The sequence below is a fragment of the Etheostoma spectabile genome, chromosome 2, assembly GCF_008692095.1.
Source record: "Etheostoma spectabile isolate EspeVRDwgs_2016 chromosome 2, UIUC_Espe_1.0, whole genome shotgun sequence".
Taxonomy (NCBI): domain Eukaryota; kingdom Metazoa; phylum Chordata; class Actinopteri; order Perciformes; family Percidae; genus Etheostoma; species Etheostoma spectabile.
This window is the reverse complement of record NC_045734.1, coordinates 9,464,845-9,536,933: the sequence shown is the minus strand read 5'-3', so window position 1 is coordinate 9,536,933 and position 72,089 is coordinate 9,464,845. Positions and strand designations below refer to the sequence as shown.

The following is a 72,089-nucleotide window of genomic DNA, read 5'->3' as shown; positions in this document are numbered from 1 at the left end:
TCCTTCAATAGAAACATAATTGGAAACTATTGATTTGATAATTCTAACAATGATTTGTCATTCATCAATCAAAAATACCAATTTTCCACTTGTTGCAGCTTCTCATTAACGTGAGGATTTTACTTTGTCACATATGAATACTTTGGGGTTAGGGACTGTTGGTTGTGTAAAACAAGACATCTGAAAGGTTCTTCTTGAGCAGGGAATCACCACATGCATTTCTTTTCTTTCATTTCATAGACCAAACAATTAATTTAGTTAATATCTTGCTGTAAAGCTGCCGCTTTTTTGAACGTTTATAAATGTGTTTGTGTCATTGAACAAGTGTGTCAGCTTACTTGTCTTGTGTGGGTGGAGTTGTTGTGTGGGTGGATGTGTGCTCAGCCTTGTAGGTTCATTTATTACTGTTTATTTCCCCATGCCAGTGGTAATAGGATTAGTGTTAACTGCCACCCAGTCACTGGCAGGCTCCACGTGGGCCACTGCAGGCCCCTCCTGCCGAATGGCCTGACCGGGTCTGTCCGGGACCAGCACGCAGTGACAAGGAACTTGTAGTCCGCTAATCCTGTAGAATGACCCCCGTCTGGCTTCCTCTCTGGGCCACCTATCACCACATCACAGAGCCCAGGCACTAGCACCAGGCCCGGCCCGGTGGATGAGCTAATCACTAAGAGGAGAGGAGAGAGTGTGTTTCTGTGTGTATGTGTGTGAGAGAGACACAGAGAAGGGAGAAAGCTGGACCACCCACCCGGAGGATTCAGAGGCACAGGATTCACAGCCCATTCTGTTGACCTGCCACACCGCCCCAGCTCTGGGCAAGGCCCTCCCCAATTGTTCCGCCTGCTAACATGAGGAGGGGGGTTAGACAAGGGGGATGGGGGGTGGACGAGCAGTAAACAGTGGGCTGAGCTTCTCTCCTTCAGCGCACAAAGGGGCTGAATTGTGTTGGGACAGGAGCACTTTTTAGAGTGGCCCTGCCATTGGGCCTGAATGAAACATCTGTGGAGGCTGAGCCAGAGGAAGAAAATGCTATTTTGCTGTTCAACCACACTGACAACCTGTTTTCTATTTCTTTACCCCCCCCCCCCCCCCCCCCCCCACACACACACACACACCAAAATTCAGAGGATGTGCTCAATGTAACAGTATAGTTAAATATAGGTACTTTACTTATCCACATTCAAGATGTCATCACACGTAATACCTCTCATGTCATCCATATGATAAAATGTCCATGTGGCTAGTCTATGTGGGCAAAGCAACACACCCACTAAAACAACTCATGAGTCAGCATAAGAGTTCAATAAGAAGGCAGAGAGTACCCTATAGCGGTACATTTGAATGATTTTAAACATGACATCTCCTCATATAGATTCATGGGTACTTAAAAGGTGAATATGCCAGAAAGAGTAGGGAATATAGATGAACTATTGAGCATTACAGAAGAGTTTTGGAGTTTCAATCTACAAACTTTATCTCCCAGGGGTTTAAAAAACGAGATCCCATGGCATGCGATACTATACATGGCTAAAGAAAAGTTAATGGCACAGGACGCAAGGTATTCATGGACTGTACAAATTTGTATGCTCTATAAAAGTTATACGATTCTCATTCAGTTATTATTTAAACTTTGTAAATACATTTTGTAAATAGCAGTCAATGTAAATCATGGAACCACTATGAAGCAGAGTATTTGATGTAAATTATGACTGTGTTACTGAACTGGTTATGAATTTGCATATGAACTATTGGTATGAATTGGAGTATTATTGCAATTAACATGAATATAGGTATGTAGTAACAGAATGTATTTAAGACCATTGTTGTGTTTTTGATTGAAATACTCTTGACGAAGGTCCAGAGGGACCAAAATGTTAGTTTTCTTAAAGTTTTCTTATATTTATATTTCTAATATGTATATATTATATATGGTGATGCTCCAGCAAGAGCAGTGTCTTTGTTTTTGTCTAATGCACCTGGACATAAGAATTGTTTGAATGGGCAATTTGTTCTTTAAAACAATTCAACAAATACAAAAATTAAAACATATGACACAACAGTTTGCGTTTGTTGATCAAGTGTAGTGGTGCCCAGATTTCAGTTTGCATTTGAAAGCCCGTCGACTAGTTTGTTCCTGTGTAGACCTGTCCAACTGATTCCAACTTACTTTGACATAGTCCATAATAAAAATGTTGTGTCCTGATGTGCTTTTCACAAAAATGTTTAAATCTTAAATCAGTTAGAGTGTTAGGGTAAAAAAATGTCATAAAGGCACTTAAAAGCCTGCAGAGATAAAGTGACAAATGTGATACTAAATATAATTTGATACTTTTTTCTAGAATCTAATTGCAAATGCTTAATGGTTTAAAGGATTCACTGAGGTCTAAGAATATGCTACAATGATGTCAGACAGAACAAGAAACAAGCAGTCAGAAGGGTTGTAAACAAGTGATCAAAACCACAGTATTTGGAGTTAAAATCAAAAGTGAGTGCACACCCAATTTTGGTAATCACACCTTGTGTGTTCACGCCAGTACGCAAGTAGGTCAAAGTTGAACCATAATGTCTGTAAAAATGATGGAGGGATTGGATAATAATTTTACAAGTTGCCTTTGTTTTCTGGTCCATATAAATTTGGCTAACCTGAGGATTTGTTTAGAAACTGTATGATAATTGGACTACTTGTATTTCTTGTTCCTTCAAAATTACAACGTGGTGATGTTGCCACATTTTAAGGTCTAAGCAGTTAACTTGTTGAGTCAGTGTTACTATTTGCCAATAGCAATTCAGTCAAAGACACTTAAGCCCCTTTTACACATGCACTGCAAACTTGAAATGATGTAGACATCACCTGGCGGCGCTGTATAAAAATGCAAAGTCTGCATCAGTGGGATTGAACATCAAACAAAATTTACCCTACCAACTCCCTAGTACAAAATCTGTGTAATCTCCCATTGAGCCCAAAGTGTGTGATGACGTTTTTGCACAAAACCGGTAGAAAACAAACAACCGAGGGTGAAGAAGGGTGACACAAAGACGGCAACGAAAATGTCCAAATGGATATACAACGAAAATCTGGAACTTTTGTCGGTAAGGACCAACATTGAAATTGTCAGGCAAATTAAAGGAATGGCAAGAGACTCGGTTGGTTATGACCAAATTACAATCCAGCTCCATGACACGGTATTATCTGCCCGCGCTCTACCCAGCACCACTCAACGCCTTAAAGAATCCAAAACAACCCAGAAGATTTTGCTTAATAACTAATTCCCCTTAACAAACAAAATGAAATTACGAATCGACACATAAGAAGGTGGTGTGAGTGATGGAGTGAGCTGTGGCAGTAAATAGAGTTTGCACAAGCAAATCAGCAGAGTAACAGTGTTAAGTGGCAGGGTATTAGGACCACACTGTACACCTGCATGAATATGATTACACAGCTGTGAATGAACTTAAAGAAGCCAATAGCCAACTTCAATGCTCTGCCTTAACTAACGCTTACTTCATTGATGGCCAAAACTATTTCTAATTCTTCAAGTGTGCGAGGTGCGGGCAGCTAATGTCCTTTAATCAGATGAATGCAGTGATTACAGTGGTGTTTGGAGGCTATCATTGGTGTCGAGTCCATCCCTTCATCACCTCCCCTCTTCTAGAAAGAACCCCCCTCTTTACCCTCTTTCCCCAAAGTCCTGCTACACCACATGTAGCTCAAAGAGAGGGAACACTGAGATATTTCATTTTAATTGAAGGGGAAACAAAGATCCATGCCTACTTCCTGGTCACCCATTTTCTTTAATCAATTTCCTTCCTTTGGTCCTATATCATCTGTAATTACTTTCCCTTTCCCGCCCCTTGTGGGTTTCTCCTGGAGCAACGGTCTGCACACACGCACACACACGTACACACACTCACACACACACACACACACACACACACACACACACACACACACACACACACACACACAACACACACACACACACACGCACACACACTTATTGCTAACCCCCTACCGTAAGCAGGCAATACCTTTGGCATCAATACTCATTGCCCCCCTTTGGCTCCTCCAGGCTGAACAATAGAGAGGGCCCACTGGCTCCAGAACCCCATCAAGCAACCTCTGACCCTGCCCACCTACTGGACTAAACCACACACACACACCCACACACACACACACCCCACACACACACACACACACACACACACACACACACACACACACACACAGTTCTATGTGGCATGTATTCTTATATTCAAGTTGTAGACAATGTCACACACAGCTCACACGAGTCTGCAGTGAATGGGGGAAGGAGAAGAGGAGGGGAGGCAAGGGGGTGGTGTGTGTGTGTGTGTGTGTGTGTGTGTGTGGGCTGGGGTGGGGGGGGTAGTAGGGCCACTTTAAATACCAGCTCAGCTTGTAATCACTGGAGTTTGAACTCAGAAGACTTCTTATGCTAAGAGGTCAAGAAGCCAGAACACTCATTCGCTCCTTTCTTTATTCCCTGCTGCCCTCTGTCACTCGCTCCTCAGTGGATCTCTCTGATCCATGAGCTGTTTGGGTTGTGTACAGTAAAACCAATACTGATATCTCGAGGAAATCTCCCAGCAAAACAAGGAGTGCATTGTTTTCCAAGCGTTTTTAACCAGAGTACATATGTAAGACAAATTCATCATGGCACAAGACTTACTCCTGCGCTCAAGTGTAAATTTCTGCCAAATGGACATTTTCTGGAAGAACTAAGCTTTATTTGCAAATAAGACTTACAGGAATTCATTAAATTAAATGTACCTGCCAAAGGGAATATGAAAACAATACCTGTAAACATAACATCTAGCGTTGAACTCGCTGCAGCTTACCACAGGACATTTTGTGTACATCTGGTACAGGCTGCATGAAAATGCCCTCCAAATTAGACACCTTTATTGGACTTCACATTTCCCAAATATGACCACCCAGAGAATGCAGCCCATACCACCCACACACTATTGAGTGGATTTATCACTCAGCTGATGCCAGTGTGCTTTATGAATGAAAGCAGCTTACAGTATTGGCATTGTTACCTTGTTTGATGGGGAGGTGAAACATCGGAAACGCCCATATAATTGGTGTTAGCCGTGGGAATAGGAGAGGAAAGGTGTTGCTGCAGGCAACAATCGCAATGTAAATGCCAAGAAAGGGGCTGGTGCCAAGTCAAAAGTAAAGACCTGAGGAGTAAATGTTTATGTGTAGTAAAGATTTATTTAGCAGAGCAGTGGGATAAAGATAGGCGGTAAACAGTAATGTCTTTTGATTGTTTTTTTATTAATCTGGTAATTATGTAGTATTATAACCGTCAGGAAATGGTGGAAAACGCATCATGTGCGCATCACATTTACCCAGAGTCAAAGGGGATGTCTTTAAATGTCTTGTTTTGTTCAACCAAAGTCAAAGATATTCAATGAACAATGGTTTGATTTGACAAGCTGAAACCAGTTTTTCATTTTTAAGTGATGTGAAATTGAATGTCATAATTGTTGTGGATACATTTTTTGCTGATCAACTAATTGTTCTAGTTGTTTCAAATTTTTGATTATGGGGGTGCTGATGATGACACAGCGATATGGTTGAAATCTCCAGAACATGTAAGTAAGTCGACCTTGAATGGAGATTGTTTTCCAGACTTCTGTTTCCAGGATCAAGAATGAGCTTTCAAAAGCAGACTGAGTGGTTAATCAATGGGCACTAAAGGTTAACCATTTTAATAATCGGTTATTCATTTAAGTCACCTACTTACTGGTTTCAGTAATACAACAATGGGTATTTTTTGCATATCCTTGGGTTTTTAGGGGGTGTTTAGACAGGAAACAGCTCTGTGTCGACATTCTATAGACTGAACAATTGTAAAAAACAAAAAGATTAATCAACAAGGAAAATTCTCCTTACACCAAAGTCAGTGATGAGATACTTGTGTTTAGGACATGTAGATACAAGAAAGAAAGAGAGAAACTATTCTCTCTCTTTCTCTCTCTCCCTCTCTCTTTCTCTCTCTCTCTCTCTCTCTCCGTCAGTACGCATTTACCAACCAGCTGTATTTAAATCCAGGCTCACTGGCAGGACTCCAGTGCTTTCAGCATCCAATCATCTGTACTGTGCCACCTAGGCAGCAGATAAAACCAACTGGTATCTATATTCACACACACACATACACACACACACACACACACACACACACACACACACACACACACACACACACTTGACAGAGCATTGATGTGGGCTTCTTGTGTGGGATTAAAAAAAAGAGACAGCAGGAAGGAACGGACATGACGGATTTGGCCCCAGAATTACTGGAGTATTTTCAAAAGTATAATGTGCAAATGATAACAGTTCATCCAAACAGGTGTGTTGGTCAGGTGTTGACACACACAGCAGTGCCCAACACTATGCACACACAAATGCCAAAGAACACACACACACACACACACACACACACACACACACACACACACACACACGACTCGTGATTGGAGCCTTTGGTCTTCATCAGGTCAATCAGTGGAACCGTGAGACCTGAGGCTGGATGTCCTTCTGCTTCCAGACTTCAATGTGGCCTGTTCCAGTAACTCCTGAGCAAATACAGACCATCAGTGAGCTCAAGTATGTGTGTGTGTGTGTGTGTGTGGGTAGGAGCTGGGAACAAGCTCTGTGTGGGGTACAAAATTAGAGGTTATGACCTCATTGTCATTTACTGTAACACACAACATATTATCCGTCCATGTCATTAGGGCAGCCATCAGCTCAGAGGCACACATAACACTCAGGGGTCTGCTCGGACATCACGTGCAGAAGGTGTGGTGCATGTGATTGGCATTTGGGAAATATGCTCTGAATAGAGTTTGTTCATTAAAGAATAAAAGAAGTTTGTTGTTGCTATCACATTGGGGGCCCACCTGCGGCTGTCTGCGAGTGTGTATCATGTGTATCTGCCTGCTTCAGACACACAAAGCAAAGCCCACCACAGAAGGTGCACAGATGTGCCGCTGGCTACAAGCAGAGGTAGGTCTTGCGCTAAGAAGTGATAGCTCTCATATGGCATATGGCAGTAATAGTGAAATCTGACATCATTTCCACTCTGAAAATATACGACCAGAGAAGCAAGACAGATTGTTAAACAATTTAGTGAGGAAGGAATATTCATGATCTTTCTTTAAAATTAGTTTATGTATGAACACTGATAAGGAAAGTGTGTAATCACGGAGTTCCACTTCACTGGTGGTGTGTGTGTGTGTGACAGCTGGTGATTGATTTTGTTTGTGTTGGGGATTTCTTAAAAATATATGTTTAGCCTGAATTGAGAACCACATCAGTAGGGAGACCACCAGCTCCTTCCTCAACATGAAGGTTAACACATTTCTGTCCTCCAAACGCATGTATGAAGAGCTTCATGAGTGCACATTAAAGGATTGGTTCACCCAAAAAAGCAAAAAAAGGAACAACAGATGTTCTCACCCAGTGGGATCTATCCATACAGATTGCTTTTTAAAATTTGGAGATATCCGGCTCCAAACTGTCTGCTGCCACAACAACACAATGATGGTAAATAGAATTCTTTGTGTGTGATGGTCACAGACCTGAATAATTACATTTCAATTGGACTACGAGTTGACAGCCACGCTAGTAGTAGGCTCTGTGAAGCTGTACTTGAGCACAGTGGTGCATTGAGTTACAGTAAATACTAACGTTAAGAATCTGACATTTAGCAGGTAAATTGTTTGCCATGTTAAAAATCTTAATTTAGTATGTTAGCATGCTTACATTAGCTAATTAGCACTAAACACAAAGTGCAGCTGAGGCTGATGCAAACATAATAGTTTTGCAGGTATTTGCCAATAAACCAAAGTGTTGGACAAACCAAAGGTTTGACCTCATGATGGTGCTAAACAATTGATTTGGTTGTTGTTAAGGTATTTTAGTCTGTACCAAAGTATGAACAAATGAAGTATGAACAAATCTTTTGAAACTACTGCTATCGTGACTGATAACGTGACACTGACACTCTGGACAATTCACACTTTAAACTGTTTATCTTTGTAGAAAGTAGTTCTTTGGTAGACAGTACACAAGAATTGAAATAGTTTCTTTCATGTCGTGAACACCATAAAATAAAACCAAATAAAACCCTAACTATATGCATGACGAGATGAAGGTAAGTGAGAAAATATGTTTTTTTATTATCGTATTATCATTCCTTGTATTCCAGCAGCAAACACCTCGAGTAGATCACAAACCAAATGGCTTTCCAACATGATGATCGTGGAAAACAACATCTCTGCCAAGAGCCAACCAGAAAACCACAAACGTAGATTAAACCACACCAAGCCTGCCAATACCAACTAGCTTCATCTGCCATTTAAAGCCTTCTAATCCATCATTAGCAGAAAGTTAGGCCTGCCATTGCCACAAGCTTTTCTCTGCACTATGCAACTATGAAATCGGCTCTAACTTGACACTTGCATTGAAACACACACACACACACACACACACACACACACACACACACACACACACACACACACACACACACACACACACACACACACACACGCCCCCACAAACACACAATGGAAATGGTCTCACTTCCTGACAACAGCATGCCCCTCTCTCCACCTCGTAAAACTTGTTTATCTCATTTTAAGTTCCTTCAATAAAAATCATTTTTATAGAAAGTCTCCCTGCTTGTTTATTCCCAACAACTTCCTTTTGATCCAGTCCCGCAACAAGTGTCAGGCTGAGGGCACGCTGTCAACCTTACTGTAAATCAAGGGACCCGCTTTCCCAAGTGCCACGACACACGGCACAACCAGTAATGACCACAGGAAGGGTCATGATGGGAATGGGGGTGAAGTGGGAGCAGAGCAGGGGTGTCCAGCAATGCGTCACCGATCCCCTGAGTGCTTTCATCTCCTCTGATAAGTGCCATACCTAATCAGGTTAAAGCAGCGCATGCCACGGAAGGAGAGGAAATTCCGTCCAAAACGGTAACGTATCTGTTCCACTCTAATGCGATGCATTCCTCCAGCTAATTAGGAGTAAATATCTGACCCTGGAGAGAAAACGTCCACATTAGTCCAACCAGCCAGTCGGTGTGGTCCATCTGCACTCTCTCTTTTCGCTCTCTTCACCCCCCCCCTTTCCTCTCCCCTCTCACCCTAATTTGGCACACAGATGACAAAAAACATCGGGGAGTTCTCAGTAGGTTTCTTTCTTTCTTCTACGGCTCCCCTCCTTTTTCTTCTGCAGCGTTAGGCCCCATCATTACTGACAGCCGTCAGTTGTTCTCATACCAGATTATCTACTGCCAATGACCTTCAGGTCATGGCACCGTGCTCTTTGCCACTTTCTCTCTTTGCTTCGCCTTTGTCTTGCCACAGATACACTTCAATACGTTTTTAAGCTTTGCTGACTCCAAATCAAAGATAATTTTGATTGTACCTCCAATTTGAGTTTTGGTATTTGAAATTAAAGGAGAAGCTTAACAGCATGGTGCATTATTTCTAAGATCACCTCTAAATTAAGAGATGAAATAAAAACAATTTTAAGAAATATATTCCTAATGAATGACAGAAATCTAAGACCTTTTTTTTACACTGTTTCATGTGCTGTTTTGTTTTATTCTTACAACAGAAATATCATTGACTCACCATCTGCCATTGAAAATGATGTCTGCAGCCAGAAGGAGTTGTGAGCAGGAGCTAGGTAATCTTTTCATCAGAATCAAAGCTCTGTTAGTGATGATGATGTCTTTGCTTTTTATGAGGATGGTGGTTTCACTGACTGGCAGTGTGTTTGAGGTGGGATTATGATGAATTATAGGTGTCCTCAGCTAAACTGAATTGCCATTTAACTGCCGTTGTTACTTAATTTATTCATTTATATTTCTGAATCAATTAGCAAATCAGACATGTGGATGGCAACTCAGTGGTCTGAGCACTGGGTAACGAAATAGCCACTCTCAAAGGCTGAGTGGGAGGCTTGCAGTCATACAGACGGATTAGACATCATAATCACTTAAAAATGGGGACAACGGTGCACATTTTCAGACATTTTCTCCTGGTCGGCATTAATAGCATTGCGCACAGTTGTACACACAAAAAGTAACATTAATAGTGCAAGAAATGTGAGAGAATTTCAAACCCAGCTTGCTTTCTAAAGGGGCCTCTGAACCGTTTTGACCATCCAAAACAGTTCTCAGTAGATTTGGGAAATGGTGCCCTGCTATGGCCTCATGAGCTTGTCCTCAATCGGGTCACGTCATTAAAAAGACAGGGTTGATTGGTTAAATTTCTGATGGCAAATTAGTGAAGAAACATCCAATTTTTCAGTTTATACGTTTTTTTTTCCATCACATGGAATTACGTCTTTGAAGTGAACAACGCATGCAAGGATTATCCATCTTTCTGTGAATTTTATTTCATATAATCTTGTTGTTGGGCTTGTTTGTTTGTCCAAGACACAGGAAAAACCTGCAGGTAGCTCTCACTGAGTTTCCTTGGCTGACTTTGGTGTGTGGCATGTAACAAAGTGTGCTGAACACCAACATTATTTGTTGCTTTCATGCTTTGGATGTAATGAGGAAACAAAGCAAGGATGAAATCCAATGAATCTATTTGCAGCTGACAAACATCATTTTGTTTCTGTCAGAACATTTGTGTGTGCTTGATTTCATCAATCTGCAGGAAAAACATGTTGCAATACATGTTCAATCCTGGCGTCCATGTTCAAAGAACCAAGAACTTATCCAAAAATGATTTTCACATCATTGTCAGCTTCGTGTCATAATCAATTTCTGCAAGATTTTCCACGCCACACTCCGACAGTTAAATTTAAACAATCCTTGGTAATTTGGCTGCCTCCATTCACAGTCCATGTATTTGTAACTGCACAAACAGCTTCACTTTATGTCTCCTCAGCTGATGTACGCAGCATGCCACACACATAGAAGCAGGAAGCAGTCCAGTGTAATACACTTGAAGCTGTTTACATAACATTACAGGGAGAGGAAGGTGCTCGAGAGGAACATCATCATCCTGACCCATGATCCTGACCTGTGTGCAAGTGGATGTCAAGCCGCAGGCCACATGTTCCAACATGGACTGTGGTCAAGAGCAACATTAGCAGGGGTTTGGCAAGAAACTTCAAGATTGTGATTGAACTGCGGTGGGCAGACAAGCAGAGAAGTACAGACAGTGTGTGCTCTCACCACCTCTTTTATGCAACACTGCACTTGCGTGCCATTAAGCATAAAGTTAAGCTCTGTAGCAGTGAACAAGATGTAAAAATCATCTGGAGCATAGGACTCAAAACTGTGGAGGAGTGACAAATGTTTTCAAGACTGGTGACAGATCTCTGAGCATACATAAGCTTTCATGATCCTCAATTATGGAGACAGTGTAAAGCACCAAAAAAGGCTGCATCAACTTCGGTGTGGAGAGAGAACTGAGTGGTGATGATATCGCTGGGTTATGTAGCTGCAACAGCATAACAAACACTAGTGTGTAGTAACCCACAGCGCTCTAACGCACCACTTTAGTTTATTAAGCATCTGAAGACCACATTTGTGTGCAACAGCTAGCTTTTACGCCCGAGTGGCTCACAATGTTTTTTTTACTCTTTTTTCCTAAGTCATATTTACTCTGTGGATGGTAATTAGCGAGCTGATCAGAAACCATATTTATTCCCCTGTGGTCCACCACAGCACTCTTTCCACTTTGAAGTGTTTGCTGAGCAAAAACAACAACATCTAAATGCTTCCAGATATTAAGAAAAGAACTATTCTCAGCGTGCTGGGACTTTTGTTAAATCCACTGGTTCTTTAAAATGGGTGGATATTATGGCTGACTGAAATAAAGTAATTCATATGTGCACATGTGCTATATATGGGCTATGATATGGACAGACACCACCTTAGTGGTGTTCCACTCCATTAATTTTCAGTTCTCCTTTTAAATACAACCAATTATGGCCATAGCTGCTCATTATGTGAAACATTACTCAGTGTAGAAATACTTTAAATGTTAAGATTTAGTTGGGAAGAAATCTTGTGTCCCCACCTAATAAATAATTATACATTATGCATCAAAAAAAGTTTAGTTTAGTTTTGGAACACCTCAGAGCAGCCCTCTTTCAATGAATGTTGTGAACACACAACATTGACATATCATCATTGTTTAAGTTAATAAGGTGAACTTTTTAGCAAAAAGTTGTATATTCCTGGGCACCCGGACAGCTCAGTTGGTAGAGCAGGCGTCCACAGATAGAGGTTTACTCCTTGAAACACTTTCCCATTTACTTGAATGAAAAAGTGTGTCCAAACTTTTGACTGGTAATGTATACATCCAACAGTTACGGAGTAACATTATGATTTATTTGTAGTATGTTTATGGCCACTAGGAAAATAGTCACTATCCTTTAACTTATTTTGGTGTTTAACAACTCCTGAGGGAAATATCTGGCGCTTTTGCTCCTTCTCTACACTATGTTCCCTGGCTACCCTCTAACCCCATCCATCCATCCATCTTCATTCATTTATTGTATTGGGTCGCGGGGAGCAGCTCCAGCAGGGGACCCCAAACTTCCCTGTCCCGAGCCACATTAACCAGCTCTGACTGGGGGATCCCAACGTTTTCCCAGGCCAGGTTGGAGATATAATCCCTCCATCTAGTCCTGTGTCTTCCCCGAGGACGTGCTGGACGTGCCTTGAACATCTCCCTAGGGAGGCGCCCAGGAGGCCTCCTTACCAGATGCGCAAACCACCTCAACTGGCTCCTTTTGATGCGAAGGAGCAGCGGCTCTACTCTGAGCTCTTGATGACTGAGCTTCTCACCCTATCTCTAAGCGAGACGCCAGCCACCTACCTGAGGAAATCCATTTTGGCCGATTGTACTCTGGATCTCGTTCTTTCGGTCATGACCCAGCCTTCATGACCATAGGTGAGGGTAGGAACAAACACTAACCGGTAGGTCGAGAGCTTATTCTTCTCAGCTCTCTTTTTGTCATATTGGTGCGATAAATAGAATGTAATACCGCACCCGATGAGCCGATTCTCCAACCAATCGCACGCTCCATTGTCCCCTCACTTGCAAACAAGACCCCAAGATATTTACACTCTTTTACTTGGGGTAAGGACTCATTCCCTACCTAAAGAAGGCACTCCATTGGTTTCCTGCTGAGAACCAAGGCCTCAGAGGTACTGATCCTCATCCCAGCCGGTCCAGTAAGTGCTGAAGGTCACAGGCCAATGATGCCATTAGGACCACATCATCTGCAAAAAGCAGCGATGAGATCCGCAGCCCACTGAACAGCAACCCCTCCCCACCCCGACTACGCCTCAATATCCTGTCCATAAATACTACAAACAGGATTGGTGACAAAGCGCAGCCCTGGCGGAGGCTAACCCTCACTTGGAACGAGTCCGACTTACTGCTGAGAACCCGGACACAACTCTTGCTTTGGTCATACAGAGATCGGATGGGCCTGAGAAGGGAACCCTTCACCCCATACTCCCGCAGCACCTTCCACATTATCTCCCGGGGGACCCATACGCTTATTCACATACTCATACGCTTTCTCCAGATCCACAAAACACATGTAGACTGGTTGGGCATACTCCCAGGCTCCCTCCAGGATCCTTGCGAGAGTGAAGATCTGGTCTGTTGTTCCACAATCAGGACGAAATCCGCATAGGGTTACCCTTCCCTTCAGTCAGAACTGAAGAAGTAGCTCGGATGTGAGACCAAACGTCTTTGAGCACTTTTATCCCAGTCCAGTTGCCCTTGATTTTAACCTTCATGGATAACTATGACCTAAATGACTGAGAACCTTCACAGTCACACTAGTCTATAATTGTGTCTGTCCGTTGTTTAGTGCAGTGGAGGTAGTGTACACTGGGTTTTTAGAGCTTTTGTAGTACCTTGCCTTGAGGCAACTTTTCTCTGCCAAAAAAGTTTACTGATTTATGGTAAAAATCAAAACTACGAATTATCCACAAATGCTGCTCAACAACAGGCACACACACGGGTCAGCGGTCTGTGGTTTGAGCCTTGTTGTAGTCAGACAGCATGATGAAGTGTTTAGAGACCAGAAGAAAAAGGAAAGTGCTTCCTGGGCAGTGATGTGTGACAGGAGATATCAGAGAACTGGTGCTGGGTCAACCGTCACACCGACAGCCACCACACCTCCTGACATCCACCCGAGATCCCGGGTGTTGTGCTCTGCAGATATGGGTCAGCGAAGGCTGGAGATGTGCGGGTTTATCACCTCAGTGTGTGTGTGTGTGTGTGTGTGTGTTTGTGTGTGTGTGTGTGTGATCATTGTTTAGTTTTTGTGTGTGTGCAAACTCTTCAGTGCCGGCTACCCAGGTGGTCCTTAGCCACGGGGAGAAGAGTCAGTGTGTTCATGCAGTGAGCAGGTAACCTAAACCTTTACACCCCCTGCCTGCAGCTGCCTGATGTCCTCCTTCAGGAACCGGGGCTTCTTTTACATGCTCTGCGCTTTGTTCGCCACCCAGCAGAACATTAGCACCACAATGACCTTCACAGAGAAACTCAAGTCCATAAAAACCTAATGGAGTAGAATAAAGGAAGCAGTCTAAGAAAACCGGTAGCCATGCAAAAACAGGATGGCAAATTTGTTTAGGATTTCTTTAAAAAAAAAAAGAAGGCTTTTTATAGCACTCAGTTAGAACTTACGGGGGAGTGGGGGGAGAGGGGACTCAAGCATTTTTCTAAAGTATCCCCCTATCACTGGTGAGGCGGGGGGAGAGAGGAGGGGACAGCCATGGCATGTAATAATGGCATGTCATTTTTCATCAACATTCCCGACAATGCATGACCCAGACTGGAGCCAGAACACACATTTAGGGAGCTGACACACTGAGCATAAATACATCACTTGGGTCAGAGGGTCGACCAGCGTAATGATTACTAGGACCAGGAGACCCTGCGTATGTGTGTGTGCGTGGAGTGGGGGGTGCAGTCTTCAACATCATGGCTGGGAGTTTAAGACAGGGACTTCCTCTCTTTGTCGGAAAAAGAAAGCAGATGATGTAGGGCTTCTCCCATTCATCTCTGTGTCTGCATGTTGTTCTTGTACTTTTACTCGTACCATCAGGATGTATTTCTTGAGAGAAAGTCAAGCACACAAGCCCTTGAGCTGAGAGCCCTCTGGGAGAGGATGGCTGCACCACACAGACCCCCACACCCCTAACCCACTCTTAGCCCCCTTCTCAAATTAGATCCCAGGTCTAATCAGAGACAGCTTGGCGTTGTGGGTGGAAACTAGCCACAAACCTCATCTTCAAACGACTGTTGGTTGCTGTGAGAGGCCCCCCTGTTCTGTTGACTGGGCAGGATGGAGCACTATACGAGGCACTCTCAATTCTCTTGACCACACAATGGAAAATAGGAGAGAGACCACACAACAATGAACGATTTTCAACTCAGCGGCTGACCAAAACCAAGTTTCAAAGTGAAAACCTACTGGAAAAATACTCCTGAAAAGAAAAATATTCAATGCCATACAGTCTAATGTCTCTATCTCTTGGATGGCAGGTTGTGATGTTAAACACCAAGGTAGGAGAAAAGGTTGAGTCTGGTTTGACAGTGGGAGTTAATAGATAAGATAGGTTTAGCATGGTAGTATGCTTTGTATTTGCCAATTAAAGCTAACCACAAAATACAGCTAAGGCAGATGGGAATGTCATTAGTTTTTCAGTTTTCATTAGACACATTAAAGATTTTACCTTATTAGGGCGCTCAATTGTGTGAAACATAAATTTTTGTACCAACTTTCATGGTAATCAATCCAATAGCTGTTAAGACAAAACCATAAATGTCAACCAGGGGATCAACCAAGTCATTATGAGTCATTATCTGGGCACAAGAATATTTATACCCTCTGTCATGACTCAATCCATCCAGCAGTTGTTGATATTTTAGTCTGGACCAAACTTGTAGATTGGTCAACTGACTGCCAGATTGACATTGACATCCCCTCTCATGTGGTTGTGACATTATCTTAGCAGCAAAACCAAACAGCTAGTAGGAAAGAAAACAAGCAAACTGCATCCTGACATGCTCATTTGGACTACAAATACGGTAGTAGACCTTGGGAGACACAGCAGTTGTCGAGTTTAGCACTAAATTAGACAGCAAACAGCCAACGATGAGCCCTCCTAACCCACTGGGATGAAAAAGAGAAAAGAAAGCAGTAGTGGATTTCTGGCAACCTCTCCTTTGACAAGCCCTCGTGATTATCACTTTGTGTGGAAGCATTCATTTTGCCCTCAATTGTAAGACAGAAAAAAACCCAGTTCCCCTTATTACACTGGTAATGATAGATTGCTCTGGCTGAGAGCACATGTCCGGCCAGCAGGCCTGCTGCGTTTCTACCTACACCACTGATACCAGAGCAAATGGGTCCTTATTTAAATCTTCTCAAGGGTAAAATTGGGGCCGTAGCTAGTCATTACAAAATGGCACATACAGTTTAATTTGGGTCACGCTGTGGTGGCCTAAAAGCAGTGTGAGTACAGTTTTTACTACTCTCTATGTGTCTTTGTGAAAATGAAACAAATGTGTTTATTTCCATCAGTGACAAATTGAAATTGTTAATGGTAAGCACCTTCTCCCTAAGGATGTTTTTCTATTTTTCAGCCAATAAACATCAAGAAACAGAGAACTCCCACCAGTCAAAGGACTCCTGGTCGATGTTTTCATAAAACAAATGAATTCTGTGAAGAATAGTTTAATTTAGACATAACATCAGAATGTATTAGTGTTCCACATAACCTCCATGAAGTAGCATCTGCTATGGAAAGCAAGAAGATTCAGTCATAGTACAGACTGAGCAAATGTTGCCATTTAAATTCTTTTTTATTAATAAAGACTCAATCTATAGCCAATTTCTCTTTCTCCACAGTGAAGTTAATAATGTCAAGTGCTCATTACAGCTGTTCAAACACTGGATTGCGTCCAAATGACCCACGCTCTAGGAACACACGGCAATCTACTCCGGCAGCACGTGTAAGAGTAATGTGAAAGGGAGCATAACAACGTTTGTCATAACTCATAGGACACAGAGGACCTGCCGAGAGAGGCCTTTAAACCCAAACACTGTGTGTATGAATGTTTGTGTGTATGACACAAACCAAAACAGGCAGCTGTTCACACCAGTCCAGCAGAGAGAGGAGCGGAGCCAGTGACCGAGGCCCTCCTCAAAGTGCTTGTTTCATCTGTTGAGGAGGTCCAAAGATCAGAGGGACGGAGAGGGGTAGACACGAAGGGGAAAGGCTCTTATGGGGCCGATGTCAGGGGCCAAAAATAGCGAAGAACGCCACTCTCTCGGTCTCTCTCCCTCCGTGACTCATCTGGAGCGCGGTTATTAGCAAGAGACGGTTCTGGAACCACACGGTGCGTGGTGGTGACAAGGCTCAAAACAAATGCTCCTTAAAGAGGGACAGGGTGGCAGGGGAGGGGGGTGAAGAAGGGGAGTCAGAGAGCAAGAGCATGAGGATATGTCACACTTGGAACCAAGTGATATTACCAAATCCTTCCAAGGATCAGGAGGACGCGAGGAGGGGGGTAGAAACCAGCATGACAAGAGGTGAGAGAGAAAAAGTGGAGATCAACAAGAGCTGTCTCATTGCAAGGATTATCGTCCCTTCCACATTCCCCCTCCTGGATTTTCCACTTATAACTGAATGGAATTAAAAAGTGGAACTCCCTACTTTTCTCCCAAACCCTGCTGCATTTTCTCTCGGTGGCATGCACTAATGTTGGTCTGTTCAACAGCTAACCCATGAGCAACACCAGGAGAAATCCCCAGTTTACTATAATGGGCTCAACAGGCCCTTGGACATTAAATTACACTGCATGCACATCAATTAATTCACCTCCATTTTCTACACAAACAAAATGGTCCATTCACATATCACTGCAGACCCCGCTGAGCAAATAAATGCCTTCATCATCTCCATATGTTTTGGGTCAATGTTTTCTTTGCATTTTGAGTCATACTGATTTATGCCTGGACCTGGTAGCGTGAGTGTGTGTGTGTGTGATAAAAAAATAGAGAGACACAGCAAGAAGAGAGGGAGAGAGGCAGACAGAGGTATGTGTGTCTTTGTGTACATTTGTGTATTTTCTGTAGACCTACGAGATGCTACTGGAAATAAGCCATTAAACCTTACACAGCTTTGCCACATAAAAACCACGTAATATATTTGGTGGGAGGGATTGTTGAGGATCAAAGACAGAGCAACAGATATGAGTTTCTGTTCCTGGCTAGTCGAGGAGGGGGGTTGTCATACCAGACATGGTGAGCACATACATTTCCTTGGGCCCTGGGCGTGTGCTGAGGTTCTTCTGGGTGGACTCATTACTCGCTGTGAGCCTGGGGTTGACGGAGAAGCCTGTGTCACACCCACCAAGTACTGACCGTTGTGTAATCCCTCCTGGGGTTGTGGAATGAGCTAGTAATGATGACTGGTTTGATACGGCTTCACCCTTTGACACACGCAGAGGGAGGCATCCATGCAAACACAGACTAAAACCTGCTGTGATGTAAGTGATACTACCCTGCAAGAGCTTCTGTCCAAACCAGGAAGCAGTTAAAATGCAGAAACATGTCTGTAAAGCATTTAAAACTGAAATGTTGCGGCAAAATCTGATTGATTTGTAGATTGGCATGCAGGGACGATGTCAATCCCCGTCAATCTTATGTGGTAACTTCAGCTTTGGTGAACTGAAGTCACTGATCAATAGCAGGCCGCCTTGACAGTGCTGACTTTGAGGGAACAGAGAGTCAGAGAAAATGGGGTACACTATTGTAGCTTATTAGCTTTGTGTCACCATGTCAATACACGGTTTGCAGACAGTTACCAGACAGCAGTTGATGCTCTTTTGAATTAACTAAGTGGACTTATTGTCCTGTTATCCACTGAGCTAACAAGCTTGCTAAATGACAGTTAACAAGATTAAAAATGAATTTCCGCTGAGTCTCTTTCTGGTGTGGCCCTTAAAAACTGTGTAAATCAAAGCTTGTTTTATTAACAATAGATGAAATGATTGCATAATACCGGGTTCCTGACAGCGAAGCATGTCAACGGAATTCAGCCATCATTAATTTGATTATTTACACCCATGCTTTTCCTTATGTAATGTTTGTGTGTGAAAATGTCTTTGTTGTGTTTCTTTTTCTTTTGTTGCTCTTGGAATGTATCCACCTGTAGTGCATGTTGTCTACATATTCATATATTTACACATATCTTTCAAATATGCAGGAGCATTTTCATTTTGAAAAAGCCAAGATGGACCAAGCCAACCTGTTTTAAAAGAAGGAGTGGTACAGTGAAGCTCTTTGACCTGTTCCCACTTGGGCAGTGTAATTAGGCTCACCCCTGTGATTTTGTTTCTTCATCTAGAATGTTCACAAATCTCTGTGAATGACATCATCTTGTTCTGGCGAGCTGTAGCCAAATAGACAGAGAGAGAAGCAGCACCAAGCGTAGCATCCAGATCCAAGCCCTCAGCAGTCACTCTCTTGAGCCAGCAGACCTGGACACCAGCAGAGAAAAATATGCCAAATACCTCCATCAAACCCCCCCCCCATTATTTCTGCCCTTCTCCCTGTTCTTGGAAGCTTGGTTACATCATCCTCAGTGTCCACATTTCAATAATGCCATTGAAATCCACAACACGACCCGGGGGGGGGGGGCTGGGATGGAGAAAGAAAAATAAAGATGCGTGATAAAGAACATGCATGCAGGAATCACTGAGCATTCAGTAAAATACAGGAGTTTAAAACATTTGGAACATGCCAGTGGGATGTAGCTTTCTGTCTGTCCATTCTTCCCTCGTAATCCCTTTGAGTCGATGAGTAGTGGTAAGCGTTGGTATTGACTCAGGCCGGTCAGCCGAGCTCTCTTTTCAAATCCCCCCACCCCACCATTCAGCCAGTGGGGGGGCTCTGAGCTCCACGCAGACCCAGCCATAGCAGACATTTTTGTGGTGGAATCATTAAACCCACGTGCAGCTCCCTCTCTGTGGTCACTGGGGGTCGTGCTCCTCTGCCTTTAGCTGAATAAATCATAAAGTTTGCCGGGGGACCACACAAGAAGCCAGCCCAGCGCAGCCAGCCCATCTAGTCAATGCAGCCAGCGCAAAACACATGCACACGCATAGCCCCAGACCTTGTTATTTTTCTGAAAAACACCAGCAGCAAGACAGAGACAGAGGAAGCAAGACAGAGAGAGAGAGAGAGAGAGAGAGAGAGAGAGAGAGAGAGAGGAGAGAGAGAAAGAGAGAAAGAGAAAGAGGCAAGGAGGCAAAACTGCAAAGGCACAAAAAACAAGAGAGAGAAACATTGCACAAGAAATAATAAATAAGTGTCCCATAAAACAAAAAAAACAACAAAAAGATCCAGGTAAGTGGAAACAAACAGACAGAAATAGAAAGATTGAAATAGTGAGGGGAAAAACTGTAGCTCAAGTTTAAAAAACACTGAAGAATCTGAAAACAATGTCAACAACATTTGCTAGTAACATCAGTTTGGACGGAACTGAAAAACCACCCCAACATTTTTCTGACCGGGCTCAGGAGCATCATAAAGGAGAGAGATCCTCTCTCCCTCTCTGTCTCTGTCTGGATGACCTCGCCAGACTGATCCTTCAGACAAGACCTGACTACTAGAGGAGGAAGCACTCTCCTGTCTGAGGATCACATACTGTCTGGGGAACACTTAAACTGAGAATGTTTGTGTGTGTGTGTGTGTGTGTGTGTGTGTGTGTATTTGCGAGTTGCACCAATTAATACCATGTATTACTAGAACAGATCACTACTAAAACGGTCACTGTGATTTTAGAGAAGGAAAGGTTTCTGTTTGTGGAGTCACATTTCCATCAGTACAATACTGCATGTCTGTGTTTCAGTGGTGGAAGAAGTATTGAGACATAATGTTTTTATATTAACAATGGATTCATTGGTTTAGTTATATGACTTGCAACTTTACTGCCTACTCTCTTTTTGCTTTTCAGAAAAAAACACCAAACATCAGAAAAGCAAAGTTAGGAACTTAGTGGTGAACTGAACATAGTGGAGCCTTTAGCAGCTAAAGAGACAGATATTTCCCTCAGGAGTTGGTGGAGACAAAAAAAAGCTCAAAGGAGACTGAATGACTGAAATTTGTCAGGTGGCCAGAAACATCTTCTCCAAATGACTGCAATGTTGCACTGTGTCTGTATGGGTGTCTCAAAAGGTGAATGTTTGCTAACACATTATTACCCAAAACAATTTTGTAAGGTGATGATCATCAATACTATGTTAACAGCTTGATACGCTACCCCAAGTGACCACAATCAGTTATTGCATGTTTAAGTAAACTAATTCTGAAGTGAAAATTCCTTAAAATGTTAAAAGTCAAAGTAATCATTAAGCAGTAGAATGGTTCTAGGTTTTGAGTCTCATATCTGGAAAATAACATGTAGCTACAGCTGTTAAATAATAAAAAGTAGAGGAGTAAAAGGTGAAATATAAAGTAGCATAAAATGGAGAAAGATAAAGTACCTTAGTACAGTACGAGTCGTTGTACTCCACCACTGCTTCGCTCCAAATGTAGAGACTGGTCATCACACATGTGAACCATGCATTTACACTATTGCACCATCAACACACTCGCTCCCATATAAAAGTCATCACAAACCTTTCCCACGATCCTTTTATATGTTTTGCAGGGACTTTCTCCAACTTAAATCTAAACCACCAAACCATTGCCATCTAATTCTGTTTTTTAACACTCCTGCTGTCTGGCGTTATTATTCGCTCTTTCTTCACCTCCATCAAGCCTCTGTCACCTGACTAATAGGTGGGGGTCGTCACGCGTGTCATGATGAGAAATGTAAGTGGCAGAGACGCCTGGAGAAAGAGGAGAGGGTGAGGTTGGAGGTTGAAACTCTACCCTTACCGTTAACGGAGGCCATAACACCTCTCGACCCCGGGCCACACATTTCTGAGTGAACTTTGGCCCTGTGACCACACCAGTGGGGCTCGGTACCTCCTCGAGTCACGCATTGCGGCCCGCACACGCACACACACAAACACACACACACACGCACACAACACACGCACACACACGAAACCACACACGCACACCACAGCAAACACAATGCACACACACACACACACACACACACACACACACACACACACACACACACACACAGTATATCCTCAGACACCCTCTGGCTCAACCATTACCTGGAGATTGTATCAGTGTCAGTTTGTGGGGGATTCTTGCTCCCTGGGGTAGAAGACAGAGGGCAGGCGCCTGATCTCTCTGTGAAATGTTAATGTGGAACAAAACAGACAGAACTTTCGAGTGTAGCAATATGTGGAGCCCTGCTCATTGGTTAAGAAACTCTATCCCCTTTAGCATCAATTGGCATGTGACCAAACCCAAAACAAATGAGACAGCTTTGAGTGCTTTGCAAAAGCTTTCTAAACACACATTGATGCTTCCACAGTTGGATCACTGAGGCATGCTTTACAGTATATTTTCAGTGCACTGCCTTCATTAGACTGAAACAAAAATCTCACATTCAAATCTCCCATTAAAGCTACAGTAAGAGTCTTCATTAGCACTGGTATTTCAATTTTGAAGACAGTGAATTGGCCAAAGAATGCAGCTTGTTTCTTATCAAAGTCTGGATGCCAGGGATCGGGAAATGCCTTGCTTTGTTGAGCGTTTAGTTTATCTGTCCCGTAATTGCAGATTGTAAAACTGTCTTTCTGGGTTTCTCGCTATCCCCAGTGGCCAATGTAACCATCTGGCCCTCGCAAAGATCTGAGCAGGAAGTTATGTGAGACGTAAGAGGATAGGAACTCTGATAATGGATGTTTAGCCTCACATAAAGTTGGCTGATTCTTTGGCAATCCAATCATTGTCTGAAATACCTGTCACTGCGTGTTTGACAACCTTGCCAAAGTCGTCAATCTTAATGATGCTTTCCTGCAATAAGGTGCTCAACGGGATGTTAACAAGCTTTTCATGTTCTTTTTTTTCACAATGCACCCTGCATTGCTGTACAGGTGGAAAGCGTGCAGAGCACTATGTTACTCGACCTAGTATAAATGGTTCATTGAATCAGAAATTCTGGCATCTCTTTACCTAAGAGCAGGTGGATAGAGCACACAGCTAAGTCTTTGTGCAAACTAGCATTGCAATTTCACTATGGGGAGCACCCACAGTGAGCTGTATTTCTGCACAAATATGTCTCTATTATGAGTTTATGTGTCAACTGTATGAGATGGTAACACATGTTATGTTCTTTGTCTATCTTCGTCATGCTTTAACAATGAATCACTCTGTGAGCAGGTGGCTGGCAGCCTCTCACCAACCGAGTCACACAGTCCGATAAACCTAGAGGGTTTCAGAAAGCTGGAGACGGACACAGGGATATTAAGACAAGGAGGTCCGAGGAGAGTCACCCCTTTCAGGGCACCCCCTCTGCACAGATCCCTCTTTATGCTCCTGTTTATTATGGTCCCAAGTAATCCATGCTTTGTGCACTACACCAGAGCTGCCATATGTCAACATCTTGCTGGTGGTTTGCAGGGTTCCAAACAACAGATAGGGTGCATTGAACCTACCATGTAAACTTTATAAAACACATTCAGCGGAACTATAATTATTTACAAAACCAGAGCATGGGAATATTTTTAGTAGGGAAAGTCGTCTTTTTTTTTTTTTTTAATGCCGACGGCCTTTGTGATCAAAACTTTATTAAGAATAATACTTTACAAGCCCCTTGTTGAGAAACCTTCAAAGCAAGTAGCACATGTGAAATCAAAGCTCTTATTTACAGTACTCAAGTTCCAAAAAATGTGGCATTGTATATGAGTGTTTAATTTACTCAGCTTTTCTCAGAATGACAAAACACAGGTTTGTGTGTGTCAACATTTCACCTCCAGTGTTTTGTGCCTCAACGGTCTAATGGAGGGTTCTGCAAAATTTTGTCCACCTTTCCATACAGCAGGCGTGGCAAAAACGGGTGGGGAGAAGGGGTTGTTGGTGAGGAGCGAGGGGGGTTATTTTTGTGAGCACCCCTACAATGCTCCACCTGTGCCTCAGCCATACACCAGAGGACCACCCACTTAGGGAGAGAGAGGGCAGTCGAGAATCCCTATAACCTCTTTGGGTGGGCAATAAGGCCTTACGCTGAAGTAGAATGTTTGAGACAACTGAAAGACTCAGGAGGAACAACTCTCAGCGAATACTATCACACCACCAGTGAAGAATAGCAAGTGCTGGTGTGAATTAAAGAGGTGCTACAGGGCAGCCTCTGTGTGTGGGTGTGTGTGTGTGTGTGTAGTAGTAGTAGTAGTAGTAGTAGTAGTAGTAGTATGCATATTGGTGGTGTGTGAAGTTGATAAAGAATGACAAAACCTGAAGACTGTGTTTATCAGTATGATAAATATGTAATGGATTTGTAAACCTATGTTAATTTCATCATAAAACTGAGTACAATCATAAATCACCGTGCTAGACACCATGCTATAAATATCAAACTTTTACAAATTCTTCAACACCTCCAGACACTCCTTTCATCCCTCTAATCGCCACTTTCGGGGGGATTTTCATGCAGACAACCATGAACATTAATAACAGTGATACCAGCGTGAAACAGCTAACACCAGCTGAGTAGCAGGCCTCCACAGAAGACACACTGAGGTCTCAAAGGTCAAAAACACACTTCACCATGACTAACATAATGCTGAGCAGGTTTGGGACTAAGGGGAATCCTTATGGTAATATGAAACACCAAGGACAAAGATGCAAAGTCCATGACTTAATTGTTCTATCACGGACAAAGGCTGATATGTTGTATTTTCCAAAAATTATGGAACATTGTAAATTGTGACCAAAACCACCATCAGCTGTGATGACTTTTTAGTCTGATAAAATGTCTTACACATTTTATAGTAACTCATTTTATAGTGATCCCATAAGGTCAGGTTTTCTTTCAAACTAAATGTGCATTTGAAACTGTTATGTTTGTGTCAGGGAATGTTGTCCATCCACAGACCATACTTCGTCAGTTAGTGCTAACCAAGTGATTTTAGTTTACCCCTTTCCTCCTGAGTAGGCTAGATATGGCAATGAACATTAAAGAGGGTCTGGCCTGATGTAAGAGACATAAACCTCCTTATCTGTGAGTGTAAAGCTGCGGATCAGTGTTTATTAAGGCCTTGTTTGACCCCAGGATTTTAACTTCAACCAAATTGCTTGTCAGATGGTCTGAATATAGAAGCTGAACCGATTATTGCGTTTTGCCCCTCTCTATGACAGTTTTAAGTGTGACTCTTGGCTGTAAACGCGTTTGATGTCTGAGATGGCTGAAAAGACACATCATAAGAAAGTAGTGCATTTGGAGCATACCCTGGCCTTTTTGGTTCACTCCGTGACAACTTTTAGGGACTGAGCAAAAATAGTGTGTCCACTTTAACAAAATAAAGCTAAATACATAAAATCGGTCATTCACAAAATACACATGCTGCATCAATCAATGCTTAGGAAACCAAAGGTCTGGCATGAATAATATATAGCATAGTGTGAATTACATCTTTTTTTATTGTAGGTTAGTGTAAATTATACATAATGGTGAGGTGTAAGGATGAGCGTCTGGTTGCGTTTGCTTGTATCTATCTTTGCTTATATGTATGTGAGTGATTGATGGCTGAGGAAAGAGGTGAAGGCCTCCTCCCCGGTGGTCTGACTGGGCTCTTAGCCACTGTGCAATGATCGCTGCTGCTGCTGCTATCCCTGACCCACATCACCACATCATTGACACTAAACCGACCGCCAATCTTCCATTGGCCCGTTGCCTTTGGCACCGTCTGCGCTGGAGTTATTTGGATTATCACCCTGCTTCATAATGAAGACTGAACAATAATGAAGAGGAACACTATATCCACAAGATAAAGTTTGTTTGTCTATGATTATTGTCAGGCTGACTGATATTTTCCTGATTTTTTTTTTTAAAAGTGGTGCACACTGCTGCACTGGCCAACCCTGCGGTGCACATGTTAAGTGGCAAACACAGGGAGGATAAAACAGCTCAGGAACACTATCCCACGTTCAAATAAACAGAGGTGTGTGGGGTCTGAAGGACAAACACACATTCATTAGGTGTCTTGGTGCCTCCAGACCAGTAGGGTTTGCGCAGCGATGCGCACGCATGCACGCACACACGCACGCACACACACACGCACACACACACACACACACACACACACACACATGCACAGATGCCCTTACTCTCGCTTTTTTATCTCTCATTTTCTCTTTTTCTCAGACACACTCACTCAAACCCCCAATTAGACAATCAAACAGCTCCACTGACCCTTAGCTTCTCTGGGATTTGGAGTTTACACCCCATTCCTGTTTACCCAAGAAACCTGACTGATGGATTGTATTGTTTGGCCTTTAGCAGCTATAATTGGCTCTGTTGTATAGGTTAAAGCTTGGGATATATTCTGCAGACCCCAAACATGCCACGCATGGCCTCTGGGTCAATAACACTCATATCAGTCCAGGGCCCCCTAAATGGTAAAAGGGTCAGGATTGAACGTCACTGGCTCGCTAACGACATCGGTCAGTGGCAATGACTTCACCATCTTACCCCCCCCATCTCTTTGCTCCTACACCAGAGACACAAGCTTGGCAAAGCATGCCTTCTAACCCCTCCCCATCAGCCAGTAAATATTTAGCCAGGACTCCACACTGTGACACACAGCCAGTCCAAACAACCTGCTAAACAATTATCATTGGCATAATCTGTATACCGCACTGCCTCCTTTATGTATCTATGTGTCAATGTAGTTTTTGGCTTTAAAACACTATGTGATATTTTGTTAAGTTCAAATGTCAAATTGTACTGACTACCAGGCTGACACCTCAAAAAAATACACATAAAAATATGTTACGTCAACGCTATAAATAACGTCCAGGGACGTGTTTTAGTGAGTTTCTGCTCTCACTGGCAATATTACACCATAAACACAAGAAATCTACAATTTTGCATAGAAAACCAGATTAATTCACACAAGACAAGACGGTCAGTCTCAAAAGTCGATAACCAGGACAGACACATAGAGATGATGACGGCAAACACATTAAACCCAAAATGTCAAAATAGTGGTATAGGATTTAACAGGTTCTTTGGACATTTGGAACTGTCAACTTTATGTAATTATACAAACAACACATCATATTGCAGCACAAGAAACTCTTAATGTATGATATAAACAATGATTCATGCATAGGCAAATTCTTTTCATCAAAGTGTAAAACCGGCTACACACACAAAAAAACAGAGGTTTAAAGTTTGAAAGGGTTTCTTTAGACTGTATGTTATGATGGAAAATAATTAAGTCATGTGGATCTACAAGAGTTATAAATGACTATGCTACTGGTTGCTAAGCATTCAACAAAGACAGGTACAAACACATGACACCTCTGTGTTTGGCCACTGGTGAAGTTGTCACACTTGGGTATGCAAACATTTGCTAACATATGGCTTCCTCTCCTCTGCAGCTTGCTAATGAGGCTGCAGGCACAGTGATTTAAGGATGTCCAGCATTTTGCAGTTGATCTTGGAGACCATGCTATTTCCAAAAGATTTGATGATTTTCCTCAGTTTTTTATGTTTTCAAGTTTGTGTTACACTCTCAAGTTTATTTCCTTCTACACTGGAGGTCTACACTAGTGATGAATCAGCTGTATTAAGAGCTGTATTCCAACGATGAGAGACGTTTGTATACTGTGACTGTGGCTACACATAATGCCAAATACTATTTTGATTACCAGATAGTGCTGTACTGGTATCCAGTTAGATAGATAGACAATACCTTGTGAGCACAAGGTTTGAAGACAGAGACAAAGGAAAATATTGGGCTTTGTAATAGACAGTGATCATTGTAAGAAAGAACAACTCAAATTGCACATCTGATGCAAAAGAAAAGAAAAGGTTGTTGTTTGGTACATGTGCAAAAGAAAGTAGCTTCAATAAAATATGGGGTAATCTGATCTGAGGTGAACTCCCACATTAAATGCACACTTGCATTTTTAACCTTCGCTAGCTATGTTTCATTGAGCATATCCCAAATTGTCTGTTTATGTGTTCAATACAAATATACAGGCATAAGTTTAAGACATTTGTCAGGCCTCATGGACACACTTGTGCATGTGATGAGAAATGTAAAATGTAAACAAAAATGCTTTTGAACAGCAGAGTTCATTCTTGACCTTAATACATCATAAAGACAGGATGGCCACTGACCAACAAAGACAAAACACATCTGTAAAAGTAGTTTCTTCTTACATAAACCTGCAGGGCAGCTCTGCCTTCCCTTAAAAAATATTTGTCACCTGTACAGTCACGTAGGTAACACAAGTCAAAATCATTTTACAAGAACAAGTAAGATGACAAACAAAGATCCAGGATAAAGTAAAGAACTGTGTAATGCAAATTAAATGAGTATTTATGAATAGGGTGAATGGATGAAGAATTTCCTGACATTGCAATGCAGATTACAAGCTCAAAAAGTGACTTCTAAAAGCTAAAAATCTACAGACATACAACATTGTTGTCATTTCTATTTCAGAAGCCATTAAACTCAATTGTTTTTCACATTCAAATGTAGCAATGTGTGCCACATGTTCATGCTGCTCAGTTAGAACAGGAAAGAACAGAAATCAACGTCTAACCTTGAATACCTACCATATTTTAGAAGTCAAATGACAAAATAAATGCTCAACACTTACAGCACAATGTACAACATGAAGCAAGTTCAAGAGTGTTTGAACATCGCTGATGGGATCCAACCGCAACAGCACTGTCCAGTTGACCACCCAAATATTTGGAGTATGCAGTGATACTTGGCAGTCTCCTTCTCCTTGAAACAGCATGCAAGCCACAGGTTGTGAAAGACTGGTAGGAAAGAAAATCCACTTTTCTAAGGAAGGACAAGTGTTGAAATGCATCTGAATGTTGCACTGTGGTGCACAAATGATTTATGATTAATCCATCCTCTCATTTTGTTGCTGGTTTATCTCACCAGCATTGTCGAGTTCGGTCAATTCTCCCTTGGATATCAGAATTCACAGAGCTCTTTTGGTGGGCTGAGTGCACCACAAGAACATAAAGGGCTCAGTTCATTTAGCATCTTAATAAAAGACATACCATATGGTTTTCATGTCTTGGCCTGTAAAATCATAACAGCCTTACTAATCAAATACATTGTGTGAAAGGAATAGTGATTCCAGTTGTGGCCTGCTGTTGGCAAGACACCCCATTTCCTTCTTTATATTCCTCTTCCAAAGGCTATATGACAAAGTCAGTATTTTACAGCAAATTAGCACAAACTATACATCTAAGAGTATTGACGTCAAACACCTGCTAGCGCAGGCCACCATTTTACAAATAATATGGCTGTTCTCAATTCTGTACAGTATGTAGCCTACCAGATGGATTTCAGAGGAAAACGGGTATTTCTCTCACTTGCCCCTTGTTGTATCTAACCATGCTTTTTTTGTCCAGGTTTTGATACATTAGAGTCTAAGATTTATCACCACCACCTCAATAAAGTGGAAGTGAATGGAATTGGACCAATGTAGTACCTAATAACAGACCAATATTGCCATCTTCAGAGCCTAGATGCTAGCTCTTTCCAGAAACAAGCAGAAAGTTACTTTTTACCATCCACAGACCTCACTGTGGACAGTTTTCAATGGAACTACTTTCTGCTAAAAAGCGTTGACAGTCTGTTTAGTCAATTACAATGGGGCACTGATGCAGGAAGTTTTGTTTTTAAAAGTCGACTACAGTTACAGGCTGGGCTATGCACAGAATTTAAACGTATGCTTATAGAGTTGTAAAATAAAAGACGCTGCCTTACAGACAAAAACATTCCCTCTCTGACAAAGAGAGGATGGATAAGCAGCAGAGGGGAACATTTTATCAGTCTTTGTACATCTCAAGTCATGTAAGTATACTTAAAGTCCATGGTGGTCCAAAACTGCTATCAGCATCTGGAATGTAGAACAGTGGGGACTGTACCACAAAAGTTCTGTTTCTGTATCGTTGCAATTAGCTGAAGATAAACTTGGTGTTTTACACGTTCCTGATTTATGCTTTGTTTGTTGAATTATTTACAAAATGATCTTTCCCACAAGTACAAAGATGTAGCCTGTGTTTATGGTCACTGACTTTCGTTAATTTGTCGTCTGCTTTGAATGGCTATGACGGGAGTAGGAAGATAATGATGCAGTGTTTATGTATGTGAGTGTTTAGTGGTAATAGGCCTGCAACCGTTTGCCTGTTTTGTGCTCTTGTGCAGATGGGTCTACGCACACGTATGGAGGACATCTGCAGGTTTCGGACAACTTGGCTGTCCAAGTGTCAATGTGATGGAGGGTTTGAGGAATGGGAGGAGGACATACAGTGACAGACAGGGCAGTGACCCCATCCGTCTGAGATAAACTCTGCTAAAAGAGGTCTGAGGCTGTCAATCACACACAGTGCGTCAACATGCACTTTTGTAACTGGGTTACTGTCAGATTTTTGCATTACCTTGAATTATTTTAAATTGTGGAAATAAGAAGAGGAACTTCAGTTTCATGGCTATGTATACACTTATTTGTATTTCTCATGGGGTTTTTACATGTGTCCATCTTAACTGCATATAATTGCAGGAGAGTATTGCTGTGATAGCAGTGAAAAGACAGTTACCAGTAGCTGTGCATCCTTGCGTCCAAAATAATTAAATCAAAAGTTCAACTGAAAGTGAAACTGACACTTCAACATTTGAGTCTGAATATGTCGGTTTTCACAGCTGACCTGCAGACTATTTGCAATATCCAAATGATCCAAGTGCTCCTTTAATAAAATAAAGAGAAATAAACTAATTTAGCTGCAGAGGCATATGTAACTGACTGATGACACTTAACATATGCCTGTCTTTGCTAAAAAAATATGTAAACTTGATTACTGCATGTAACAACTACAGGTTTTATTAATCATGTTATTTCCGTGTATAACAATACATCATTCTTTGATTTCCTCATTTTACTTGATTTTTCCCCAGGAACTTGCTTTCTTGTGAGCATGGAAGAAGTAGTGACTGACTCAAAGCTGCCATCACTTGGGCCAGCATGGAGACCACCTTCTGACACAATGCTCTGCTGCTAATGAGAACCTTAAGGCCATGAGGAGGTAAAACACATCTGACCAACACACAGTCGTGCATGACCAATTTGGAGGCTTTGTAACTATTAAAGTGTTAGCTGATACATAAAGAGTAATAGCAGTGGCAAGGTGGAAATGCACCTGGACATAAATAATGAAAGAAGTTAAAGTCACATTGAGTTTGGAGCAAGTGAGGCTAACAAAAGCAGTTGCAAATCTGGTACATTACAATTGTCAAGCTTTTGACTCAAAGCTACCACTAAATACCTTCCATGGCTAGTATGAACCAAAAACACAAAGGAGACCACAGTTTGAATTATATTTAGGGAGGCAAAATGAAAATGTATACTGTAATAACTGAGCAGTGTTTTCTAGCAGACGTACCTTGGACTAACTGAAAGGGATTAGAACAAAAACATCCTGACAGGGGAGGCTGGCACATTATGAAAATGACTCATGCTTGGTAACCAGACTCCAAACAAAGGGGAAGTTTTCAGTTCTGTTTTCTGATATAAAAGAACAAGGGCCAGACAAGGAAATATTACTCTGAAATGAGACCTCAAAACAATTCCCTGGGACAATAAAACACAGTGGGTTCCCAAACAGTGACCTTTGTATGGCGGGATGAAAGGAAAAAAATCTCAAAAACTGATTCCCCACCACACCTAACTGCCTTCTTGGGAGCGCCTGTTCCATTCGCCTCTTTCCCTTCTGTTGTAAAATGACCCCAATGCAGAGGCTGTGCAAACCGGGATTTCACAATTGACCACAAGCCCTGGGAAAACCATATAATGTCCACTTTTGAGAGAACTAGTACAGCACTGCACTATCATACCAATCATCCCTCCAAATCGAGCTGAGGACCACCTTGAGAGCTACTTTTCCAAATAATGGAAGTAAAATACTTTCCAGTTGCTCAATCTAAATAAGGGTGGAATTGATTGATCTGGCCAGTGTGTCTGCTAGCATTTTTGTTTGAATGATACAAGTTCAATATACAATATGTGGCAGTAAAGCAATACTGTCTCCTCAGATAAAAGTTTAGAATGAGAATTGATACCTCCCCTAGACACCTGGCAAGCAAGAATTTAGGGGCATAAACATAATGGCATGGTTCTTAATAAAGACAGACATTTCGTAGAAACATTACGCAAAGACACTGCTTGGATTCAAAACACTGAGAGAAAAAATGGCATGGGAATGTGATTCAATATCACATGTACTTCTTACCTGTCTGTATTTAAAAGGATAACAAGAGCGCAGCATGCACTCGCTGTCCATCTTTACACTAAATATTTTCACTTGAGCTGATCTGCCTGAAGGCAAGTCAATGGCCAGCTAATGTCATTGGTGGGCTCTCATTTATCAAAGGTTTTAGACAGCACATTATTTTAAAAAAAAAACTTAAAAAAGTAGGTACAAACACACATACACACTCCTCTGCTTGGCTTATTTGGATGCGACAAGATGAGAGGAGCACTCAATAGCTCAAGCCTACCTGATGGAGAGCCTGAGAGGCCAAGCAGGAACAGATGGGCTGAGGATGGCGGGGTACTGGGAATGAGGGAGTAAATGGAGAGAAAGACGGGAGAGAGCATCGGCAGTCAGGGACCACCATCATTGCTGGCCACACCAGACTACACTTACCACCCCTCGCCCCCATCCAACCAAATTCATTTGTAGCTCAGTGATTCTAGACTGTAATGAATCTGCAATTTGCACACATGTATGGTGCCTAACATGGTACTACTTTGGGATCTTTTAACCCCTGATGGAAACATTTACAAACAAGTGGCCACAAAGAGTCATCAATCTGCACATTAACCTCTTTCTTGCCTTTGGGGGATTGTGCTATTCTCTATTATAGGGTTCAGAGAGGACCAAAGAAAATGAAATGGGGAGGAAATGGAAATAGCCCCTTTAAAGCTGACTACAGAGGCAATTATCCAAGTACTAACAGGTACCAGCTATGGTCACTTCAGTCCTTCCTTTTCCTTTAGGATTAGGAAAGACAGGCTCAAAGTGAAGTGAGAGATTTCAGACCCTTGAGAGGTAGAATAGCCACTTGTAAGCTCCCTAAGTTTGAAGAGTCACTGTGCCTTCACATCTGGAAAGGCATCTATCTGAAGCACAAGACTGATCAGTTTCCTGTATGGAGCAATGCAAATGCTGCTGTGTTTATCTCCCTGGAACTATGTCATTGTGTGTATTTGCATGCATCAGACATTGAGTTCCGAGTAAACAGTGACGCGACACTTTGTGTTCACAACTTGCAACCCAGTTTGTGTCTCGTGCCACAGCGCCAGGGAGCCCTGGGTGGCTTCAGTTACTCATGCCATGTGTATACTTTAGCCAAACAAGGCCTAGGGACACTCCAGGGTGGTACAGAGGAAGGAGGGGCGAGGAAGCTAGAGGCGAGGTAGTGTGGTCCGATGGTTGAAGCCAGTGATTTAGAGGCTGTTGATACTGGGCAGACAGCCCAGGCTCAGTCACTGACTCACTGTAGATGACGCTGCATAAGTCACTACACTTAAAATGTCCTTATGTGTTTTGAAATGTTCAAGTGGAAATCAGGCGCACTCACACAGCTGGAAATCGCTACTGGATCTGATTTTCTTGTTTCTCTCTTGCTTTTCCCTGAAGCTTTCATAAACAGATGGCCGAGGCTCATTAAGCTGTTGTCAGGACTATTAATGACATTGTGAACACTTTCCGAGTTCTGTCCGCCTTGGGCTTTCGTATGCCAAAGCTGGGCCATTAAAGGTGTGAGACTAACACAATGCTGCTGTGTGCTGCAAGGTGAGGGACGGAAGCCATGAAAAAATACACACACACACACACGCACACACACACACACACACACTGTTGAATGGCTGTTAACAGTGGGCTGAGGTTAATGATTTCATGTTCATGGCATAGAAAAATGCTGTGTTAGAAGAATGTGAATGCTTTGACCCTGCAATGCCACATTGCGCTGTATTGTATGTGCTCCTAATTATATGGTAGAGGAGGTACAATGCACTTATACTTATCACTAGTGATTCAGATAATACCTTTGTGATGTGTTTTTATACAAGTTTACAAAAGTTTAAAGCGTCAAACTCAAACATAAAGTCTACAGGCACGATTGTGGCTCTGTGATGGTTGTATCAGGCACAGCGGTGCTTTTAGCTAAATGCTAACATCAGCATGCTCACAATAAAAAGGCTAACATGCTGATATTAGACAGGTATAACGTTTATCATGTTCACTATTTCAGGGACAAGTACCATGCTAGCATTTGCTAATTCAAGTTATAATTCACTCAGAGGGGAAATGTGAATAGTGTACCAAATTTCAATGTCATCCATTCAATAGTTGTTGAGGAATTTTAGTCAAAGCCACAAATGTGAACTTAATGGTGGTGCGAGAGGAAAGGTCTGGGGATCACCGACATCATCAGGATTCATTCTCCGAGGACCATGAATGAACGTACCAAATACTGCCTGTCTGACAGACGGACCAACAATGGCATCCATGCTACAAGCAAGGCTAAAAAGCTGATCATTTATAACAAACAAAGGTGAATATTCTAATTCAAACATGAGTGTAAATTTTGACTGAATCCAATTTTTAGAGCTATTTTCTTGAAAATACTATCTGTTCTGTTCATGTTCGTAGTGTATTACTGGTTCAAATAATGGCTAAAAGTCCTTCTTTTCTCGCAGCTCCACGGATGACTGAAAAGTGTTGGCCACCTCTAACACCACTCAGAGACAACTTTAGGTGGACTTATGAACTGTGAGGTGTAAGCTAGTGGTTTTGCCTTATGGGAATGGAAAAATTGAAAAAGCACAAACGGAGCTCTGTCATCAGTCCTGTTGCACATGATTACGATGCTGAGTTTTGAAGCAAACAATGCAGAAACAGAATGGGCAGAGACAATGGAGTAAACGTTCAACATCTTCTCAGTCTGGGAAACAGTGGAGGCGGCAATGAGAGCTTGCTGAGCTCGACTCATGTTGTTGATCCTTTTGTGGTCACACGCAAACCTAACCATCATCCTCTGGGATATCCTTTCAAAGGGTCAGACGCTGAGTGAATGAGAATTCCCCCTCTGATCCAGCAGAAATAAAAAAAGGACAAAAGCAGGTGGTATCTTTTCAGGGAATTATGAAGTTAATGTTTTATTTATATCAATATTGAATTACAAGCTTGATCCTAATAAGCCAAATCAATGCAAAGTTAGCTTTATAATGAATCTCCACACCTGAAATGTAATGGAATGAAACCAGATCAGTTTAATAATGTGGAGAGTAAGTATTGCTAAAGTGCACTTTAAAAGGCTGTATGCTTATTTTTTTCACCTATGCAATCGTGTTTGTGTGTGCGTGTGCGTGTGTGTGTGTGTGTGTGTGTGTGGGTGTGTGTGTGTGTGTGTGTGTGTGTCTGCTCTGAGCCTGTGCCTCACTAAGACTCTGTCATCTTAGAAATGCGGTCTGTCTGTGATTCTCTCTAATGGTCTATCTCTCTCAGCAGATGTACTCTTCTGCACTCCACAGCTGGATCCCACATGTTTTGACAATATATTTCTTTTCTCTGCATGGAGCTCTAGAGTTGGTGGTTATAGTGTTGGTAGTGTTGGTGGCAGATTCCTTCTCTGCATATGGTATTGTTTCTTTCCTCATTTACATCCAGAATACTGCAGTGGCACATTGGCTATACTTGGTCCTGAAATGTCTCCAGTTGGGTACCGTAAAGAATGTAGAGGGTGGGGGGTCAGATCTGGCAGGGTCTGCTATGGCTTCATAGCACACACAGTCATTTCCATAATTGCCCACAATCAAACCAACCCCTCCTGGATTCCTCCCGCTCCAGATTCCTGTAGATAAGCTGAGCTGGGGCTCTGGTGAGTGCCAAAGACCCCCAAGTAAGAACAGGTGCCGTAAACGTAACTGATTTCAGATTCTCCGTGTATCCGAAAAAAGGGGGGTGGGGCTGTTGTTTCTTCAGTAATTACCATGGTTGGACATTCCCTTTTGGATCGCTATCATGTGACTTTTCTGAAGAGAGAAATAAAAGAGGATTTACACACATTTGGTTCAGTATTATCAGGAGCCAAATTAAGATGCCTTACAGTATGTTCGACTGTAGGGAAGAAAATTGCTGCGCATCAGGTCATGGCGATTGATTTACATTGTAGAGGATTTTCCACTGCCTAACACATATAATTATTCACTCTGTGGCTACCAGAATAAACCTTTTAGAAAATATGTAAACAAAGTCAAACACCCATGACACAGTTTGTGATGTAACATAATATTCTGCATTTTCATAATGTTAGTGTCTTGAGGAACTCTTCATGCCTCGCTCATAAGTTATTTCAAAAACAAAAAAAGAACATATGGATCAAATATTTTATTTATTATAAGACTTGGCTCATGGCCATGAAGTAACTTGAAAAATCTGGGTAACAGTGGAAGATGTATTCAGATTCCTGTAAAATCACTTATACTAACAAAATAATAATGACAAGGGAAAGTTTGCTTTTAGAATCTTACATTAGAAAAAATACTAAAATGTTATCGGAATAACGTACATAAAGCGTTAAAAGTAAAAGTACTCAAAATGCAAAGAATGATACCTGTGAGAGTTATATCATACAGGCTATTACATCATTGCATTTGCTTTTAGATGCATCAACTTAAAATATTGAATGTGGTCAAGGGGCAGCAAGTTTTAATCAATGCTATTAATGTAGCCTAGTTGTCATATTTCATAAATTATCTATCTATCTATCTATCTATCTATCTATCTATCTATCTATCTATCTATCTATCTATCTATCTATCTATCTATCTATCTATCTATCCATCTATCTATTGATTGGACAGAGAAATCTGGAGGTTAGTAGACTTCTGTCAATAGTTATTTTTCCTTGAATATTACCTGTTATCAATTAAAAAAAGTGGTTAGATTGTTGTATATTATATTTTACATAATATATTTAATGCTGAGTTAGACCTCAGTAATAATTGTTTCTACTTTTTCGTTCGATGGAGCCCAACAGTGCGCTTACCACTGCCTCTATACCACTGCCTCTCCTCTCCGTCCTCCGCTCTACCAGGTAACTGTTTACCTCGACGTGGACGCGACTGTGGCCACATGCGCGCACCCGCGAAGTCGTACGTCACCGCGCTCGCTCCTCTTCTCGCGCGCTGGTTAAAAAGAAGGAGGAAAGAGCACGGGAAAACATGTGAGTGGTCTGAGGACTTTAGTAAGAGACAACTTGTATGTCTTCTATGTTTTTTTTGACCCCGTGCATGCACAAACCGCCGTGCTGTGCTTAAAAGGAATTACATCTAAAGGAACATCACGGCTCTTTTGCAGTTCACGGTGTTCTTTGGGTTTTGACTTTTTGTGTTCATCAGGATAAATTGTGTTATTGTTTTGCTTATATTTAATTTTTTTTTTTTTTTTTTTTAATTTCTGAGTTGTTCTATATAAGCAGAAGCAGCAATAATGTATTTTTAAACACCTTTCGTCATAGCAGTTGGTCAAATTCAGGACACCTGCCCTGACAAACAGAATATTTGAAATTTTCTTATAGTGGCCAAATTGGCTTTTGCCTCTTGGAGAAATTAGCCCAAAATAATATAAACAAATATATATTCTACACTGCAGGTTAAACCCACTATTTTTTCAAAAAGAAGGGACAGATCTTGGGAGTTTTTTGAATATTCATATTTTTTGTTAATTTTTGTTAAACTATGAAGCATTTGCAATTTGTGCTCGTCCTGGCCATCGCGGTCAGCGTGTGGGAATGTGGAGACGCTAAATTCGGCGAGAGGGGAGAAATTAGCCCCAGGAGAAGAAGATGTTACGACGGAAGCCTGCCCAAGCGGCTGAAGAAACGGGAACGAAAAGTGTTGCTTGACGGCAGCAGCGGAGAAGTTTGCCACAGGTTGTATCCCCGTGTGTCCTGCTGTCCCACCAGGAGAGCCGCCTATCAGATCCTGCACCGCAGGGATGCTAGGGTAGGTTAATGGCCATCCACCACGTTGCATTTTCTTCAAATTAAAAGGGCTGGGGTGTTACTGCTAAAAACCCATCAGGAGATGCATTTACAGCCCTCGTGTATTGTCGTTCTTCCTCTTGTTGCCAAAAGCTGAATGTGGGGATGGTCAGGGGAAATTGCCCTGTCTCGATGAAAAAGTCTTATTTTAACATTCCTACATGGACAAATACACCAAATTGTGTGTGTGTGTGTGTGTGTGTGTGTGCGCGCGCGCGCGTGCGCGTTTGTGTGGTACACAGTGGTAGGTGAAATTACCATACCTTTTGTTTTTTAAATTGTAGCCTACCTAAAGCTCCGTCTTGTAAAATCCCCATTAGTGCCTGTAACGTAAACTTTGTTTCTTTTTTGTATCGTTTTAATCTCATAGCAACTTATTTTTCTAGTGCCCAAGTATCTTTTCTGTAAGTGTTTACCTGTCTTTTTTTACTTAGCCTACCTGGTCTGAAATTGAATGAATGTCCAGGTTTCGCGGATACATTTTTAATTTTGTATACGGTGTCTTGCTAGACACAATCTGATGCGTTTCCATGGTAATCACTCGTCGATTTACGTTACTTCTCGCTACAGTCAGCTACAAACAACTGTCAGGAGAAAGGCGTTTTAGCTAAGCTGTTGAACCGTTAACCAGAACAGGTAAGAGTCCGGTTGTACTTTTTTTTTTAATCAACCGTTGACGTTTATGCCCCCCACAGCAACTGGGAACTGATAGCGAACTGTTTTTATTTTCGTCTGTTTGAAAGAGTCATCAGGTTGTGTTTCGGCGTTACGTACAGAAACGTTTGTCTAACGTAACGTTAGTGGCTTTAAAGGAAAAGTTTCATAAGAAATACCGGGTTCGCGCATTTATGTAAAACTCTTGACCGTTACATCGACCAACGTGATAAGAAAAAGTTTTAAAATGTCATAAGTAAAGCTTTTAAAAGCTCAGTTTCTGTGGGTAGTAAGTCACAAAAAGCGACTGTATGCGCCAAACTTGTAGAAGATTCCGTTGGATCTCCACCGGGCCATTCTCATGTAAACCACTCCTCGAATCATTCAGTGGCTGGGTGGTATCTAACTTTGTGTTGCGACAAAAAGCCATATGATTCATTTAATTTGCTCAAGTCATGCAAATAAGAAGGGGGGAAACTGAATAGGACAAACTCGACTTCTCCTCCTCCCCACTACACTGCCCACACACGGAGCCCTTTCTGATTATGGCAAAAGAATAACAACAACACCATTGTGTTTGTTGGTTTCACTAATGGGAGAAGCTGGAGATCATCACTCTCCCCCAGTCATCAGCCCTGTCCAAGTGTTAATGCCTTTGAGTGTGTGTGTGTGTGTGTGTGTGTGTGTGTGTGTGTGTGTGTGTGTGTGTGTGTGTCCTTCACCATATTCCCCTGCCAACCAACTTACACCTATTCCCCAAGGACAAGTGTTTTGGTAAAGCTTAGCATTGCCTTCCTCAGTACTTTTCCCCCCACTTTCTTGGCCTCTCTGACCATTTGAGGTTTGATGAGGTTTGCACAGTGTTACTGATTTATTGCATTTGAAAGACAAGTGATTCTTTTCCAAGTGTGGCATTGCACATTGATATGTTTGTTCAGGCAATTTCATTTGCAAAAACCATTATGCAGAGGCTATCCTAGAAAGAAGTAATCTTAAGCTGTTCTCCAACATGAAGCAACGCATAGCAGCTTGGTGTAATACCAACTTTAGATAATGTAATGTAAACATCTGAAATAGCCTCGGAATACATTAATGCCAATACTATTTTCTTATTTTTGCTCCGTGTTTGTTTGATTATGGCTCTTTTCTTGACCTGCTTTAGCATGTCCTTAGCAAAAGTGCAACAGCGAAGCCTTGTCATTTTCCTCCCTGCTTTTGACGAACACACTCAGTGATATTCAGCAAAAGACAACAAACAAAGGCCCACTTGTTATGGTTTGGATGATGGCAACATTGGAGCCTATCCCAGCAACATATGGTCACAGAGCACACAAATGCTTCTCTCCATGGACCTTGTGCCAGCCCATGGCACACAGAATCAATGGGCAATTTAGAGCAGGAGGGCAGGCATGCCCACAACACTACATGGCATGAGTTTTGAGGGCACAGAGACAGAGGAACTCACCACACACACACACACACACAGTGTCATAGCCAGCCCGGAGCTCCCTTTTTGAGAAAAAAGTCAACAATTAGATACAATATAAAACAAAAGTGGGATTCAGATCTGAGTTCAACTATGGAACCTCAGATAAGATAGAATTTCTTTTCACTCTTCAATTCGTCCATTATACTGCCTTTTGTGGTGACAGATTCTTTTGTATACAATATGTTAGTATATTTTTCAGGTAAACTCTCGACGTTTTGCCAGATGTTTTGCCACCTGTTGGGTAAACACGGCTCTGAATAACTGCTGAACAGAAAACCTTTTCCCCAGTTGCAGTTTGTTGCAGTCAGAGCACAGTGTAAGGCGTCCATATGTTGGCCTTGGGTCCGCTGGTCTAATTGACTTCGACAGACTGCTAATTTGTTGATACCAGAGTGGGAATGATGTGCCTGTCTATCTCTAAATTGGTGTTTACACATGGACCTCACACAGAGCAAAGCACTACCAGCCTGCCTGGCTGGCCAAGCAGCGCTGCGCTTGACCTAAAACAGATTACATTGTGTTTTATTACAGCTAATTTGTTATGTAAATAAGCCTGCTAATTTCTTTTGGATTAACTCTTTGTGTACTTTTGCACAATGACCCCAAGTCAGGCTTTGAGGCTCTTATTTGGCTTTATTCATTTTATGCCCCAGGATCTGTCAGACATGGGAATTGTAATTTGACTTTAACTGTTTATGAACTTGGGTAAGTAGGCAGTGAATGAGATGATTTCTTTGTTTATTTCTCCAAACAGACAGGGTGTTCCAACCAAAATGTTTAACAAATTGGTATCAAAGGATATAGAATTGGTGTACCACTATGCTGGGCTTTGCTATAATTTAGCTTGTATACATGAAATTGTAAAAAACTCTGTCAACAAAGAAAGAGGCTATCAGCACTACCAGTGAAAATGTAGTGTCTTTGCAGTGTGAATGGTGTGAACGTTCATGCAGATCGTGCCAGAGATGCTGCAGACTTTCACACTATGCAAGTGACTGTCTTTCTCCCTCCTCATTCTTCATTCTACAGATGATGCGAGGAAAAAAGGAAAGTTGCTATGCAAACAAATTGTTCAGCACAATAGCAACCATAACAATAAGGAACCACCTGTCAAATCTGCAGATTTTGTGGAATATAAACAGACATTACAATGATGGTATTGGTGTTTAACATGTGATGTGGCATACAAATGTATGAGTTTATTACATCTAGTGGTGCTTTCGACCCTGTTTCCAACAGACTATCTCACTCTGCATGTGTCATCTGGGTGGGAAGCCTGTAAACATACAGTTACCTGAATGTGTGGGTGTAATTTTTAAGTAGAGATCATTCACTTTCTGTGTGGTTACAGAGTAGAGATTGGCCAATTTAGTTAAATGGTGAGGGCTGGGAAGTGCTTAGGCATCACTGTGTTGTATTGTTGTATTGACACATTGAAAAAGTTAGGTGAAATCTTAGGGCTAATATTTGCCTTTTATAATGTAATTTGGACTCACTGTAATCATTTAAAAACATCTCATTTTGTATAGTTATTAAATCTCAAACAGTGTCTTAAATTGTCAGAAATTTATGACAACACAGATGTAAAAATGCAATCTAAACTAAAGAAGTGAAAGTTAACAGTCCTCTGTTTTAATCAGGCATTGGTCCCTGTTGCGTGTGGTCTCCAGATTTTCTCCACCAACAACACCGAATGTGGACGTCTCCTGGAGGAGATCAAGTGTGCTCGCTGTTCCCCCAATGCCCAGGTGTTGTTCCACTCCTTGGACATGGATAAGATGCCACACAGGGAGCCAGACCTGCCGCGGCTGTGCCAGGATTTCTGCCGCGAGTTCTACTACACCTGCAGGGGGCACATACCAGGTAATTATACAGATACTAATGACAGTGAATTGGATTGTAGCCCCTGGTTACCTGGTGATACCTAAGCACATACATGGATAGAGTAACTGAAAGTAGGCATACGTTATACTTGCTCATTTCAGTCTCATTTGAAGTGGAACTGACACCTTATTGTGATGAATTAAAATTCACAGCAGGCCTCATTCCATATTGAGACTCAGCCTGCACATGTAGAACTGGCAGATTTTTGGACTTATCCAAAAAGTGGTGCGTCAGTAGTCTGGTCTGTGAATATTTATTTATCCAGCTCTTACCTCATTTGACCTCACCTCCATTTGTTGCTGAGCTTGTTTCACCCATTTGCTTGCCTGCTGCCTGGCACTTGCTTTACTGTTGCACTTTAGTGCATCAGTGAAATTACTCGCCACACACTGCCTATAGACACAACACCAGTTTGCTGATTAGTCTGCAGTCTGATGTAGCACATTTGGTCTAGCAAATAACAGAGCAATATTTGAGCTTTTCTATGACTTCAGTCCAGCTATACAGTATTTATGGCACTAGGTGCAGAAGGTTTTGTTCTCTTGTCTCTGTTAGGTTTGCTTGGATCATGCAAGTTTAGTTTAATCACCATGAATTTGCAAATATTTGACTGTTTTTGATCACCTTAAGTGCAGTAACAATATAGAAATTTGAGGCATTTCCTGCCCTGTGAATGGAACATATTAGATTTGCTTTTGGGTGTGAAAACATGCACTAACAATAGCTGGCCCCGCCTGATCAGTGTACTAGAAAACCGGACTGGGTAAAAATGAACTATTTTATGAACTGTTCCTGGATACTGCTCACGGGATGCTTAAGCACCCTAGCTGTGGTCTAGACATGACTGCCTGGCCCCTTGCCTTCCTCAAACATAAGCTGTCACTTAAAAACCTGTGGCTCATGTTCTGCCACCAGTATGTTTTTGTTTGAGTAGTAAGTTCACATGAATCTAAACATAGTTGAAGTGTTGCTTAACTGGCCCCTGTCATCTTTAACTATGAGCTCCACTATGAGATGGCAGAATCCACAGAACAGGGAAAAAAACTCATTTATGCAACAGTTTCCTTGTGGATATGGCACTGCTAAATGATGGAACCCCTCTGTCCTTTGAAAGTATTTGGTCTTCAGAATTTCTTTTTGAAGGGATGCAAGATCACAGGTACCTGTGCATACCAAACATGATCAAACACTTTCTGACTGTCTTTTCTGCTCCAGCCAAGTCTTCTTCCAATCTCTGTCGCCACAGACTGATTAGATCTGCTGAGATTTGCAAACAGAGAACAGTTTCAAACACACTTGTCTGCAACCCACCCACATGGTAGGCAGCAGCTCAAGTCAAATATCAAACGCATACCTTCCATCCTCGTCTGCATCTAGTGGCCTGCTTGCATATTTTGTACAGCACTTGAAATTTGGCGAGTGGTGTCACTCCCCGATGTAAGTCAAGTGCAGATGTGAGTTGTGCATGCGTCACTTTGTGACAAGTAGTCTACAAGATGCTATTGAGAGATTTCTGTAATGTCAGTGCAGTAAAAATGGACCTACTTAAGGAAGTATGTTCATCGCTGGCTACAAGCTAGCAATCAAACATAACAAAGGTTGTCAGTTGAATGGCGTTTTGATCTAACGTTAGCAATCAAACAATCATAGATAGCTTAAACGTTTTCCCATCTTATGTTTATTGTTTGTAATGAGAAAAGTTTATTATGTCATGGATTTCACAAATTTCAGTCTGACATCTAATGCTGTAAACCATTTAAATCTGAGCATGCGCAACTCACATCTGCACTCGACCAGAGCCGTTCTGACTCGACTCTCATTGGGTATGACATGTTATGCCGTAAACCGTTTACATCTGAGCATGCGCAACTCAAATCTGCACTCGACTTACATTGGGGAGTGACAAGTGGGACTCCATAGAGCATAGAAAAAGGGAAGAAGAAGAAGGCATGTCTGGAGTAACGTTACTCATGAGCTGAGAGACATATGGGTCCACAGAGTCCAACCAAAAAAGCTTAACAGAGGAATCCAGAGAAGAATCCCCCCTCTCTGTGTTCACCGTCATGCTCCTCCCCATTTACCCCCCCTCAGCCCTCTACAGATCAGCATATGTGGTGACGGATGACACATTTATTTTTCTACAAAGGTTGTGTGTATGTAAAACTGCTGAAGTGCATCAAGATGTCAAGTACTTTGGGTGGGCCACCCAGGTTGCCTTGGAAGATAACCAGATGGAAGTATAACTTTAGCGCTGGGGAGCCTGGAATATTGACAGAGTTCTCTCTCTCTCTCTCTCTCTCTCTCCTATCTTTTCTTTTGCTTGGTTCATACTCTTTTCTGCACACAGTACAAATAAGGTTGAACATACATACAGTATCTCGAAGAAAGTGAGTACATCCCTCACATGTAAATACAACAAACTTTAAAAAGCACCCCCTACTAAACACAAATCAAATAATTAGATTGAATCCTATTGCAGAGAGGCCATAAAGTTGTACGCTTTGTTTTCATGAATGGTAACAATTGTGTTGGCATTCTTTAAATCCCTAGCCAAAGGTATTAAAATGAAACAGTAGCCTTTACTGCATCCATAACTGTCATCCTGCTCCCATGAAACTTCCTACCAGCCCTTGATTAGGCCATGTACTTAGCCCCCATTTCTCCATAAAGACATTTACTGCCTTGACTCTCACTTCTGCCTGGAGGCCTCCCATCTTCCCCGTACTCCTCTTTTCTCATATCTTCTTCCCCTGTTCACTAAACCCCCCACCCCGCAACCGAAGTCCCAACCAGCATGGTTAAGATAACTGCAGACACAAGTGAGTGGGTGGTATAGCCAGAGCTCTGTGTCTGTGTGTTTCTGTGTTTGATCTTCATGTTGTGTTTAGATGTTTGAGGGGATATCCTATCACCTCCAGTATTTGGTGTGGTCAGCGCTTGCGGTCAGTGTGTGGCAGGAGAGGGAGATGAAAGAAGGGACGGGGAGAGTCCTGTTTGTGTTTTTATCACTGGTGTATTTGCTCTCCTGTGTCCTCTGAGGGATTGACTAAAGGAAACTATTGGCAAGATTGTTTTTAGGTCGCAAAGGAGCTTGTGAGACCCACTGCACAGGACACTTTTCTGGGAATAGTGTTGTGACAGGCTGGAGGTGGAGCTGCGTATGCTGCTTTACGCAGATCAGTTTTCCTCTGGCCCCGAAACATGTTAGGTAAACCAGCAGGCCATAAGGAATGATGTGATGGCAGTTTTACCTTGAATTTACATGCTAATTGAGTAGAATACAATCAGTAAGTCAAGTACATTTTATTTGAATAGCCCGATATCCAAAATTCCAAATTTGCCTCAAGGGGCTTCACAATCTGTACAGCATATGACACCCTCGATTCAGATAAGGAAATACTCTCTTTGCACAGCAATAGTAAGAGCTGTGACACAGTATGTCCTACATGAAGTGAACTCTTATGACATAATATGGAGACAAATTTTTCTACCATCATTTCACATTCTGTAATCTCGTCAAGTAAAAACTGAGTTTCTCAGTCTTTCTTTGTCATTATTTCAATTTGATTCTGGTTTTCTGTGCTTTTAAATGTGCCTTAGGTTTGTGTAATAAAAGTAAAATAAGCAAGTAAGGAATCACTATGTTGCTGGGTAGACTGAAGAAAGTCAGTCTCAGAGTTTTCTTATAGGACTCCATTAGTACTTGTGCAAAGGCATAATTTCATAAATCAAAATAATGAGTAAACTTGAAATTGAGAATGCAGTCTTTTTGCTCTCGGGAGAGGCATAGTTTGCAGCAGAACCCTGTCTAATTTGTGATCCATTTGGTTTGGCCCAGTTTCTCTTCACTTGTTCATTTACGCCCAGTCTAGCCAGGATTTGGTTTGGCTCATCAAGCATAACTTCAACCCTCCCCAACACACAAGCACATCACATCCTTTCTCTTTTCCTCAGTATCTCTCTTACTCAGTTGTCCTCTTTTGCACATATTCATGCATGCACACATTTATACAGCCACATACATTACAGTGTACACTCAGAGCTAAAGTACCATTTAAAACAATGTTAGAAGAATATTCATTGGACTTTCCTGGTTTCGTTGTCTACACAAGCTCAGTGTATGAAGTAATTTAACCCTGTAACATCTACAGTAAGTGTATAAAATATGTCTGTATCTGTTGTGTTTGCTAGAACTGTTCCAGGCCGATGTGGATGAGTTCTGCCAATACTATGGGAGAAGAGATGCCAGTCTGTGCTTTCCAGATTTTCAACGAAAGCGACCACAAGGGCAAGATTCCAACTACTTGGGAGATGAGAAAATAGAAGATATCAGCAGGTTTGTAGTCTGACTTTTGCCATGTTTTATTCTATTTCACGATTGAGTTACACTATGGAAGATGTACATATTATTATTTTCAATGAACTTTGGCTAGCTCTTAAATGTGTTTTAGCCAAGTGAAATTTTCAGGCTTCCCTATTAGTACTTAAGAGTTCAGATTAATGACATTCAGCCGTGATTTTTATGTTTTTATAGAAACAGGGGTAGCCTCGGCCACATGTTCTGGATTCACTGGTCCATTTGACATGGTCCATCCTCTCAGACAGAAATGCTATGCCATCTCCTCTCTAATCCTAAAGTTTGTCCAGACTGCATTTGCTCAGCTTTGCTCACATAATAAAAATGCTTATCCTGCGTCATTCTGGTTGCCTCCCTCGCTGCAAAGGTCTGTACATCACAGAGGGCTTTGCCCTTTTGTCCATGGGGGGATGCCTTTCATCTCTGTTTTCCCTGAGGCAAGAAGGCCAAGCAGCATGTGCACCTGAATAGCAGCAAACAACATTCAGTCAAATAACTTCCAAAAGTTAGACAGTCTGGGGCTTATTTGTTGCTTCTGAACCCTATCCTCTGAGAGGTCTACTCTCTTACGTTAGAGGCTGGGGGAAAGTGCCAAAATTAAGTTATCACTGTCACAGTTACAGGGAGTGGTAGTGCACTTATTGTTATTTATGGCTGGTGGTATTTAGCTCAGGATAGGACAAGAAAGAATCCAACATTAGACATAAACAGCGGATGAGTTAGTTGGTTATGGGCTTGTATCATTTCAGCTTCTCTTATCCCCCTTAAAATCTGTGCTCTCTGCCAAAGTGGCCGTGTTCACACGTGGGAAACAACCATGAGTGTTCTTGCCCCTGCCTCTACAGTTGGGTCATTTACCTGCACAGTTGAGGGTGGACATCGGAGGGTTAGTTTCATCCTCCTGTGCTACTTTTGCTCGCCATTTAAAAGACAGAGATGACATACAGCTGATGGTTTTGGAATTAAAATGGAAAGATGGAGGGAGGGGATTGATGGAAACAGGTGGTTGTGAGGGAGTTCATTGACGTAGAAAGGAGGACTAAGTTTTAGTTGTTGTACAGTATTATAGACACAATGATAAACTGGATTTGTGTTTGTGCATTTAAATGTGTCTACTGTTTAGAAATGTTCGCACCTTGGCAAACGGAAAGTCACCAAATTAGAAAACCAGCAAAAGACCTGATAAAGAGCACATCTGCTAGTTTTGTCAGTTGAGAGAAATCTCAAGTACTTGCAGTTTGATACAGCAACGTTTAATCCAGAAAATCATCATCATCATGTCATGAGAAAAAATATTTTAGGTCAAACTGTTTTAAGGTCTTACTGCTGGTTGTCTCACGGTTCCTTCTAAATACTATTTAAAATTGTGTCATGTCACTTCTACCTTATAAATGGATTATTCACCGCCACCATCGGTCTCTGACCTTTTGTCTCCCTTGTTACCCAGGAAACACAAACACAACTGCTACTGTGCCCAGGAGGTGTTGAGTGGTCTGAGGCAGCCGGTGGCCGTGGTGCATTGTGGGGATGGATCCCAGCGGCTATTTGTCCTGGAGAGAGAGGGAATTGTCAGGATACTCAATCATGACCTCAAGCCTATCAAGGAGCCCTTCCTGGACATCCACAAGCTGGTGCAGAACGGTCTGAAGGTAGGAATGATCCTGCTTTACTAGTGTTAACTGTGTTGGAGGAATTCCGAAGGTAATAAGATAATATGGATGTAATCTGAGAACAGATGCAAACAGGAAAGAGGAAAGGAACTTGGGTGATGGTGTATGAAATCTTGTTTGCTACATAGCTAGAGTAAAGATGCAATGTGCTAGAGCCTTACAACAATGCTTTACAACACAACTGTTTGCACCTATGTAAACCTGTGAGGAACATCCCCAGCCAAGACAAATCCCTGAAAAGTGGCTGCTTACTATTAGTATTCAATTATATAATTACACCAAACAAGCAGTCATTCATCAAATGTGATTGTGGTTAATCATTACGCTATTATCTGCTAATTAACTGTACAGACAGCACACATTGTGCTCACTCCTAATTTTCTGCTAATTCTCACAAGATGGGTTAATGACTTTCTTAATCTCTCCCATATTGTTCCTTTAAGGGTTCTAATATCCCACATGGTTACCCAATACTTTACATAGTGACTTACTCAATACCCCACATAATGCATGGTTTCTAAATGTAACCTTGTCTACACTCTTTATCCACTTCAAAAAAAGATAGTTTATCGAATGTCTTTGATATCCTTTTGCCTTCTCCTGCTTTCTTAGTTATAATAATAATAATAATAAGGGGTTAGTGGTAAACTGTATTTAGAATGAGGAGCTGAAAAAAGCCCCCTCACTGTCTGTATTTCTGACAGGACATGGCACCTTTGTAGCATTTACATTTTCCTGCCAGAATAAGGTTCATGATAAGGGTGTCAAGGGGCAAGTAAACATTTCTACAGTTCTGCTTCTGTTTGGCTTTGTGTTCTCCTTAAAGGAAAATAAACATGAGCAAGGGTGTAAAAAAGTACAGGTGCACATGAAGTATATTTTTCTCATTTATATCTTGTGAGCCTGCTGCAGATTTTTGGAAATTGTTACGTCTGCTGTCTCAGTAGTGTTATAGAGTAAATGTATTTTTAACCAACTCTGTATTGTGGTGTGGTTCTAGTTCTTGAAATATCTTGCAAGGCATAGACATACATTAAATTGTTTGTAATATGACATATATTGTAGCTTTAAGAATTCTCTATTGGTCTAAGCAAACACATTGCAGTCTTGATGGCACTGTCCTGATATTAAATATTTAGTCATAATCCTTACTGCATCTCAGATTTTGTATTTGAGAATTTTTGGGGAATTTCTGAGATTGCACGAGATGGGTTAACTGGGATTTTTGTGGGGCACACTCCTAGACAGGAAGTTTATCTATCACGCATGCCTCCTGCCCCTCCACTGACAAGACCCTTTGCTTACAAGGAGTCAAACAGAGCACAGCAATTGATTATGCAACTGCCCCCTGCGGGATGCTCTCACTGCTCTCTTATCATCATTCAATCCAAACTGGTTGTGGATAAAGTGATCATTATGACAATTAGATGTGGCTCGATCCCCCGCAGGCCCCAAGAGTCCTATTCTGTGATGTTGGCTGCTGAAACGGGCTCCCACACGGGGTGAACAGAACCAGGGGAGGGCTAAGGTGTTTACTGGCAGCATCAACAGGATGGAGCTGCCTTTATACCGAAAGAGGAACCCAGGCCCCCAGGAGACCGGGCAGATAACGGGTTTTATCATCAGCTCCATGCACATGCTTTGATTGTAATGTTCTGGGTTTCCTTCTGCTCCTCTATCCCCCTCCTTCCACGGATCCCCCCGGTGCCAATTAAGCTGAACTGCACAGACACAATGCTGTGCTGTGGTGGTGTGGGCTCGTAGCTGCGCTGTGGGTGTTCTTCTCCTGAAAGTCAATCTCTATACTCAAGCCCCCCACCCCCTTCCACTCACCCACCCACCACACATACACACACATTCACACAAACACTACCCGTGTTATCATCATAGTGGTCTCTCCACAACTAGCTCACATTCTCACAATTCTAACATGATGGTGAATTGTGGACAAACCTGATTGCAGGATGTGGTCCAGAGATGGTGCATGTACTAAAGGGTGACCATTCTTACTAAAGTCTACCAATACAGATACTTGCAATGAAAATGCAATTACAATCAAGCTGCCATATTTTTAGATTTGTATTTTTTATGAAAATATACTTTTGACTTAGTTCTATAGTATAATGTTCTGAACACTCCTGTTTTTTTGTTACTTTTCTAGTATGCCAAACACAAATACCAATTTGCATTACAGGCTGCAACTGTCTGCTTTATACACACCAAATAAATAAAAACAGAAGAGTTTTGTTGCTTCAGCTTGGAGGCACTCCAATTAGTGTTTGTGTGCGTGTGTAGATACAAAATAAAAAATTTAATATAAATGGAGATTTATAGAAACTAACTTTAAGTGATCAAATGAAACATTAGGTCTAAACAAAATGTTATATACAGTACAATGCTTTATCAAATAAAGTTATTTAAAACAATCTTCAGGAAAGTTTTCAACAAAATTAGACTTTCATGTCTGTCAATTAAGGTAATTGGAGTTACTGAAATAATTCACTGTTACGGGTGGCGAAGGGGCCTGCAATAAAATATTTCACTGTTAAAACAAATAAGTCACAACATGTTGTTCTTTCTGTCCCTGCTCCGATGACAGCTGCTTTGCATTCTGAGCGGCTATTGGAGCCTCAGGGCTGCTTTCATATGGACAGAAGTGGCCTCATCTTCACTATAGCTCATACTGATCTCACAATTATCCTCAAACAGTGGGCTGCCGGCTATTGAAAAATAAAATGTGAACAAATGGAGCAGTTAGGCACAAAAACAAAAGAATATCCTATGAACTTTATGGTCCAGATGATGGATTATATTTTATTATTGGTTGGTGGGAGGATTAATGTGTCATGAGATTGCTGTAAACTATTATAAGTCATAGGATTTATGAATGAACAGGTGGAGGAGCTGCAGTGGAGATTTGATTCTCATTGTATGGCTAAGGGGAAAGTAGAGAATACTACACAGGAGTTGTTTATTGTCTGTGTGTGTGAGGGAGGTATGAACGTAGATGCTTCAGGTAGTCTTTGAGTGAAGGGCGTAGACATTGTTTTGCTCCAATCAACTAATGTGGAATGTCTTTCAGTGAAGAAATGCCCACAAGCCACTGAGAAAAGATCAATAGGTTCAGGGTAACAATGCATGAGCCAACTTGTGCGTCACTTGGACTCAAAGACAGCTGCCCCTGCAGAATTGGAAATGGTGGCGTTGTGTCTGTCGCTGACTCCGCCACTCAGACAGGACCAGCATTCCATGTAATGCACCGTGAGATAACAACCGCTCCTCATCCCTGCACCTCACTTTCCCAGCTTTCTGTGGAGTGACGCCAACACTTTGACGGTGAGCCAAAACCAGAGAGCCCCAGAGAACAAAATTGGAGGGAAAAGAGGAATGCAGAGGCAGGTGTTTGTGAAAAACAAAGAGATAATACCTCATGAGAGCTTCAATCAGAACCCCCTGCCTGGCTGTGGACGAATGATGGCTGTCATAAAAAAACACAACAATGTTTAAGGGGATAATGGAGGGAATGTTTTAAGTTGATCCAGCAGTCAACTTAAAGGTCCCATGGCATGACAATTTCAATTTACGAGTTTTTTTAACATTACTATTTAGAGTTCCCCCAGCCTGCCTATTGTCCCCCAGTGGCCAGAAATGGCGATAGGTGTAAACTGATCCCTGGGTATCCTGCTCTGCCTTTGAGAAAAGGAAAGCTCAGATGGGCCAATCTGGAATATTGCCCCTTATGAGGTCATAGGGTTACCTCCCCTTTCTCTGCTTTGCCTGCCCAGAGAATTTGGCCCACCCATGAGAGAGAGACATCATGGCTTTCAAATGAGCAAAGTGGCAGTTGGTCAAGGCCACACCCCCCCCAAAAAAAGCTACAAACCCAGAAATAGCACATACTAAGGTAAACTCATTTTTATGAAGGTAAGTTATTATTAGTATGAAGGTTAACTGCTTGCATTAAAACAGAGAATCTTGCAGCTTACCCCTAAATTGCCGTCATCTTCGTCCATATGTACTGTAGGTGAAAAGTACAGCATAGTATAAAAGTGCACACACAGTACTATGACACAAGGCAGAGCAAAACTCCTAAATCTAATTACAGCTTTTAAACCCACAATGTAGAAGCAGAAACCCTAGGAAATTCACGTTGCAGCAGACAATATGTGAAACCTGCAGTTTCTCTAAATTAGCTTGTTTGTACAGTACATTGGGTTTTGAGCCGTGCCAAGAATATCTCACCTCCTGCCGCTCTGGCAGCAGTTTAAGCATGATCAATGCTCAGGAGCCACAGGTTGGCACTTTTAATCAAGGTATCTCCTTTGATTTTCTCTGCAGTGAACAGCTAATGCAGTGTTTGTTTCTTATTGCTCTGGTGCCAGCTCCGCTTATTGCCTGCTGCTAGAGGAGCAAGTCATTAGCAAGGGAGCTAATATTTCAGTCCATTTAACCACTGTGTATCTTGGTGGTCCCCTTTGGCTCCGGATCAAGGCCCGTTTTGCATTGTGGTCGTCGACCCACTCCCTATAGTGCGTTTATTTTGGGGATGTGGGTCACTGCATCCTTAAATCCAACATATGGATCCCGCATTTCAAGATGAGGTTAAGAATTTCTTTTCCTCAGATGAAGCCTTTTGACATTCTTTGGCAAAATGCAGTCACCTCTGCTCCGACTAACATCCAGCTGTTGTGTGCTGCATCCACTCCCACATAAATCCTTTTTTATTCGACTTCAATGATCTGACATTTAGTAGTACTCATAAATTTGCTATGGAGGAACTCTGCCTTTTGGGGTGGCGATTTATTTGTCAACTTTCACAACATTTCACTTTATATTCAGATTGATAGAACCCCTGTGGCTTATAATGTGGGTCTCTGTTGTTGCTCATTGATACTTCAAGTACATTCCTTTGCAAAGAGTCATCTCTTTTGCATTTGCAAGTGGCCTGTGTCACTGCTGTGTTTGACTGGGCCGGGTCTAACCCAGTCCAAACAGAACTACGGGATTCAGTTCACCAATTTATGATGTGTGTTCTTTGGCTTGTGACACAAGACTACACCTATGCAGAGCCTGTCACTTCTTTTCAAACCAGGACATATATTTTCTGAATTCCTTTTTTTTTTTTTTTTTTTTTTACCATTTTCAGAGTGGTTGTTTAAGGATAAGACGGCTGTGGTTATTGTAGACATGATACTTGAATGAGTCAGTGAGATAACTTCTTTGCATGATGCTCACTTTCACTTTTGTAGAAATTTTCTCAGTGAAAGAAAAGAAAAATCTAGCTGTTTTGTAGGGATGCAATCACATAGGGATCATTTATAAACAGTCTTGAACCTAAGCCTAGCGTTCGGTCCTTTCTTTTGTCAAGAAGAAATAGTAAGGGAGAGTACAACATTAAAAAAGGGCCAACCTGGCTTGTCTTGCCTAGGGAATGAAATGCTGTAGCTGATTATTACAACTAACTATGATGGGAGGACCACCAGAGTAGTGACAACTGATGTAGCTGCCTCCGGGGTGAGACAAAGGTTTACATATTACACAAGCAATTTAGATGTTTTCTAAACATGTTGCCAAGACAGTGGGAGTTGGCAGCTCTCTGACCCCCCCCCCCCAAGCCTTGAATTTTGCATGGATTTTGTGTTAACCAGGAAAGAGCGAGGGGATGGGGAGCAAAAAGCATGGGCTGAAGCACTCTGCACTTTTGTGCTCTCTATGAACTGTGAGTGAGCTAATAAATTCTTTCAGCCACTCAGCGTAGCATTCACGGATATCCCCCCAAAGATTACACACAAATCACTGCACAATGGAGGCCACCGGGAGGGCCTGGGCGTCACAGGGGCCCCCCGACCCTGTGGACATGCGCACATAACCAGGCTGCAGAGAGGACTGGGCTAAGGCGGGGGTTGTAGAAGAGGTTGTGCTGCTCTACCCAAAGTCAAATGCTTCATAATGGTTGGTAATGGTATATTCAAGGAAGTTGGTGAAGGTGTGAAGTGAAACAGGCAAGGGTAGAAAAAGAGAGAATGGGAGAATAGCAGGGGTGTGAAAGGGAATGTGATGGATAAATAAAAAGGGGGATTAGAGAGGTTGAAGAATTAAAGGAGGTGGGGGAGATGGGTGTGCAGGGGTTTGCATGTAGGGGTCTTGGTGATGATGAAGATGACCGAGGGGGGTGATTCCAACCCCACACAGCCTGAGCAGAAGCCAAGGAGGGACATAATTAACTCCTGGATCTTTTGTGTTTCTCATCTGACTGCAGGGTGGAGATGAAAGGGGCCTGCTAAGCCTGGCATTCCACCCCAATTACAAGAAGAATGGCAAGCTCTACGTCTCCTACACCACCAACCAAGAGCGCTGGGCTATTGGACCACACGACCATATTCTCCGTGTGGTTGAATACACCGTTTCCAGGTAATGGGAGGAGTGTGTGCCAAATCTACCTTAAATATGGGTTGGTCACTGCTTGGAAGGAAACCAAAACCTCAGCTGCCTTACAGTCTACACAACGTTAAATTGACCTATTAACTATTGAGGATTAATATAGCCTGTCCATTCACTTCTTCATGCAGGGCAGTTTACAATGTGGTCAGTCGTAATTTGTAGCAATGCATGACGATTGGTGAAAATTCCCACAATCTGCTTCTCAGTACATGCTTTTATTTTACTGTTGATTGCTTAAAAATTCTAATGCAATTATAAGCTTTCAGATGCATTAGGAGAAATAAGAATAGGATGAAATTTAAACTTATAAGATGTTGTGAAAAAGTTGTGATCACAAAACCCTGAGGGAATTGATCATAATATGTGCCATTCCCCTCTAACAACACTGATTTGACAGAGACCATGGTAACCATAGTAAATACGAAAGCTATAAGAGCAGACTGCGTAATATGGGTGTTCATTTGCAACACTTTTGATGATAGCAATGGTGTTTTTTTCCACACTCCCTTCACAATGACCTGTAATTAAGAAAACGATCTTTTCTCACGAAGGTGTTTAAGTGTTACATTTTAATTTGCATAATCACAGTTGTATGTTTGACTTAATGATCTAATCTTAATTATAGTCTTGGCATGCAGTCGTGGTGACTGCAGCGTATAGTCCCTAATTTGAGGGTCCAATAGGGAAATGACTTAAATGAGTTAAAGTATTTGATGGTAGTTTAAGAGAGTAATTTATTTTTTCTTTGGCAAGCAGCTTTTTAAAAATTGCAGGACTGCCCAAAACTACCCATGAAATATTTGTTGCTGATATTGTGAAGCCAAATCCTCACTTTGCACTAGAACTTGTGCAACATTTTTAAGCCTGTGTTACATCTCCACCCACAGTCTTTGCCTTACCGAGACAATGCATTAGACTAAGTGTCTCCAGACACAAACTATTTAATGTCATTTCATGTTGGATTTTGTGTGGTATGTCATGTCAGCGTTTCTTATCCATGTTGTATCCTTCTACCCACCAGCACAATTAATCTTTAAAGTAATTAGAGACAATCAAAGTGTGTACTTGTCTTATGCAGTATATTTCAAAACATTACATTGCATTTCTTAAGTGACTTTTACCCCAATCCTGAACCATCTACGTCCAAAAGCCACTTTACCAACACCCTAATACAGTGTATAGTTTTGAGTCTAATGTGAGACTGTATGGAAGTCATATAGGTATAGAAATGTTGTACTGACATATATTAGTTAATTTGCACGGTAAGATTTGCACCCATTGACAGAACCCAGTGACAATGATGTGTTGTGTTTTTCCTAAGGAAAAACCATAACCAGGTGGACACCCGGACAGTCCGGGTGCTGATGGAAGTGGCAGAGCTGCACAGGAAGCACCTAGGTGGTCAACTTCTGTTCAGCCCTGATGGTCTGTTGCACATCGTCCTGGGAGATGGCATGATCACCCTGGATGATATGGAGGAGATGGATGGATTGAGGTGAGATCAGAAGTCTAAAAATTGTAGTAAAAATGATCTTATACTGGTGTGTGTGCCCCAAGATTGAATCCTTTCCTAGTTCCCACCATTGTGAAGGTGTATTTTGTTTGTGTTTGAATGCAGTGATTTCACAGGGTCCATCCTGAGGGTAGATGTGGACACCGATTGCTGTACATCACCTTATTCAATACCGCGGAACAACCCGTACTTCAACAGCACCAACCAGCCACCTGAAATATTTGCTCATGGATTACATGACCCAGGCAGGTGAGTAAACATTTAATGAGACACTTCAGCAACGTCACACTGACATACTTTACAGCTGTTCCCAGCAAAAGAGATCCAATCTTCAAAATTGGGCTGCCCGATTCAAACTTTTACTGCTTTTGTTCTGTCAAAAATGAGTAGCTTAGATAGCAGTTATCCACATACATCTGTTTTATTACTGGTATTTTTAGGAAAGAGTTTTGTAAATTCTAGACTGTTTTTATGCCAACTTTTAGTTGGTTGTTTTCAATACTTAACTTGTTTTCCTTGTATTCTGTAGGTGTGCAGTAGATCGGCTTCAGGCTGACAATGGGAGTCTCTTGATCGTCTGTACCGATGCCAGTGGCAAAAACACATCAGCAGGAAGAATATTGGAGATTAATAAAGGAAAAGATTATGGTGAGTTACAATTTCCATGAGATTTTCCAAAAATGTTCATAATATTTACCCTTTTTTAAGCTTGGAAAGAGTTCATTATTTGCAATGTTGATAGCTCATGATAAAAATAACTGAGTGCAAACTTTGTCTGTTTTTTGTTTGATGGGATTACGTCTTGAGAAAGAAATGAAAATACATTAACCTCTTGGGTGACCTTTCATATTTACTCTGCTGAAAATGACATCTGTTTTTACAAAGATCTTTCATTGTGTAAGAGCATGGTGTTTTGGCAACAAGTTCAGAAAACCCCCCGGGTTGAGTGCAGAGACAGCGAAGGTTGAATGTAAAAATTATGTGATCGAGAAAGATTCCCGCCCTCGTGGAGTGTAGATGAAAGCTGTCAACAACAATAACCTGTCTAGATGATGGTTTAGCATTGTTGAAAACACAGCTGAGAGAGGCCTAGTTCTTTTCACATTGAGAAAATAATCGATAACAGCAGTGCCTTCACAATACTAAGCCTTCTCTTTACAACAAATGTCGAAGTTGACGGCCAAGGAAGAAGTCAAACTTATTGCTGTCCAATTTAAATCAAGGTGCACTTTTTGCTCTTTTTTTTCCTCATTGAATTGAGTGCCCAATTACATTATTATAGTTCCTTAAGTAAATCAGTAGGTTGTAACCATCTTTGCTTCCTTGTTCCTCCCCAGAAAATGAGCCTTCTGTCTATGACCTGCAGTCCAGTGGAGGAGCACCACCTGTGGGGGGTTTTATCTACAGAGGCTGCCAGTCTAGAAGACTTTATGGCAGCTATGTGTTTGGAGATAAAAATGGGTAAGAATTAAAAAGGTTTGACCGTTGAAACAGTACTTGGTACATAATTACTAACCCTAACCCTAACCCTTAAGTCTTATTGAGATGAACATTAATCTTCTCTTCCCACACTGAAAACCTGTCCCTTGCATCGGCATGTGCCAAAGTAAACACAAAGTTCCATCCACGTGGGGGAAAACAAGTTTTATGTTACTGTCACCACTACGGCACGGCCCATTCAGTGTAAATGGAGATTAGACATCCTGCTCTGTGCTGTTCACACTTTTCTTTGGTTTGTAATTTATCCTACTTTGCTGATGTCAAACACTGACACTTGAGTAAACAAAGGAAATAAATAGTCGTGGGGGAAGTACACTATCAGGAGTTGGCACTGTGTTTAAAACAATGTGTGGTCGGTTAATTCTGTGCCTCATTACAATTTGAGGGCATATTGTTGTGGCTAAGGGAAGGCTCCGGCATTAAGTTTGTTTTGAAACTGAAAGCCGAGGTCTTAAATAACACCATGTGAGACATGGGGTGGAAAAGGAAGATGGGTCAATGATCCGTGTTACAATTACAAGTGACAGTTGTCCCTGTTTCCAGATCTCAGCTGTAAATTTCCTAATACTGCTGTACATGAATTGTATTGTATTTCTTACTTTTACAGTGATTTATACATGAAAGAAACTTACTTGTAACGTATAGTACATAATGAGCAGTATCTGCATGAGATAAACTGATGAAGTAATAATTGTAGTCATTCAACTCCTTGGTGTGTTTTCTTTGTTTCTTTGTCAGCAACCTGCGGATCCTCCAGAAGTCAACATTGTCAACATCAGCAAGTAGTGAACAGTGGCTGGAGAAAGCTCTGTGTCTAGGCCCAGCTGGCTCCTGTGGCTCCATGCTTGTGGGACACATATTGGGTTTCGGAGAAGATGAACTAGGTCAGTAGGCCAATGACAAAAAAAGAAAATGTACACAGTAAATAATATCATCAATCTCTTCTCAGATGTTCAGTGTAGCTCTCTTTTCTCTCTCCCTTTGTTTTGTTCTACCTCCCTGTATCCACATGAGTGACAGCTATGTGTTAACTTATTTTCTGAAATCACATTTGGGTTTCATAAACATAAACCTTTGAAGGCCATTTTGCTTCAAATGATGAATGTCAAAACTAAAGAAAAATCATGGCATTTTGTTGTATATTTATCAATGGTGCATATATAAACATGGTGAGGAATTTTCTAGTTGGTTATTTAAAATATGTTTGTAATGTTTTGCAAAATGTAGAAAGAAATTGCACCTAGCCAGTAGGGAGTTACACTCAAAACTACAGGGTAACTAATACCCCTCTTAATTTAACTCTATGACATGTTCCAACAGGATATTAAATAGTGTGTCCTTCCTTCTGAATTAATTGTCATTTTCATGAAACGGAAATGATACTCCAAAGACCCACTTATAGCCAGCGTATTGGGCCACCTACATGCCGATGTTTTGCGTGGTTAGAGCGATGTGTTACTGTTTATCTGGGGGGTCTGCAGCATTAAGATAAGTTAGGGTGAGCTAAGGTGAGTGGACTAATATTATACAGAACATTTTTACCAGCTGGAACTCAACCGCTCACTCACAGAATTATTAACTGTCAGCTCTGGTGTTTCTGATTAAAATCAGCACATTATGAGGATCACTCACACAGGCATCAGAAATGTTTGATCACAGTTCTTGCCATGGTTTGGAGTTATTAGTTGATGAGGTATTCAAAGATTCCTGCATTTGATCATGATTTGCAGGTGGTGCAAAAATTATGGAGGGGGCTGGCTTGTGTCCCAAAGTATGGGCCCCACAGACACAGGTTTACAATTCGTCCCCTTTAGGAATTTTCTTGCAGGCTTGTTCCTCATTAAATTATCTGGTTCCCAGTAATGAGTATCCAATTGTCCCATTAAACTATTTCTTAGAGTCTTTTAGCAAGTGCAGCAATGCAGAAGCTGTAGCTGCACCAATAGTTCCCATCTCCTTATGTTCTCTCTTTTGTCCTCTTGTCTCATCATCTCATCATCATCTCATCTCCTCATTTTGGCACAGGTATTGCATGGATGGCAGAAAGGTTTATTATTGGGACATATACTGCACATTAAAAGGACTGATGGCCCATTTCCATGTTCTTCTTTTGCAGGGGAAGTCTACATTCTGGCAAGCAGTAAAAGCATGGCACAGTCACACAGTGGGAAACTCTACAAGCTGGTAGACCCTAAAAGGTAGCATGAAGTACATTTTCTTTTTCTTTGGGGATGGTTTGTTTCTTATTTGGAAAAGGGGCTTTGAGTGAACCATATTTTTATGTTTGTAAACAGTGGTGGTATCAGTTCAGTAAGTAAGTGTTCCCTAATGCCATTAAATGACACTCCAGCAAACCAGCCCACCTTCCCTAATTCCATGCTGGTTTTGTTTTTTGGTGTGACTAATATTATACAGTATATCATACAAGACACATGCAACTGACTCTCATTAAACCATGGATCCATAATCATATTTCACTGCAGTGACGTCTTTTCTTGCATTTTGTCCTTCCTCAAGTCCACACCACCTATACATGCCCCCTTCACACATTTAAAATATTGCTGTGACCAGAACTTTTTGTGCCCTTCAATGCCATCACATTGACCACCTGCCTGGGCCAAAACAAATGCTGAGCTGAGTGGAGAATAAGCATAGCATTTCAAATGTTAGTATAAAGCATTGCTAACAGAAACACTGACTAGCTGGCTATGTTCACCTTAGTAACTATCGCCTGCTGGTTATTTTCAGAGCATTTGACAGAGTTTATTCTGATAGTAAGGAAAACACAAAGTCACCTGTTGTCAAGCACAGAGACCTCTACATATTTTATTGAAACACACATAGAAACACACACACATGTTCATGCATATAGAGCACATTTTATTTGTCAATATATGGACAGAGTTCAGCAACGCTCCAGCACACACTCAGCACCTTAACTTTGAGCAATGCAATCCAGTCTATCTGTCACCATTTCCGTGCAGTCTGATGCTTAAGTAGTTGATGTTAAACAACTGGAATGTGTGGGAAATATGCGCGTGAATACATCTTCATAATTCTAATGTGTGTGCTTGTCTCTGTCATAATTCTTACCTTATGCATCAAGTATTACATATCATTTCGATATTGATGGATCTATGAACTATTTGTGCAAAGCCAAATACATGTGAAAAACATTTTTTCACTCAAGATGAGAAAGTATGCAGACAGGGCATGAATTTATCCCACATGATACAGTAGGGATGTATAAGCATTTGTCTGATATATTACCCTGGCAGTAAGAAAATTACCACAAACATAAGCAGACTTTGTAATTCAACCCAACTGCAAATTAAGTCTCAATGAACCCCTCATGTTTCTGCCTATGCTATCAGCACTTTTGCAGGAAGTTTAAAGAGTGAGATCCTCGGCCCTTTTGCTCAGGTCAGTAAGTGCGTCATGTCCAACTTTAAACGTACTGAATGAACAAGAAAAGTCCCAAATGAAAAATATTTCTTTAGGCTAGGTCCGATTTGATTAAGAAGGGCAGATAAAGTAAGGGAAGCAGACTTGGAGAGAGAGAAAATGCATGCCTCAGAATCACAATAGAAATATATCCGTAGCTGATTATTCCTGGGTGACGACAGTGCCACCCAGGCATTAGCACAATTAATTATGCCACAGATGTTTCAAAGGGGCCCTGGTGGCTCACTCTGTATTTATGTTTTCTGGCGTGGCTGCTGGACGCATTTCTCCCAAAGAACAATTTTTTCCACCATCAAGTGGACTTGTTTAGTCTGTGGTGTTGGAGTCTTGACTCCTAATACACTCTGGCATCGTTATTATGATCTTGTTACAGGGAGGATGGAGAGGGGGTGACGGGGGAGTAAATAGGGTAGCTAACGTGTCTGACCTCAGCGCGTTATCAAGTCTGGTGGTCCTTCCCTTTTTTCTTTTCCAAACTGTGAGGACATCTGGACCCTAAAGCCCTCTCATAAAGAGGTTTGTTTTAGAGTATGGTGGTTTTTGTGGTTCAGAATAGCATCTAGCACTGTGTTGTGATCAACTGTGTGTTTGGGAACATAGAGGGGGAAAAGAGGAATTGTTAGTGAGGGCGGCAATGTCTTACAGGGAAAGATCAGCCATAAAATCCCTCAGCAGTGTTTGTGTAAACATGTCCTGGCCAGATGACTTAATTTTTAGGTATTTGTTTGTCAGTTGGAGTACCCCTCCAATAATAAATAGGCCACCATGCATTTTGAAACATGCTGAATGTGTGTGGTGTGAGGGTGTATGTGAGCGAGAGAGAGGCAGAGCAAGACAGGGCTTGTTTGTGGTATAGTAGTCGGATAGAATTACTTCCAATCATAAAGTGTGTGTGTATATGGTGACTGTGAGATGCAGTTGAAAGCTCTAAATCAGCAGTAAGTGGACCTTTGACTTTAGATTCTCTTCACTGTATATTTTTCGCAAATATTAAGACTGGGTATGGTTAGTTTATTTGTATTGCACCTTTCAACAACAATGTAGTTCAAAGTACATAAGACATGAATCTTATCTACTGTATTAGCCTTAAAGATTAAAGAGTAATTGTGGGAAGCAGTAGCCCTCAAATTGAAACTGAAATCAAATGAAACTTTTTTGATTTTGTTTTAATCTGCACAAACACTGGATGCAATTAATTATGTTTGCAGTGAAAGCTTTATAGTTATGCCCTGAACAAATAATGCCATAAAGACCTGTTTCTTTATGAGAAAAGAAACATACTAAGACATTATGATTCAGCGCAAAACAGGAACTTGTTTCAGCGCCTCTGTGTATATGCAATCCGTCATGGGAGTCATTTAGCAAAGTTACATGTTTATCCTATCATAATTCAAAAGGCACTTGAGTGCATGTTGCACTCCATCCATGCAGTCTGACAGAATCAGCCTAGTTCTTACAATTAGTCCTCACTTCTGCAATAGCTTAATTGTAACATACAGTATAGGACGTTCAAGGTTCTTTACTAGTTGTGCAAAACAATAACAGAAGTAGTTGTTGGCAGTAAAAGTCTCAGGCCTCAGGCACTCAGAGCTAGACCTCCTGCTGATTTCTGGTGTAAAATGCAATTTGCCTTTCAATTTGTTACAGCCCTTTTCCATAGAGAAGAAGGGAAAGCAGTATTATAAAAGACTGTTCACATGTTCAGGTTTTGTCATCTGCAGGCTGGACTGATTGAATTACATTGCGCAGAGACCTTTAAAAAACACATTGAACTTCAAATAGGGTCCTAGGACCTCCTTTTATGAACTGTATTAGCCATGGAAGTCACAAATCACTGGATGTACAGGGGAAGGAGACAGCGGGTGCTCATTTGTGGATATATTTATCTGTATGTGCGCCTCTCTGTTTTATTTGTGTGTGTACAGATACAAACTGTGTGGGTGGTGCGTACACGCTAACATGCACATCTGTGAGCCTGTGTGAGCGTGTGGTACGCTAGCTCCCAGCACGCTGCAGAAAAAAAAGCCTTTTCTTTAGTTTCCTATCCCTCCTAAATCTTCCTACATCTCTGCTGTGGTCCTCCCCTTGACAAAGCTGCTTGCCAGTTGCACTGAATAGCCCTGGCTCCTACAATACACAGTAAATTTCGTGCACAATAAAAACAAGGAATGAAGCTACAAAAGACGCCCCCAAACAATGGAGTCAGATGACAAAACAGCAAAAGAGACCACACTGGGCCGTTTGATTAAGCCATTGTTAGAGCTCACAATGTACACCACTCCACAGCCCTTTTCTCACATATACCTCATGTCAATCAAACAGGCCCTGTGAGCCAACAAGCTAAACACACACACTCACACACAATAATCACACAGATCAGAAACAAATCTGAGGCACAGCATCCACATTGAACTGACGGCGCAGACCTAAATGGATGTCAATGTTAAGATATGTTGATGTTCAGCTTCATCTGACGTAAGGGTAAAAGGGAGGCCAGTTTTGAGTTTCTGGTTTCCTGGCTTTTCTTCGCAGCCATACAGTAGTACACTAGTATGCCTTTCTCACTTTCCACTGACTTTTTATTCTAATTGTGACATGATCTGCATTTTATTTCAAATTTTTGTCATCATCATCATCATCATCATTGTCATCTCTTTGGTCCATGTAACTACCTCATGTGTGCACACTGTCGCCCTTCTCCCACTCCCTTGCTCTCACATACACCACCCCTCCCAAAGTTGATAAATTCCCACAGTGGCTGTTGACCCAGCTGCCTTTGTCAAGTGGCGCTACCAGCAGGTGCTGTTTTCACAGCCACCCTGGCAGTCGTACAGACTGTTTAGTAGCGCTGCTGACCCCTGTCTACTATTAACAGTGTTAGCTACAGACCCCCGAATCCTCCAGGGACTCTTACTCTTTCTCTCTTTGCCTCTCTTTCTGTTTGCTTCCCTCCTTCGCTCTTTTTTAACTGCATACAGCCTGCAACAACAAAAGCCAGCACGGATGGAGTCTGGAATTGGGTGCTGATGGGAGCATGGGAATCAACCCCTCCGCCCTCCATCCTTCAAATTTAAAGCAACTTTAAGACACACACACACACATAGTCACAGTATTGTCACAGGGCAGTCAGTGTGTCTGTCGGAACAAATGCAACACATTTTTCAAACTAGAAAATAAACACTTGCACAATGAAAAAATACAGTTGTCACTTTAATTAATCCGACAACTGAATGATCAAAATGGCCCTTACAACAGAATACTAACATCATCTATGATTGATACACAGTAGCTCAGCTCAACCAGATGGATGTAACACAGTAAATTCAGAACATTGCTGATTTCAGATTAATATACAAAATGATCAACCTGGTTGTAGATCCTGAAGTCCATCTAGTTTTGGTTTCTACTGGTGATGGACCAATTTCTTTCCAGCCATGATTGACAAGATCTGTTCTCCCATAAGTATTGCATATATACACACTCACACACACCGACCTAACTACTGATGCATTTAAGCTCCCATACCTGGCAGCATGAGTCCACAGAAGTCCAGTTGCCAAGCGTGTGCAACTGTGCGTGTGCAACTGTGCGTGTGCGTGTGCATGTTGTGTTGTGTTGTGTTGTGTCCGGGCGAGCAAATTGTGTTGCCTCATTAGCTTTTTACATCAGGACAAACCAAGTGTTCTCAGATCAGTAGTTATCCCTCTCTTACAAATGCACACACAGACAAATTTGTGTGAGATTGTGGTCAACAGGCGCTAACAGACGCTTCACATTTGAACTTGATTACGCACTAGCTGTATCATTTCCAGATTTGTAGAGCGTGATATAAAATAATTCTGTTTCAGCCCATTTGCTGATGTGCGTGCCTGGATGTTTGTCTTTATATGGAATGATCACAATATGTCTTTTTGGTGTTCAGACTTCACTCATATGGTGTGGAGATGTTTGTGTTTGTGGGTTTCTGCATTTTCCAAATCATGTTTATATCTGTGGGAGCCCTGTGTTAACCCTATGTGTTGTTTTGTTCTATTTCAGGAAAACATAAATCAGAACAATGAAAGCGCCACACTCAACACTTTTATTGTTCCTCCTGATAGTTCAAATCCAGCTTAGACTATAGATTGACAATTGACTTGCTATGATATGACAATATACAGAAAAGAAATCCTTGGAAAATGTATTGGCATATACTGTACATAAAATTTTTAACTAGCTACAGGGGTTAAAACAAACAGTATGTCCTAATGTGCATCACTTTAAATGTTAAGTTCATCACTTAAGTTACATATCAACTATCATTTGAGATCATAGGCATAACATATGATGACAGATTTGTTGATCCTTCCTTGTAACATTCAAAAATAGCTTTTCTAGTGCCTGGTGTACTCACCTGGTAGAGCACGTGCACATATGTGGAGGTTTGCTCCTCGACTCTGCGGATTGGGGATTCGACTTTGACCTGTGGTCCTTTGCTGCATGTCATTCCCCCTCTCTCTCTCCCCTTTCATGTCTATTGCAGTCCTATAAAAAAGGCCAAAAATTGCCCAAAAATAATCCCCCCCAAATAAAAAAGCTTTTCTGGAAACAAATGGCTAAAGCTATCACTATACAGCAAAATCAAATGTTGTTTAAATAGAACATGTTTCATACAGTACTGCCAAGAATCATAGTTTTGTATTACTGTGTACCTCAGCCAATACGAGTTGGATGAGTTTTTGGTTTTGCCCAGTTTGTTTGTCTGTTAGCAGGCAATTTTTTTTTTTTTTTAGATTGATTTTGCACGAAACTTCGCGGAACTGTGGTGATCTGGAAAATAAGAGCTGATGTGGGATGGTGGGTGTGACTTCTCACTGAAAGGCTCTTCTAAACAGACTAATTTACCGTAGTGTGCCTAAAAGTAGAAATAAGACGAAGGAAATCATCCATCACTAGTTCAATCAAACGACTCGTGAAAGTCATTTCTGTTTTGGACATAACAACCTTGCCAATTTCTACACTTGGCACAGCAGCTGAGCACAAAGTAAATACAGAGTTGATTGGCCATGTAGCGTAACTGGCCAAAAATCTGAAAAAGTGGGCAGAATTGAAACAACATATCTCATGACATCAAATCATCCAATATGGAGTCACAGTATAACTACACACCTTTACACCGCACTTTGTTGGCCTTTGTTAAATCAATATCACCATGTTTACATCTATAATTATTTCCAGTCCACTCATTATTATTGGATGCATCTGTTGCCAAAGCAGAGACAGTTGTTCAGGGGTTCTTTAAGGATTCAAAATTGAATGGAGTGGTGTGACTTAAGAGCTAATGTGCACCATTCTTACATTATCATTATTATTGGATGTAAGTTCAACCTTTAACCTGCTTTTTTGTATTCATTGCCAAATAGACTGCTAGAATAATATGACGAACCTTATTTTAGGTCCCAAATAAAGGAGTTGGGATTTACTGATCTAAGTATTATTAGGATTCTGTTATTATATCTCCACTATTTGGTAGGGGTGGGTATCACCAGAGGCCTCACGATACAATATCATCACAATACTTATGTTATAATACAATGTTATTGCGATTTTAAACAGATTGCAATATTCTGCGATATATTGCAATTTTATTATTCATTCCCAATTTCAAAATATGTCCCCAAAACGAAACTTTTTCATCTTTTGTTATATCTAAAAAGTTACATTTCTTTATTTTTCATCTCACCTCAATTTTATTGCTGCAAAGTGGGATTGTCAAGCAGACAAACTGACCAACACATATATAATCAAAGATCAATACTTGGCTTTTGTGTATCTATACAGTATTATCACAGAAAATATTGCCACATGATGCTGTATCGATTCTCTCCCCCCCCCTGCACCCCTATGTTTGTGTGCAGTATGGAAACCAATCAGCTCAGTTGGGGAGAGCTAGTAGACGAAGATCTAGACGTCTCAGTACATAGACTCGGTGCAATGAGAACGGTCGACTCTAATTGAATGTGCCTAGCTCTACATTCTATCTTTCATTAGCTTGCCGTGTGACGTTTGTGTCTCCTACATATTGACTTTCCCTCCTTTGTTGCAGGCCTCATGCCCCGAAGGAGTGCCAGCGCCAGGTGGAGCCTCCAGAGCTACTGATGACGGCTTGCTCCAGACACTGTAAGAATGGACACTGCACTCCAACTGGGAAGTGCTGCTGCAGCCCCGGCTGGGAGGGACCTTTCTGCAGAGTTGGTGAGTGCCTTTTAGTAGATTTTCAGCTTTTAGAGTAGAATCATCTGGACAAACATCCTTGTATTGTTCCTGTCCAGATGTGCAAATGAGGCACAGTAGGCCTGACACATGTATTAATATTCAAAAACCCATTTGGTCTTTTGTGACTTGAATTTTTAATAAAACAGAACAGCAGCTTCTGTTCCTTCTCATCTTTTCTTACTTTACTTTTGACCACTCTGTCTTCTGCTCTCTCTGTGGCCGTAGCCAAGTGTGAACCAGCCTGCCGAAATGGAGGAGTGTGTATGGAGCCCGACAAGTGCCTGTGTAAGAGCGGCTACTCTGGGGCCCAGTGTGAGAAGAGTGAGCGGGGCATGCCCAATGACCAGGAGAAAGACGGCATCCTGGACCACATCATTGACATGACCTCATACCTCCTAGACCTGACCAGTTATATCGTATAGGGGTGCTGTCATCCTCAAGTTGACACAAATCTACCTACCACCACCAGCAGACTCTAACGAGGTGTCCCTAATATGGCCTCTTAATCTCCCTCATAACCACACAGGCATGTACACACACACACACACACACACACACACACACACACACACACACACACACCACACAGGATCCACTTCAGACTGCTTTTCATCCTCATCGCTATACCAAACTCTTCCTCTTTCACCTATAAGCTACTTGCTTTTGAGCACCAGGCCTGGCAGCCAAGCTGTGTTCACACTTCCGAGAGTCCCGCAGACAGCAGAGGAGATGATTAATAAGCATGGCCAAGTTACGGAAGTTCCACTAAGACATTCCCTCTCTCGTTCAGAAAATGCTCGCACACGGCTGACTCCACAGATAAAGTAACTCCACAGGAACAGTCCAGTTTAACCCAAGACTTTGGATCTTTTCAGGGGCTATCTGTTGCCGTACTTATCTGTTGCCCCCCCCCCCCCCATAAATGGAGTTTGACGCAGTCCAGCGGAGACAGTTGATTGTTCAGGGGTTCTTTAAGGATTCAAAATTGTAAGGAGCACCTTGGCTCAAGATCCAATTTGTGCACATCATGGTCCATTTCAAAACCAGCAAAAAAATGTCTACATACAGAGACTTTGGGAAGGAACAATCTGCACCTCTGAAGTCAATGTGAGTCCTGGGTCCCTGTGCTTTGTTCTTTAATATTCTAAAGGCCCTAATACAAAAGGGATGAACCATGTCGTCTCATCAATGATGTTTAGTTTGAGGCCACATTGTCATAAAAAGCTATACCAGTATACAGTGTGTATACTTTGTTTTATAACACTCACTTGCTATCAATGTACGGAATGGATCTACAACAGAGGACTGTCACCGACACACAGAAATAGGAACGACTGAGTGAGAACATTTTGTCAAAGCCAGTTTCATACAATCTGAACAGAGTTTTTGGCTCCCATGCACTGTATTCATGTTTTTGTTTCATTCACTTTATTATTCAAAATGAATTTAAACATTTATTAAAAGCGCAATGAGAGTAGTTCACACACACAGTACCCGCCACACTATGGTATGGCTTAACAAACTCTTTTCATTGCGTCACACACTTGACACTGAATCCAAACTCAAAACTACAAAGAGAAAACATACAGTAGAGCAGTGATGTATATTTCCAATAGATTTTACATAAGTACTACTTAGTATTGCAACAAAAAAAAACTATAGCATTACTATTATTATCATAGAGGAGGGTTTATTTTTTTAAGCGTAATAATATATGGGAGAGAATGGTGTTTATAGAAAGCAGTTTTACACTAAGCTTGTCAGTTCATGTCATTTCATGTTCTTGTACATACATATGCAGCTTTTTCTTTCGTCTGTTAAGAAAGACACGTGAGGACAAGAATCTTTTCTACTTTTTTTCCCCCCACTGCAAAATTAATGCATGTCTGTGCCTGCAAATAGTTATTCGGTGCAGTTGGCTGAGTCCATCTAATTCTTTTACTTAACTTGTGGTTTCATTACCACTGTCAGAAATGTGTCTCTGTGATAGGATGATCAAACATCTCATCAGGCCACCAAGTCCCTGTGGAAGCAGTTCACAGTCACATGCAGATCTTATCTGTAGTGAGCAGATTTAAGATTAACCTAAGGATCTGTCTAATGGAGATAATGTCGATTGAACGTTACACTCTAATGAACATCTGACTCCTACATGTAGTCAGAAAACTCAGACGGGGATTGTCTGGAGCCACAATAATGTGTTGTGTTTTTTCAGATGCCAGACAGAAGTTTATACAGATGCAGCACATGTGCATGCATGCCTAAACTATCTTATTAAGGACTTCACATTTGATCTTTTATCATTTAAATTCCATAAAAGGGGTTCTGACAGAACTCTGTTATTGTGTTTTCAAGACAAACAGTTGCAGTTTTGACCTTTCCCCCAACTTTTATTTTGAAATACAAGTATCATGTTTAATTGAAGTTCAGTATCTGTAAAAGATTTGTTCTTCATCTCCCACTTCGCTTGTGTTTTCTCAAATAAATCAACTCTACCTGGTCAAAATGGAATTCATGCTGTAAAATGGAAAATTATAAAAATTTTTAGCACTTAATGTGAAAGTTGCATTGTAGCTGCTGAGACGGCGTGGTGTGAATAGAATAACCATTTTCATTATTTAAGTAGTTACACAAATAAAATAATTATTTAAGTTCTTCTATGTTGTTTTTACCATTGTACTGTATGTGACAATTTTTTTATTCCTGTATTGTAAATAAAACTAGGGATAACTTTGTTTCTCTACAGAAATATCAATATGTCTATTAAAATTTATAGCATGTCTGAAACAAGTGTCTCTCTTTTGTTTTTGGTAATCTGTAATGTATGGCAATGTGTTCCTAATAATGTCCTAGGACATTAAGTTTAATTACTGAAAAAGTAGAAATTTCCTTGGAAAAAGCTTAATTTTACCAAAGTAAATATTTATTAATTATTAATGGATCTTTGCAAACTTTAAAGTCTTCACTGGGGTGAGCGTTATTCTGGCTCTGTCCAAAGGTTAAAAATGAAAAACAATTTCCCCACCAAGCTCACTAATTAACACGCATTATCTTGTTTTGTTTTTGTTTACTGCTTGTTGTCGTCATCCTCCAGGAAGTAATTGCTACCAGCGAAGAAATAATACACCTGTAAAACCACAACTTGTCATTTTCACACTCTGGGTTTATGTACGGATTATAGTATACTACTTCTGTATAATATCACTTGTCCATTAGCAAGCTTTAGATTTGCTGTAAGTGGATTTTTTTAAAACTTTTTGACAGAGAAAAGCTACCTGTTGCCCCCTGTTTGCAGTCATTTTGAGCATAACTAAGCTAACCTGTGCTAGCTGTAGCGTCATTTATCACACAGATGTAAGATATGAGATTTCTTTATTGTCTGGGGACCGTTGTTGGACACATACTTTCTCCCCTGTCTGTCTATACTCTCACTTTGTGGTAACTATATAAAAAATGGCATACAAACAAGATTCACTTCAAACTTGTTATTGAGAAATGACAGCCCTTAAAATAAAGTGTTACCTAAGATCTTAGTCTAGACATTATCTGTCATTATGGGGTGGTAACTTAATGTATAACAACCCTGTTTGTTGTCATGGCCCCATACTGGGATTTCTCTCATTTCTGGTAAGTCAGCTGCAACATTTCCACTGATGTTTTGTCCTCCAGCCAGGTAAAAAGAGTAAAGAGAAGGATGTTGAGAAAATGTTTAAGTTAAACTAGGGCCAATGTGGCAACAGGCCCAGGGTTTTCCTTTTACTGCTTAAATGGAAAAGCAGCCTGCAGAGTTGACAGCGAGGAGAGAGCTGAGATGGCTGCTATGTTGTCATGCAGCGTCATGGCATCGCTCAATGTTCAGCCTGAAAAATTCCTCATTTGAAGTGGAAATTCTCCCTCTTTTTTTCGGAAGTACGCAAAACACATTCATGCATGGAGGCACACACGCAAGAGCCACTGCTAATGGCAATATTAATTTCCTTCTCAAAATACCAATGAGGCTTGTGTTGTATAATGATAGCAAGTGGAGACCACCCACCTCACTCTGGTCTCACTCACACATACACACAAGTGCACACACTGCCACATTTAGAGTAATGCACAACTAAGTTGTCTATGCACTGTTCAGATCCAATCAGAATTGCATAAAGTGGAACTGTCCAATAGTGCTGCGAGGTCCAGCATATATTTGAGTTTATACACTATCTGTGGCATGAATCATCCCTTTTCATTTGGAATAGTTTTCTTTTTCCTTCCCAAAGGGCCCTTGTCTGGCTATCTTTCCCAAACAGTGTAACCCAGTACTTTGAATAAACATGAGCAGCCTGTATACTAAATATTTGTAGGACTGAGATGGCTGGAAGTGCATGCTGTAATATTGTATACATGAGTGAAAGAGTCGGCACAAGCAATACTTATAGGGTAACAGGAGGAGACAGGACAAAAACAGGAAAAAAAAACAATAGCACCGTGATTAAAAAGAGACATGCCATTCTGTTTCTGCTCATCCAGACAAACGAGAACAATTCA

The 72,089-nt window shown here is 41.4% G+C and overlaps 1 protein-coding gene across 3 annotated transcripts; it reads left to right on the top strand.

Moving 5' to 3' along the window:
* Positions 1 to 37,496: 37,496 nt before the first annotated feature.
* Positions 37,497 to 70,344, top strand: hhip (hedgehog interacting protein). Of its 3 annotated transcripts, none has more exons than XM_032538611.1 (13): positions 37,497 to 38,296; positions 42,118 to 42,340; positions 46,553 to 46,697; positions 48,166 to 48,367; positions 54,648 to 54,799; positions 56,151 to 56,324; positions 56,448 to 56,591; positions 56,872 to 56,990; positions 57,680 to 57,803; positions 58,581 to 58,726; positions 59,959 to 60,040; positions 67,393 to 67,541; positions 67,788 to 70,344. In XM_032538611.1, the coding sequence occupies exons 1-13, from the start codon at positions 38,030 to 38,032 to the stop codon at positions 67,982 to 67,984; spliced, it is 2,124 nt and encodes a 707-aa protein (XP_032394502.1). In that variant the 5' UTR covers positions 37,497 to 38,029; the 3' UTR covers positions 67,985 to 70,344. The 3 variants fall into 3 exon arrangements, with proteins under 3 accessions (XP_032394502.1, XP_032394510.1, XP_032394514.1); XM_032538619.1 differs by having other exon boundaries at positions 37,498 to 38,296; positions 42,148 to 42,340; XM_032538623.1 differs by lacking the exon at positions 37,497 to 38,296 and adding an exon at positions 38,742 to 38,970 and having other exon boundaries at positions 42,148 to 42,340.
* The last annotated feature ends 1,745 nt before the right edge of the window (positions 70,345 to 72,089 follow it).

What these genes read in the sequence shown, in the direction of transcription:
- hhip (XM_032538611.1), top strand. Translation starts at nt 38,030, where the DNA reads ATGAAGCATTTGCAATTTGTGCTCGTCCTGGCCATCGCGGTCAGCGTG. An exon ending in CTGCAGGGGGCACATACCAG is followed by an intron (nt 42,341 to 46,552) that starts GTAATTATACAG and finishes TGTGTTTGCTAG; the next exon opens with AACTGTTCCAGGCCGATGTG. An exon ending in GTGTTTGGAGATAAAAATGG is followed by an intron (nt 57,804 to 58,580) that starts GTAAGAATTAAA and finishes TTTCTTTGTCAG; the next exon opens with CAACCTGCGGATCCTCCAGA.